Genomic DNA, 72089 nt, shown 5'->3' with positions numbered 1-72089 from the left:
AATTTCACTTGATGTTAGTCAAATTAACTGAAGGGAAATAACATTGTGAGCAAAACGATTAATCATATCACTTCAGAAAATTATTTATAAACTATTGATTAACTTAGATTTGAGCATGTGTGACCTCCATTTAAGAAAATCCTCTATAATCTAAAATGTCTCATTGGTGTTACCATCATGCGTGTTACAATTCCTATTGGTGGCACAATGTTACCATAATGGTAAAAAATACGTAATGTCATTAAGCTACCAAGCCTTTAAAACATTAAGTTAAATTTTTTTCAAAATTGAAGAACAAATCAAATACTTAATTGTAAACGTTGAAAAACCCTGAAGAAGGCAAAAAGCCGAAATACATTGTTTCTACTTTTTACAATAATGAAGCTTTTTTTTATTTGTTTCAATTCTCCTCCAAGTTGTTGAATCTGCTCTCTACTTCACTTTCCTCCTTACCTCCTAATCAGTTGTTTTTACTTAGATATTATATTCATTCTTTTTTTATAGTATTATCCATGGTTATGAACAATCAAACAATATATCCAAACATATAAATAAACATATTGTATCTGTATTGAGAGGGCTATCTTGTCCTCTGCTGAATCCCTCGCTCCTCTCCTCTGTCTCAGTGTGCGTGATGCATCTTCTTCTCCCTCTCTTATTATTCTCTGTCTGGACAAGATGCAAACCTGGGACATTGGGGCACACAACAGAAACAAATCAGCAACTTTTTGCAACGGAAAACAAAAATGAGGGTTTGTTATTGGATAAGATCAGGTAGTCCCTCACTCCCTACTTCAATCTGTTTTCGTCCATTTGGTGCCGTCTGAACACAACCCTGTATTAGCCAAACATGGTTAGCTTAAGGTGAGGTGTATTTGGTTAGCAGTGTTCCGTAGCCCACCACCCTGTGTGTGTTTGTGTGTGTGTGTGTGTGTGTGTGTGTGTGTGTGTGTGTGTGTGTGTGTGTGTGTGTGTGTGTGTGTGTATGAGGTGCTGCTTCCTAGGTGTATTTGATTATCAGTCATCCATAGAACCTTAACCCCTCCCTGAGGTGAAATAAGTCAACAGTGGTTTATCTAATAACAGCACTTTAACATTGAATGTTTCTTTAGAAGAAAAAAAAAAACAATTAAATTGAGGCTCAGATATACTGTAGTATTAAAAGTGGGGATGTCTTTATTTCATGCAGATGAAATTCGGTCAAATGCAGAATTTAGACTAACTGTAAAAGATAAAACATAGTGTGAAAATTGACTGTTGGGAACCAAACATTGCAGGTTAAAAACATGTTCAGATTGTCAACATATGAAGTGTAAAACATATTTTTGTATTTGAATAATTAATAAATGCTGTACAAATGTCCTATGGATGAAATTGAAATGCCTTGTGTCTCTATATCACCTACAATACAGTCCTCAAATGTTAATTTTAATCTGGAGGAAGAACAATGATTTCAAGCACCACCCTCCTTTTAAAGCTTCTAGTCTGTTATTCTAAATCAATCAGCATGACAGAGTGATCTCCAGACTTGTCCTCGTCAATACTCTCCCCTGTGTTAACGAGAATTACTGACATGATGGCAGCTGGTCCTTTTGTGGCAGGGCTGAAATGCAGTGGAAATGTTTTTGTTGGGATTAAGTTAATTTTCATGGCAAAGACGGACTTTGCAATCAATTGCAATTCATCTGATTACTCTTCATGACATTCTGGAGTATATGCAAATTGCCATCATCAAAACTGAGGCAGCAGACATTGTGAAAACTAATATTTGTGTCATTCTCAAAACCTTTGACCACGACTGTAGAGATGTAAAGTAAACATGTTGAGTAACCCAGGCAGCCACTGTTCCACTGTCAACATTACAGAGAGAACAAGGCATGTCCCCAGTCCCGGAGCAGGACCTATACCTGGGGTTAAGTACTGAAGGGTCTGTGAAGAAATTGTGTCTATGGTGTGATGTGATGGACAGAATTAATCTTTACCTGACATTGAAGTCGGCATATCCCTCTCTGGCCAGTAGCTGTGGTAACAAGCTGCTAAGCTATATGGAATTGGTTTAAGAAGGTCATACCAAGGATCATTTAGCTATTTGATTTTGAACTTTAAGACCCCATAAAGTATCCCCAAAATATCTACAAAATATTATTTGATTGAAAATAATGTATGGCCTTACTGCTATTAGCCCATATAAATGCATTGAATAATTGATTCACTACATGGAACAACAGATAATCCCCCCGAAATATCAAAAGGAATTTTATTCTGAACGGTCTCCTATATCTGAGCCATATAAGAATGATCCGATTTTACATGTATTTAACACCATATTTTTGTCATTAAAATGAGGGACGGACATAAATTAATCGCTTATCACATAAAATAAATTATAATCTTCAGAAAAAACTTGTCAAAGATACAAAATAACTAGGGCTTTACAATGATGGTGAAAACTTGGAGAAATCTTGGGGTTAAATACGTTTAAATCTTCCTAGAAGTCACAGAGGGACATATCAAAATGCAGAATTTCTGCACTTTAGCAAGTCTTTATTCATATAACAAAACTGGTTTTATTGAAATTTCCATGTGGTCTATATTAAAGGGCACTTCATTTAATATAACAGGCTTTAAAATGTAATATTGATGCACAATTTCTACTAACAATATCATAGGGAAGCAAAATGCACTCTTTTCATGGACGACCCATAAATTAGGTTACTATATTATAACATATTTGTTAGCTGAACAACATTCGTGAAAATAGTCTAGACTTTATTCATATGTTTTTGGGTTGCTTAAACAACAACAGTACTTGTGTGATGTCTGTGTTCCTAACAAAAAACTACAAGTGTGCTTGCTTTAGTTCCTCAACGGCACAGCTAGGAGAGCTCAAACAAGAACCTAATAGTTGAAGGCTCTTTCCTTGAGTCATAAAAGTTTATTGAAATGACTTAGGGACTGTGCACACATATGAGAGTTGTGTGGACACTAGGAGACACAAGTTATACCTCTCACTCTAACCCTTGCATTTCTTTGCTCTTATGTTGCGCCTACTTCAGATTATGCATTAATATTCTTAACATGTTGCTGAATGTATCCAGAGTATGTCCAGATTTCATTATCAACAAATGCATCGAAAAGTACAGTAAATGTGAAATGCACAAAGTCAAAGTGTAAAGTTTGCATTCAGGCTTGTGTCTGGTGATCTGTTGTGTCCTCACTTTTGTTCTGATAATTTCCCCATAATCCCCAAAGCGTTCCCTTTCAGTTGCTACCATGGTGATGTATACAGGACGTCCTGTGGTGGACAACTTGTTAGATCTGTTGATGAGTCATTGATAATAATCTGAACATTACATTTGATTAAAATAAGATATAAAAGGGGAACATAGCTACATTCAATATATTTCACAAGTTGATTTAACACTTTAAACCCTTTCTCATAGTTGCTGTCTTGACAGTTTTGTAAAGAATCGTATAGTTAGACACAGAACTGTGCGCATCGGTCAGATACAGTGGGGGAAAAAAGTATTTAGTCAGCCACCAATTGTGCAAGTTCACCCACTTAAAAAGATGAGAGAGGCGTGTAATTTTCATCATAGGTACACGACAACTATGACAGACAAAATGAGGAAAAAAAATCCAGAAAATCACATTGTAGGATTTTTTATGAATTTATTTGCAAATTATGGTGGAAAATAAGTATTTGGTCAATAACAAAAGTTTCTCAATACTTTGTTATATACCCTTTGTTGGCAATGACACAGGTCAAACGTTTTCTGTAAGTCTTCACAAGGTTTTCACACACTGTTGCTGGTATTTTGGCCCATTCCTCCATGCAGATCTCCTCTAGAGCAGTGATGTTTTGGGGCTGTCTGTCAAGGCTGAGGTGTATATGGTGTGGGAGTCAGGCGCAGGACACCGAAGCTTAGTCCAACAAAGTTTACTTGTGAAACCACAAGGCAAAGATACAATGAACGGCCTCAAAACAAAACAGAGGCGAGCAATTATACAACTATGCGTAAAACAATAAAACAACAAAACAGAGAAAAAACACGCAGCACTACGGACAGGCGAAAAACAACACACAACCTAACCAATACAACACAGGCAACTTATAGAACACGTAATCAGACACAAACGGACACAGGTGTAATAGACAGACAAAAGCAATCAAACATAGAAACATTCAACGGTGGCAGCTAGTACTCCGGGGACGACGAACGCCGAAGCCTGCCCGAACTAGGAGGAGGAGAAGCCTCGGCAGAATCCGTGACACTGTCGCTGGGCATCACGGACTTTCAACTCCCTCCAAAGATTTTCTATGGGGTTGAGATCTGGAGACTGGCTAGGCCACTCCAGGACCTTGAAATGCTTCTTATGAAGCCACTCCTTCGTTGCCCGGGCGGTGTGTTTGGGATCATTGTCATGCTGAAAGACCCAGCCATGTTTCATCTTCAATGCCCTTGCTGATGGAAGGAGGTTTGCACTCAAAATCTCACGATACATGGCCCCATTCATTCTTTCCTTTACACGGATCAGTCATCCTGGTCCCTTTGCAGAAAAACAGCCCCAAAACATGATGTTTCCACCCCCATGCTTCACAGTAGGTATGGTGTTCTTTGGATGCAACTCATCATTCTTTGTCCTCCAAACACGACGAGTTGAGTTTTTACCAAAAAGTTATATTTTGGTTTCATCTGACCATATGACATTCTCCCAATCCTCTTCTGGATCATCCAAATGCACTCTAGCAAACTTCAGACGGGCCTGGACATGTACTGGCTTAAGCAGGGGGACACGTCTGGCACTGCAGGATTTGAGTCCCTGGCGGCGTAGTGTGTTACTGATGGTAGGCTTTGTTACTTTGGTCCCAGCTCTCTGCAGGTCATTCACTAGGTCCCCCCGTGTGGTTCTGGGATTTCTGCTCACCGGTCTTGTGATCATTTTGACCCCACGGGGTGAGATCTTGCGTGGAGCCCCAGATCGAGGGAGATTATCAGTGGTCTTGTATGTCTTCCATTTCCTAATAATTGCTCCCACAGTTGATTTCTTCAAACCAAGCTGCTTACCTATTGCAGATTCAGTCTTCCCAGCCTGGTGCAGGTCTACAATTTTGTTTCTGGTGTCCTTTGACAGCTCTTTGGTCTTGGCCATAGTGGAGTTTGGAGTGTGACTGTTTGAGGTTGTGGACAGGTGTTTTTTATACTGATAACAAGTTCAAACAGGTGCCATTAATACAGGTAACGAGTGGAGGACAGAGGAGCCTCTTAAAGAAGAAGTTACAGGTCTGTGAGAGCCAGAAATCTTGATTGTTCGTAGGTGACCAAATATTTTTTTTTTTTCTCAATTTGTCTGTCATAGTTGACGTGTACCTATGATGAAAATTACAGGCCTCTCTCATCTTTTTAAGTGGGAGAACTTGCACAATTGGTGGCTGACTGAATACTTTTTTCCCCACTGTACGTTATTGCACAACACCAAACGCTATATTCCTTTCCATTATTCAGGATATTTAGAATGACAACAAATGACAGAGTAGCCTAGTGGTCATATTCACAAAATGATCTGGGCCCAGTTTTTGAAATGTTATCTATTCAGATTTCGGATCTCGGATAGGATTAAACCATTAAAATTAAGCTCAACCGGGCTGTTGAGCAAATTTTTACAGTGAATTTTAAATGAAATTAAACATGTGAATTACGTTTGGCATATTTTATCATCTTAACCAATGTAATTTGGTAAAATTATCATGTGGTTTTCATTATTGTACTCCTGTATTTCCTTAAACACAAATTCTAAAATGGTTGAAAACCAGGAAGTGAAATTTTTGTCTGCCGATATCTATACTGCAGCACTGGTGTACCGTCCTATTTTTGTTCTTTGCAGCAGGGTTGTAGCCACTTATTAACTTTTGGTTTCTAGGCCATCTAGGGCAGTGGTTCTCTAACTCTTTGGGGCTGGAAACACCTTTTGTGGTTTATCAGGGACCTCCTCATAATCAGAACACAACTCGAATGAGATACAAATAGTATACAAAAAGTTTTACTATGACTTCATCAGTGCATGGCCTGACGAACCATGTTTCGGGGCTGAGCATACCAACATCAGGAACAACTTCCTAATATTGAGTTGCACTCCCCCCTTTTCCCCTCAGAACAGCCTCAGTTTGTTAGGGCATGGACTCTACAAGGTGTCGAAAGAGATCCACAGGGATGCTTGCCAACGTTGACTCCAATGCTTCCCACAGTTGTCAAGTTGGCTGGATGTCCTTTGGGTGGTGGACCATTCTTGATACACACGGGAAACTGTTGAGTGTGAAAAACCCAGCAGCATTGCCATTCTTGACACAAACTGGTGCACCTGGCACCTACTACCATAACCCATTCAAAGGCACGTACATATTTTGTCTTGCCCATTCACCCTCTGAATGGCCCACATACAGTGAGGGAAAAAAGTATTTGATCCCCTGCCGTTTCTTGTAGTTGGCCACCAGGTTTGCACACATCTCAGGAGGGATTTTGTCACACTCCTCTTTGTAGATCTTCTCCAAGTCATTAAGGTTTGGAGGCTGACGTTTGGCAACTCGAATCTTCAGCTCCCTCCACAGATTTTCTATGGGATTAAGTTCTGGAGACTGGCTAGGCCACTCCAGGACCTTAATGTGCTTCTTCTTGAGCCACTCCTTTGTTGCCTTGGCCGTGTGTTTTGGGTCATTGTCATGCTGGATTACCCATCCATGACCCATTTTCAATGCCCTGGCTGAGGGAAGGAGGTTCTCACCCAAGATTTGACGGTACATGGCCCCGTCCATCGTCCCTTTGATGTAGTGAAGTTGTCCTGTCCCCTTAGCAGAAAAACACCCCCAAAGCATAATGTTTCCACCTCCATGTTTGACGGTGGGGATGGTGTTCTTGGGGTCATAGGCAGCATTCCTCCTCCTCCAAACACGGTGAGTTGAGTGGATGCCAAAGAGCTCGATTTTGGTCTCATCTGACCACAACACTTTCACCCAGTTCTCTTCTGAATCATTCAGATGTTCATTGGCAAACTTCAGACGGGCCTGTATATGTGCTTTCTTGAGCAGGGGGACCTTGCGGGCGCTGCAGGATTTCAGTCCTTCACGGCGTAGTGTGTTACTGTCACGGTTTACTAAGCCAGAACCCAGAAGCAGACCAGGACAAGGTAAGTGGAAACAAAGGTGAGTGTTTATTTAACAGATCCACGAGTGATGCTGAATAATCTAGGGAACAGAGCGGGCGGCGTGGATGAGTTGTTGAGGGTGCAGTAGTAGGTCCAGTAATGGCTCGGCAGCCGCCGACCATCAGGCAGAGGTTGGGTGAAGGTTCCGGACGAGTGACTGCAGATGGAACAAAACGGAGGTAAGTATACAACAAGCAAACAAGGTGCAAAACAACAAAGCTAACGCTATAAGCTCTAAGGCTGATCCTCTGATAAACATACTGTTCATGGCTAACGATCCGGCAGGGAATGGATGTTAGGACAGAGCCTAAGAAGGGTGATGATCAGGACCAGGTGTGCAGATTGCTGATGGGATGCAGGTGCGGAAATCAAGAGAGCTCCCGCCTAGCAACGTTGCCCGGCAACCAGGCAGGGAGCGTTCCAGAACCCTCGGGAAACTGGAGATCCCGAGCAGAAAACTAATAACCCAAACAGGAACCGACTCAGACTGCAGGGTTCGTTACAGTACCCCCCCTCCGACGAACGCCACCGGGCGGACTCCCCGGAGCGCCAGGATGGAGGCGGTAGAAGTCACGAATGAGGTCAGCATCTAGGATCTGTCGCCGCGGAATCCAACTCCTCTCTTCAGGACCATACCCCTCCCAGTCCACGAGATACTGGAAACCCCGGCCCCGCCGTCTGGAATCCATGATGCGTCGCACCGTGTAGGCAGGACCACCTCCGATCATCCGAGGAGGAGGAGGAGGAGGAGGCGGAGGAGGCAACAGAGGACTGAGGAGAACAGGCTTGAGGCAGGAGACATGAAAGGTGGGATGGACTCTGAGCGTTCTCGGTAATTTGAGTCGAACTGCAACCGGATTGATCACCTTCTCCACCACAAACGGACCAATGAACTTCGGTGACAACTTCCTAGACTCAGTCCGTAAAGGAAGATCCCGTGTGGCCAACCAGACCCTATCTCCGATGGTATAGGTGGGAGCGGGAATCCGGCGACGATTCGCCTGGAGCTGATACCGGTCAGAAACTCTAAGGAGTGCCTTTCTGGCCCGATGCCAGGTCCGGTGGCAACGACGAATATGTGCCTGAACAGAGGGCACTGAGAGCTCCTTCTCCTGAGAAGGGAACAAGGGAGGTTGGTAGCCATACAGGCACTGGAAGGGAGACATCCCAGTGGCAGATGTAGGGAGAGTATTGTGGGCATACTCAACCCAAGGCAACTGGGAGACCCAGGAGGTGGGGTTGGAGGAGACAAGGCAGCGTAGCGTGGATTCCATCTTCTGGTTGGCTCTCTCCGCCTGACCATTAGATTGGGGGTGAAAACCAGATGTGAGACTGACTGTAGCTCCAATGGCCAAACAGAAGGACTTCCAGACAGCAGAGGTAAACTGAGGACCACGGTCGGAAACGATATCACTGGGCAAACCGTGGACCCTGAAAACCTCCCTAACCAGGATCTCAGACGTCTCCGAGGCAGAGGGAAGCTTGGAAATGGGCACAAAGTGGGCGAACTTGCTGAATCTGTCCACGATAGTCAGAACGACCGTGTTCCCCTCAGAAGAGGGCAACCCAGTGACAAAGTCCAGGGCCAGATGCGACCATGGTCGCCGGGGAATAGGAAGGGGATGAAGTAGTCCAGAGCTGGGCCGATTGGTACTCTTATTCTGCGCACACACTGGACAGGCAGCAACAAAACCCCGAGTATCCTCTCCCATGGCAGGCCACCAAAAACGTCTGCGAAGAAACGCCATCGTCCGAGCCACGCCAGGGTGACAAGCCATCTTGCTGGCATGGGACCATTTGAGGACAGCAGCACGAACCGACTCAGGCACAAACAACCGACCGGGTGGACCGTTACCGGGACCGGGCTGCGTCCGAAGGGCCGCCTTAACCTCCTCCTCAATCCTCCACATAACTGCTCCCACGACACAGTTCCGGGGAAGAATAGTCTCGGTCTTGGACCCACTCTCCTCCGTCTTGGAGAACATCCGGGACAAGGCGTCCGCCTTGCCGTTCTTAGATCCAGGTCGGAACGTCAGGGAAAAATTGAATCGTCCGAAAAACAACGCCCACCTGGCCTGACGGGAGTTGAGATGTCTAGCCGATTGCACGTAAGCAAGATTCTTGTGGTCAGTCCAGACAATAAACGGTTGCTCCGCCCCCTCCAACCAGTGGCGCCACTCCTCCAAGGCAAGCTTCACCGCGAGCAGCTCCCGGTTACCCACATCGTAGTTCCTCTCCGCAGGCGAAAGACGACGAGAGTAGTAGGCGCAGGGATGGAGTTTACTGTCAGTGGAGCATCGCTGCGACAGGATGGCGCCAACTCCCACATCAGACGCGTCCACTTCAACGACGAACTGACGGGCCGTGTCCGGTTGCGAGAGAATCGGTGCGTTGGTGAATCGCCTCTTCAAATCCAGAAACGCTCGATCCGCCTCCGGATTCCACTTGAAGGTCCTGGTACTGGAAGTCAAGGCAGTTAACGGAGCGGCCACACGGCTGTAATCCCGGATGAATCTGCGGTAGAAATTCGCAAACCCCAAAAACCTCTGGAGCTGCAATCTCGTACCGGGCTGGGCCCATTCCAGAACCGCTCTAACCTTCTCCTGGTCCATCCTAATCTCCCCCTTGGAGATGATGTACCCGAGGAAGGATGTCGTGTGGGCGTGAAACTCGCACTTCTCGGCCTTCACGAACAGACGATTCTCCAGCAATCGCTGCAGAACCTGCCGGACATGCTGGGCGTGGTCGGAAGGTTCCTTCGAGAATATCAGAATGTCATCCAGGTAAACAAACACAAAGAGACCGATCATATCTCTCAGGACGTCGTTCACCATACTCTGGAATACCGCTGGAGCATTGGTCAGTCCAAACGGCATCACCAGATACTCGAAGTGACCCATCGGGGTATTGAAACCCGTCAACCACTCGTCCCCCTCTCTGATCCGGACCAGGTGATACGCATTGCGTAGGTCTAGCTTGGTGAACACCGTAGCACCCTGTAAGGAGTCGAAGGCAGAGCTCATCAAGGGCAGGGGATACTTGTTCTTGACCGTGATATCATTCAACCCCCGATAATCAATACACGGTCGAAGAGAGCCATCCTTCTTACCCACAAAGAAGAATCCTGCCCCCAGGGATGATGACGAGGGACGAACGAGACCAGCAGCTAGGGACTCCTTGATGTAGGTCTCCAAAGCCTCACGTTCAGGTCGGGAGATACTGTATAACCTTCCCTTGGGGTAGACAGCTCCAGGGAACAGGTTGATGGCACAATCATATGGTCGGTGGGGAGGGAGTGACAGAGCCCTCTGCTTACTGAACACCTCCCCCAAATCGTGATATGTCTCGGGAACCAGGGACAAATCTGGGGGTTCAGCCTCAATCACCTGACTGGGAACCGAATGGGAACAGGCAGTCTTGAGACAGTTAGCATGGCAATCAAGGCTCCAACTCGTTACCTTGCCCGTCACCCAATCGAACGTGGGATTGTGTTCCTTCAGCCAGGGGTATCCAAGGACCAGAGGAACATGGGAAGATGGCAGAATGAAGAATGAAATCATCTCAGAATGATTCCCCGACAACAGCATCTTAACCGGTTCAGTCCTCATCGTGATACGTGCCAGACTACTGCCGTTCAGAGTGGTAGCTTCAATGGCTTCCGGTAATTGCTCCTTGGAAAGCCCCAGCTGTTCCACCAACTCGGCATCAATAAAGCTTCCATCGGCACCTGAATCAATAAAAGCGTTAATCGCTAAGCTCTAATTCCTGTTCATAAGGGTAGCCGGAAAACGGGGTCTGACAGAGGTATTGAGAGGTCGAAACTGGCTCGCTAAAAGTCCTCCCAACTTTAGCGAGCCGCGCAGTTTGACGACCGCCGGGAACAAGTGGCGAGGTAATGTCCCGAACCACCACGGTAGAGGCAACAGTTAGTCCTACGTCTATGTTGGCGCTCCTCCTTGGTTAACCCGTGCCGCCCCACTTGCATGGGTTCAGAATCGGGAGACAGGACCTCTCCACTAATCCTGTGTGGTGGACGATGATCGACGTATTCTGGTCCAATCCCCGACCCGACTGGAAACTGAGAAGCTGATCGATTGGACGGAACCCATTGCTTCTCCCTCCTTCGCTCTCGGACTCGATTATCCACCCGAATAGACAAGGCTACCAAGCTGTCCAGGTCACTAGGCTCCGGATAGGAGATCAACTCATCCTTGAGCTGCTCCGACAAACCCTGGTAAAAGGCCGCTTGCAGAGACTCCTCATTCCACCCACTCTCCACAGCCAACGTCCTGAACTCGATCACGAAGTCGGCAACGCTGCGAGTTCCTTGGCGAAGCGAAAACAGGCGCCTAGCTGCGTCCCTCCCTCGGACGGAATGGTCGAAGAGCTTCCTCATCTCGGCCGTGAACCCCTGGTATGAAGCCATGCAGGGGTCCTGTCGTTCCCAAACGGCTGAAGCCCACTCCAGCGCTCGACCACGCAGCAACTCAATCACAAAGGCTATCCTAGCCTTGTCTGTGGCATAAGAGTAGGGCTGTAGATCGAACACTAACCCACACTGCATAAGGAAAGAACGGCATCTTCCCAGCTCCCCCTCATATTTATCCGGCGTCGGAACCTTGGGCTCACGGAAGGACACAGCTCCAGAAGCGGCAGGCGAGCTGGGTGAAACCGGTAGTGGATCCTCCACCGGAGACTTGCGCTGGTTCTGGACCTCCGTCAGACCGGTAGAAAGGTTCCGAACTGACAACGCGATCTCCTGTAGTACCGTGCTATGATGGCCCAACATCTTCTCCTGATGGGTAATGGCATGGCGAACAGAGTCCAGGTCCGCTGGGTTCATTACTGGCCGGATCGTTCTGTCACGGTTTACTAAGCCAGAACCCAGAAGCAGACCAGGACAAGGTAAGTGGAAACAAAGGTGAGTGTTTATTTAACAGATCCACGAGTGATGCTGAATAATCCAGGGAACAGAGCGGGCGGCGTGGATGAGTTGTTGAGGGTGCAGTAGTAGGTCCAGTAATGGCTCGGCAGCCGCCGACCATCAGGCAGAGGTTGGGTGAAGGTTCCGGACGAGTGACTGCAGATGGAACAAAACGGAGGTAAGTATACAACAAGCAAACAAGGTGCAAAACAACAAAGCTAACGCTATAAGCTCTAAGGCTGATCCTCTGATAAACATACTGTTCATGGCTAACGATCCGGCAGGGAATGGATGTTAGGACAGAGCCTAAGAAGGGTGATGATCAGGACCAGGTGTGCAGATTGCTGATGGGATGCAGGTGTGGAAATCAAGAGAGCTCCCGCCTAGCAACGTTGCCCGGCAACCAGGCAGGGAGCGTTCCAGAACCCTCGGGAAACTGGAGATCCCGAGCAGAAAACTAATAACCCAAACAGGAACCGACTCAGACTGCAGGGTTCGTTACAGTTACCAATAGTTTTCTTGATGACTATGGTTCCAGCTGCCTTGAGATCATTGACAAGATCCTCCCGTGTAGTTCTGGGCTGATTCCTCACCGTTCTCATGATCATTGCAACTCCACGAGGTCAGATCTTGCATGGAGCCCCAGGTCGAGGGAGATTGACAGTTTTTTTGTGTTTCTTCCATTTGCGAATAATCGCACCAACTGTTGTCATCTTCTCACCAAGCTGCTTGGCAATGGTCTTGTAGCCCATTCCAGCCTTGTGTAGGTCTACAATCTTGTCCCTGACATCCTTGGAGAGCTCTTTGGTCTTGGCCATGGAGGAGAGTTTGGAATCTGATTGATTTATTGCTTCTGTGGACAGGTGTCTTTTATACAGGTAACAAGCTGAGATTAGGAGCACTCCCTTTAAGAGTGTGCTCCTAATCTCAGCTCGGTACCTGTATAAAAGACACCTGGGAGCCAGAAATCTTTCTGATTGAGAGGGGGTCAAATACTTATTTCCCTCATTAAAATGCAAATCAATTTATAACATTTTTGACATGCATTTTTCTGGATGTTTTTGTTGTTATTCTGTCTCTCACTGTTCAAATAAACCTACCATTAAAATTATAGACTGATCATCTCTTTGTCAGTGGGCAAACGTAGAAAATCATCAGGGGATCAAATACTTTTTTCCCTCACTGTACACAATCCATGTCTCAATTGTCTCAAGGCTTTAAAGTCCTTCTTTAACCTGTCTCCTCCCCTTCATCTACATAGATTTGAAGTGGATTTGACAAGTGACATCAATAAGGGATCATAGCTTTCACCTGGATTCACCAGGTCAGTCTCTGGCATGAAAAGAGCAGGTGTTCGTAATGTTTTGTAAACTCAGTGCCTTCAGAAACTATTCACAAACCTTTACTTTTTCCACATTTCTTGCTGTTACAGCCTGAACTTAAACTGTATTAAATAGAGATATTTTTTTGTCTCTGGCCTACACATAATACCCCATAATGTCAAAGTGGAATTATGTTTTTAGACATTTTTACAAATGAATTACAAATGAGAAGTTGAAATGTCTTGAGTCAATAAGTATTCAACCCCTTTATTATGTCAACCCTAAATAAGTTCAGGAGTAAAACTTTGCTTAACAAGTCACATAATAAGTTGCATGGACTCACTATGTGTGCAATAATGGTGTTTAACATGATTTTTGAATGACTACCTCATCTCTGTACCCCACACATACAATAATCTGTAAGGTACCTCAGAGCAGTGTATTTCAAACACAGATTCCACCACAAAGACCAGGGATGTTTTCCAATGCCCTGCAAAGAAAGGCACCTATTGGTAGATGTTTTTTTGTATTTAAAATGTGGCGTTATTCATTACACTTTGGATGGTGTGTCAGTACACACAGTTACTACAAAGATACAGGCATCCTTCTTAACTCAGTTGCCGGAGAGAAAGGAAACCACTTAGGGATTTCACCATGAGGCCAATGGTGACTATAAAACAGTTACAGAGTAATGGCTGTGATAGGAGAAAACTGAGGATGGACCAACAACATTGTAGTTACTCCACAATACTAACCTAATTGACAGAGTGAAAAGAAGGAAGCCTGTACAAAATACAAATATTCCAAAATATGCATCCTGTTTACAACAAGGCACAAAAGTAATACTTTTTTTTAAAAATGTGGCAAAGCAATTCACTTTTTGCACTGAATACAAATTGTAATGTTTGGGGCATATCCAATATAACACATTACTGAGTACCACTCTGCATATCTTCAAGCATAGTGGTGGCTGCATCATGATATGGGTATGCTTGTGATCGTTAAGAACTCAGGCGTGTTTCACGTTAAAAATGAAACGGAATGGAGCTAAGCACAGGTAAACTACTAGAGAAAAACCTGGTTCAGTTAGATTTCCACCAGACACTGGGAGATGTATTCATCTTTCAGCAGGACAATAACCTAAAACACAAGGCCAAATCTACATTGGAGTTGCTTACCAAGAAGACAGTGAATGTTCCTGAGTGACTGAGTTACAGTTATGACTTAAATCTACTTGAAAATATTTGGCAAGACCTGAAAATGGTTGTTTAGCAATGATCAACAACTAATTTGACAGAACTTGCAGAACTTTGAAAATAATAATTGGCAAATGTTGCGCAATCAAGGTGTGTAAAGCGCTTTGAGACATACCCAGAAAGAATCACAGCTGTAATCACTGCAAAAGGTGCTTCTACAAAGTGTTGACTCAGGGTTGTGAATACTTATGTAAATTATATATTTCCAAAATTTATAAAAACCGTTTTTGACTTTGTCATTATCAATTTTATACATTTTGAATTCAGGCTGTAACACAACAAAATGTGGAATAAGTCAAGGGGTATGAATACTTTCTGAAGGAACTGTATGCATGGTGTATGTGTCGAGTGTTCAATGTATAGTTTTATTTGGAATACAGTAGTACTGTGTCTAAGATAATTTTACCCCATTGGATAATTAATTTTGTCTCGTCTTATCCTATTAAGGGTTGCAAATTTCTGGTAACTTTCCCAAATTTCTCGCTCAGGAAGAACCTGATGAAGCACCAGATGGCCCACGCAGGGGAGAAACCTTACCACTGTAAAGACTACGGGAAGCAGTTCCGGTGCAACGGGAAACTGAAGACTCACATGAGGTTTCACACAGGGGAGAAATCCTTCTGTACAGAGACACATGGCCAATGAAGTTGTAGAAACATCACAAGGATGATCAATGGAAACAGGATGCACCTGAGCTCAATTTCAAGTCTCATAGCAATGGGTCTGAATACTTATGTAAATAAGGGATTTCTGTGTTTTATATTTCATACATTTGCAAACATTTCAAAAAATGTGTTTTCTCTTTGTCATCATGAGGTATTGTGTGTAGATTGATGAGGGAAAAAATGAAATTAATCAATTTTAGTAAAAGGCTGTAACGTAACAAAATGTGGAAAAAGTCAAGGGGTATAAATACTTTCCGAATGCACTGTATGTTGCTCCGTCTGTGGGAACAGGGTGCTGAAGAACTTGACACAACCACACACCCAGACATAAAGACATTGAGGAGGTGAAAGACCACACCCAGACATAAAGACATTGAGGAGGTGAAAGACCACACACAGACATAAAGACATTGAGGAGGTGAAAGACAACACCCAGACATAAAGACATTGAGGAGGTGAAAGACCACACCCAGACATAAAGACTGTCACGTTCGCTTAAGGAGGAGGACCAATGCGCAGCGTTGAATGCGTACATATTATTTATTAAATAGATCACCCGATCAAAACAACGAACGAAACGTGAAGTCCTTCGATACACACAAACCAAAAGGAACAAGAAACCACAACACAAAGTGAAAAGACCGATAGTTAAATATGGCTCCCAATCAGAGACAACCAGCTGACACTCGTTGCCTCTGATTGGGAGTCACTCAGGCCAACATAGATATACAAAACATAGACTTACACACCCTGGCTCAACATAACATAGTCCCCAGAGCCAGGGCGTGACAGTACCCCCCCCCAAAGGCGCGGACTCCGGCCGCGCCAAACAACCACAACAGGGGAGGAACCGGGTGGGCACTCCGCCTCGGCGGCGGATCCGGCTCCGGACATGACCCAGGCACGGGTTGTGCTGGACTGACGACGCACACCCCTGGCTTGATGCGTGGAGGAGGAACGGGCCGGACCGGGCTGACGAAGCGCACCCCTGACTTGGTGCGGGGAGCAGGAATGAGCCGGACCGGGCTGACGACGCGCACCACTGACCTGGTGCGGGGAGCTTGGATGGGCCGGACTGGGCTGGCGACGCGCACCACAGACTTGGTGCGGTGAGCAGGAACGGGCCGGACAGGGCTGACGAAACGCACCATAGACTTGGTGCGGAGAGCAGGTACGGGCCGTGCCGGACTGACGACGCACACCACTGGCTTGGTGCGGGAAGCTTGGATGGGCCGGACTGGGCTGGCGACGCGCACCACAGACTTGGTGCGGAGAGCAGGAACGGGCCGTGCCGGACTGACGACGCACACCACTGGCTTGGTGCGGGAAGCTTGGATGGGCCGGACTGGGCTGGCGACGCGCACCACAGACTTGGTGCGGAGAGCAGGAATGACAAGTGCCTGGATTAGGACCTGTGCCGCTTCCTGTGTAAGGCAGGGTCGTACTCTCCGAATGTTGTAGAGCATGAACCTACAGGATCGGGTCACCGCCTTGATGTTAGCGGAGAACGACAGGGTGTTGTCCAGGGTCACGCCAAGGCGCTTCGCACTCTGGGAGGAGGACACAACGGAGTTGTCAACCGTGATGGTGAGATCATGGAACGGGCAGTCCTTCCCCGGGAGGAAGAGCAGCTCCGTCTTGCCAAGGTTCAGCTTGAGGTGGTGATCCGTCATCCATACTGCTATGTCTGCCAGACATGCAGAGAAGCGATTCACCACCTGGTTATCAGAAGGGGGAAAGGAGAAGATTAGTTGTGTATCGTCAGCGTAGCAATGATAGGAGAGGCCATGTGAGGATATGACAGAGCCAAGTGACTTGGTGTATAGCGAGAATAGGAGAGGGCCTAGAACTGAGCCCTGGGGGACACCAGTGGTGAGAGCACGTGGTGCGGAGACAGCTTCTCGCCACGCCACTTGGTAGGAGCGACCGGTCAGGTAGGACGCAATCCAAGAGTGAGCCGCGCCGGAGATGCCCAGCTCGGAGAGGGTGGAGAGGAGGATCTGATGGTTCACAGTATCAAAGGCAGCAGACAGGTCTAGAAGGACAAGAGCAGAGGAGAGAGAGTTAGCTTTAGCAGTGCGGAGAGCCTAAAGCTACAATGAGGGTTTCGTTTTTCCCTGTGAGAATGTTGTTCCACCTAGTATCGCGCATTGTGAGTGCCTCAAAAAGATAGTTAGCCACTTGTAGCTAGCCAAAGCTTCCCCTGTTATTGAAACTGTATGATTCTAGTTCCACTTCTTTTTCGGCAGCCTTCTCCTCTTCTTTGAAAGTGTTTATAGCCTTTCCTGCTATTCCCAAAATCTTACATGCAGGACACTTTGTGTCTGCTATTTTCGTCCTTAAATTGCCCTTGTGAACTTGCCCAAGAGTATCTGCGATGAAGGAGTTGTTGGGATCCCTCTCTTTAGCATTTAAAGCTCAATTTTCAGCTTTTTCAATGTAGAGGCGTGCTAGAGCTTGAGGGAAAAAAGGATTTGTCCCGAACTTATCCACTGCTTCTTTCAGAATGTGTTCACACATGTCAAATCCTTCATTCTTCTTTAAATCTTGAATCAGTTTGGAAAAGGGATCCTGTGTTTCCTCTTCTTCATTCTGCTGTTCCTCCACTCCTCCTTTTGCTTCTGTGATTTCCCTCTTAGTTAGCATGGCTTTGATGACGGGCACCAAATGTTGTTGCACCTCTGCCTTACAAAAGTACTTCAAGAAGTTTCTTGTTGTGCCACCCCTGGTCACACCGCCCTGTGCCAGTAACTTAACACACTGATCAGCAATCATTGGATGCTTCATCTGGACACGTTTATCGTCTTCCTCTTGTCCGGAGAAAGTGACTATGAGGTCATTGAAAGGGTGCATTCCGCTCTCAAAATCCTGAGACCTTGCATCAGGGAATTCCACACATTCAGACTCTAGAAGGTAGGATCCAGGGACGTAGAAATTTAGCAATGATAAAAATGGATGGCGCTGGTTTATTAACACAAGCCTTAACGCTATCCTGGATGTATGTTTCACAGAAACTTCCACACATTATGTTGAAACCATGGAACTGGGTATGCTGGTGTGCATAGCGCTTACGGATCTCATCCTGCTTTTTGTTGAAATTTCGTTTCTTTTCTTTAGAGAGCTGTCTTCTGAGGACCACTGGAGTTCTGATTGTTGGATCGTCCTGTTCCGCAATAGAAGACTTCCGCACACAGTTTAACATGATGAGTACAGGAACTTTTTATGTAATCTTTTTCTCTGCAATTTCTCTCATCAGGCGATCCGCCATGTTCTCGTCCTCAAGCAGGAGGAGCACAGTGTTTTGTGAATCTCCTGCCACAAAAAGGTTTATTACTTGGTCGGTGATAGCGGTGCTGTTTGCCCCCGTTGATTATTTTAAGATTGCACACCTATGCTTTTTCCTCAGGTCCCAGAGCACCTGCATGGCTAGGGTGGATCCCCCACTGCTTGGCTCATGTATAAGCTTGACAATGGCAGTGCTGCGATAACTTTTTTGATTACTTTTAATCCGCTTTTTTAAGCAATGATATCCAGCCCTCTTTATGAAGGTTGAATCCACAGCTGCTTCTCGTTCAGCCAGGTAGAAGTTCATGCATTGAGGTGGCGCTCCTTGGTAAAAGTTGACCTCTGCCCTCGTGGCATCTGTTTGGTTGATTGTGTCCCCCTCAAACTCATTCTCACACAAGACATCCAGAAGTGACAGGGAGTCACATTGGTATGGAATTGTACCACCATAGGCATCTGGCAGGGTTGGTGTTCTATTGGTTGCCATGAGGATGTTTGTTTATCCAAGCTTAAAATGTACAGTGGGGGAAAAAAGTATTTAGTCAGCCTCCAATTGTGCAAGTCCTCCCACTTAAAAAGATGAGAGAGGCCTGTAATTTTCATCATAGGTACACGTCAACTATGACAGACAAATTGAGAGAAAAAAAATCCAGAAAATCACATTGTAGGATTTTTAATAAATTTATTTACAAATTATGGTGGAAAATAAGTGTTTGGTCACCTACAAACAAGCAAGATTTCTGGCTCTCACAGACCTGTAACTTCTTCTTTAAGAGGCTCCTCTGTCCTCCACTCGTTACCTGTATTAATGGCACCTGTTTGAACTTGTTATCAGTATAAAAGACACCTGTCCACAACCTCAAACAGTCACACTCCAAACTCCACTATGGCCAAGACCAAAGAGCTGTCAAAGGACACCAGAAACAAAATTGTAGACCTGCACCAGGCTGGGAAGACTGAATCTGCAATAGGTAAGCAGCTTGGTTTGAAGAAATCAACTGTGGGAGCAATTATTAGGAAATGGAAGACATGCAAGACCACTGATGGAGGACAAAGAATGCTGAGTTGCGTCCAAAGAACACCATACCTACTGTGAAGCATGGGGGTGGAAACATCATGCTTTGGGGGTGTTTTTCTGCAAAGGGACCAGGACGACTGATCCGTGTAAAGGAAAGAATGAATGGGGCCATGTATCGTGAGATTTTGAGTGAAAACCTCCTTCCATCAGCAAGGGCATTGAAGATGAAACGTGGCTGGGTCTTTCAGCATGACAATGATCCCAAACACACCGCCCGGGCAACGAAGGAGTGGCTTCGTAAGAAGCATTTCAAGGTCCTGGAGTGGCCTAGCCAGTCTCCAGATCTCAACCCCATAGAAAATCTTTGGAGGGAGTTGAAAGTCTGTGTTGCCCAGCGACAGCCCCAAAACATCACTGCTCTAGAGGAGATCTGCATGGAGGAATGGGCCAAAATACCAGCAACAGTGTGTGAAAACCTTGTGAAGACTTACAGAAAACGTTTGACCTGTGTCATTGCCAACAAAGGGTATATAACAAAGTATTGAGAAACTTTTGTTATTGACCAAATACTTATTTTCCACCATAATTTGCAAATAAATTCATAAAAAATCCTACAATGTGATTTTCTGGATTTTTTTTTCTCATTTTGTCTGTCATAGTTGACGTGTACCGATGATGAAAATTACAGGCCTCTCTCATCTTTTTAAGTGGGAGAACTAGCACAATTAGTGGCTGACTAAATACTTTTTTCCCCCACTGTAGATACCTGTTTTTCTTCCATGCCAGTTTTGTGTAGTGTGTAGATTCAGGAGTGTGATAAAAGTGAATGCGGATAGATACTGCAGAGAAGAGCAGGATTGCATTTTTTTATTACGCTATCCAGCTATTCAAGTACCCATTAGTAATCACTTAATATTGCATTAATCTATGCTGAAATGTCTGATTGATGTCATATACATTTATAATGAAAATTAAGAGTTTGTTATACTGGTCCCCCGTGGGAAACACTTTAGGCTAGAAACAAGCTGTAAATGAGAAATATGGGATTTTGATGCAAATCATTTTAACATGAAATTGATGAGGCAATCCTTCGATGCACTTACCGCTATCTATAATTTAGTTTGTTCAGAAGAATGCAGAAGCTGGTCCCTTCGGGCCCGATTACTACTTAGGAAATTATGCCTTTCTTAAGCACTTCTCAGTAGTTGATATTCAGACTTACCTTATGTGGGTGCGTAATGGGCTTTGCAGGTGTGGTTCCCTTAAAGGTGCTGATTAAATGTAATTCAACCACTGAAAACGCTACCACTTGCTGGCCAACAGATTCTCTCATGGAGTTTTCATTCAATAGGGTTTTCAGTACATTTATCTTAAGCCATCCCTTTAAATACGGTGTGCTTTTAATTAGAACTTTGTCGACAGACTACAATGCATTAAGAGAACGGGTTTGATGAAACCAAGATTGAACTCTTTGGCCTGAATGACAAGCGTCACGTCTGGAGGAAACCTGGCACCATCCCTACAGTGAAGCATGGTGGTGGCAGCATCATGCTGTGGGGATGTTTTTCAGCGGCAGGGACTGGGAGACTAGTCAGAATCGATGAACAGTGCAAAGTACATAGAGATCCTTAATGAAAACCTGCTCCAGAGTGCTCAGGACCTCAGACTGGGGAGAAGTTTCACCTTCCAACTGGACAACGACCCTAAGCACACAGCCAAGACAACGCAGGAGTGGCTTCGGGACAAGTCTCTGAATATCCTTGAGTGGCCCAGCCAGAGCCCAGACTTGAATCCAATTGAACATCTCTGGAGAGACTAGAAAATAGCTGTGTAGCAATGCTCCCCATCCAACCTGACTGAGCTTGAGAGGATCTGCAGAGAAGAATGGGAGAAACTCCCCAAATACAGGTGTGCCAAGCGTGTAGCGTCATACCCAAGAAGACTTGAGGCTGTGATCGCTTCCAAAGGTGCTTCAACAAAGTACAGAGTAAAGGGTCTAAATACTTACGTAAATGTGATATTTCCGTTTTTTGTTTTTAATACATTTACATTCGCAAACATAAAAAAAAACAGTTTTTGCTTTGTCATTATGGGGTATTGTTTGTAGATTGATGAGGGGGAAAAACAATGTAATCCATTTTAGAATAAGGATGTAACGTAACAAAATGTGGAAAAAGTCAAGCGGTCTGAATACCGGACACCCCTTCAAATGAGTGGATTTGGTTATTTCAGCCACACCCATTGCTGACAGGTGTATAAAATCGAGCACAAAGCCGTGCAATCTCCATAGACAAACATTGGCGGTAGAATGGCCTTACTGAAGAGCTCAGTGACTTTCAACGTGGCACCGTCATAGGATGCCACCTTTCCAAAAAGTCAGTTTGTCAAATTTCTGCCGTCCTAGCGCTTCCCCGGTCAACATAAAGTGATGTTATTGTGAAGTGGAAGCATATAGGAGCAACAACGGCTCAACCGCGAAGTGGTAGGCCACACAAGCTCACAGAACGGAAAGCGAGGTCCATACAGAAATGGTTTGTCGAGATTGGTGTGGAAGAACTTGACTGGCCTGCACAGAGGCCTGACCTCAACCCCATCGAACACCTTTGGGATAATTTGGAACGCCGACTGCAAGCCAGGCCAAATCGCCCAACATCATTACCCGACCTCACTAATGCTCTTGTGGCTGAATGGAAGCAAGTCCCCACAGCAATGTTCCAACATCTAGTGGAAAGCCTTATCAGAAGAGTGGCTGTTATGGCAGCAAAGGGGGGGCCCAACTCCATATTAATGCCCATGATTTTGGAATGAGATGTTCGACGAGCAGGTGTCCACATACTTTTGGTCATGCAGTGTATATCTTATTGAAGGTAACTGAGGTTTTTATCTGTATTGGAAGCTTGAAATTCTAGACGATCAATCAAAACAACTGATACGTTAGCAAATATATATTTACATTTTAGTCATTCAGCAGACACTCTTATCCAGAGCGACTTACAGTGAGTGTATACATTTTTTGTACTTTATGCTTTTTTCCAACCCACAAGCTTGTCATTGCAAGCACCATGCTCTACCAACTGAGCCACACGGGATAGAATTTATATTTATTTTAGCACAATGACAGAATTGCATCATTTCAGTTTAGTCTGATTTAAATCAGGACAAAAGCCACATCTGTAAGTAGGTATTTATTTCAATACATATTCTAATACCTGTGTTGTGAAAATGATGTCACAAATCATTCATTACTGTAAAACGTTTCATTAGGCGGGTACATAAAGCTTTACAAAGTCATATCTTCATATATTTACTTACATCACTGGTATTCCTTACCCTCACTGACTTGTCATTCATAAAATAGCCAAAATGAAATAATGTAATTGTTCTTTGCATCATCGTTTCATTATATATTTTTCTATTGTCATAAAATATTTCCTTTATATATTTTCTTGTCTGTAAATGATCCAGAGCATCTAGGTGACATGGTTGAGCATTTATCTTTTCAGAGGAAATTCAATTCCAACCCAACTATCAAATAGTATATATTTGGCAAAGCCTCCAGGCTAAAACATTGGGTTGCTGTTCTGCTGGCTACTAATATTTACATGTGGAAAAATAAGAATGATAAAATAATGATGCTATGCTCCTCTTATATTGTGTTTCTTGTAAACACAAAGTTTTCAAACCAACTGTAACTGCCATCATTTATGCCCCTTTCCCCTAAAATGAGCTTAAAATGCCCCCCATTCACCAGTCCAGCTCCTCATTCATCCTTCAGGTCTTTGATTAGCAGTGGCTCCAGCTCCTTCAGGATCTCATAGAAAATATTTTTCGCTCTGCTGCCGCTTGCCCTCAGAGGTCCCATGTAGAGCTCCCTTATCTGGTCCTGGGTGGTGTGTTTGGCCATTATTGTACTGTAGCCCTCGACAGTGATGACTCTCTTGGCCAGGAGTTTATCCAAGATGGGCTTCACCTGGCTCACTCTCTGGATCAGGTCTGTCCGGTGGAGGTCAACAAAGTGCTGGTCTGAGGTAAAGATTGGTTGCAGGACAATTGCATTTAAAAGTGATGAAATTCACATTTGTAATAAAAAAAACGAAAATAATACAAAAAACGAAATAAAAAACATTGTCTGCAGTCTAAACACGTTATTTTTACCCCCTCAGCCCTTGCACTAGCCACTTTCCCTCACGGGAATCTCAGTCGAAACCAGATGCAGTTTGATTGCCATCTTAAGTGGAGGTCCAATTCACTCACTTCAGCCCTCGATTTATCTTGAGGGTGCGAGTGAACAACTTTGGTCACTTGCGGGTTTGATATGACCCACAATGCAAACTGTAGTCACATGTCAAACTCTGGTGGCCGCGAAGTGTCAAATTTAATCAACAAGGCTGCATTTTCGGCATGTCAGAAAAAATATGAAGCTAGCTTGCTAAAAAATAGAAATAGCCATTGATTTTAGCGTTGGCAAATTGGCTTAGTCTCGTAGTGAGGAGCCTATAAAACGTAACTAGATTCATAAACATTTTTGGAATTCTGAAATGTATTGGAATAAGTTACCAAACTATAAAACTAGCTAGCCAGCTATGGGTAACTGTAGCTAGCTACCTGACAGGGGTGCTAGCTAGATACGTTAGCTTACTAGACACATTAATAGCTTTAAGTTGGTTGTTTTTAAGCTCAACTTCAAAATTTCCACCAAGGACGTTGCCTCTCCGATCATCACCCTCCCATGATTGGGTAAGGGACATTTAAGGTATACTAGGATGTGACGATGTAAAACATAATTCAAGGGCTGAGGGTTTAGGCCGAGGGCTGTCTACTTTGAGTTTTAAACGCAGCCATGATAAGGAAGGCCCTCAAAATTGTCAAAGACTCCAGCCACCCTAGTCATAGACTGTTCTCTCTGCTACCGCACGGCAAGCGGTACCGGAGTGCCAAGTCTAGGTCCAAAAGACTTCTCAACAGCTTCTACCCCCAAGCCATAACACTCCTGAACAGCTAATCATGGCTACCCGGACTATTTGCACTGCCCCCCCACCCCAACCTTTTTACGCTGCTGCTACTCTGTTAAGTATTTATGCATAGTCACTTTAACTCTACCCACATGTACATATTACTTCAACTACCTCAACTAGCCGGTGCCCCCGCACATTGACTCTGCAACGGTACCCCCCTGTATATATAGCCTCCCTACTGTCACTTTATTTTACTTCTGCTCTTTTTTTCTCAACACTTTTTTTGTTGTTGTTTTATTGTTACTTTTTTGTTTAAAATAAATGCACTGTTGGTTACGGGCTGTAAGTAAGCACTTCACTGTAATGTCTGCACCTGTTGTATTTATTGGCGCATGTGACCAATAAAATTTGATTTGAAATATTAATATTCGGCCATAAATCGAATGATCTAATACGCTCGTTCAAACAGGCGTCACTGCACACTCACACTTATAAATCTAATGATCTAATAAATCACCAAGTGTGTCCAAATGTTGCCATTTTATTTTGGAAATATTGCCTTTTTATTCTCTAAATATTACCACTTTATTCACAAAATGTAATTTTGATTATATTCTCTAAATATTGCCACTTTATTCTCTAAATATTGCCACTTCTTTTTAAAGTACTATCATGTAAAAAATAATAATCCAAGTAACACCAATCATTGTTTATTTTTTTAATCCATAGGACGGAGATGGGATCCAAGCTGAATGAAAAATCATTTAGTTTTGGATCTTCTAATGTTTACAGGAATATTACAACACTTACTTTGTGAATTCTGAGTGGTTTCGTGTCTGTAGTCAGCTGGGGGAAAAACACACCAAATTGAATTATTATTATTATTATTATTATTATTATTATTATTATTATTATTATTATTATTATTATTATTATCTTTGACTTTAACTGACATGGTGTCTGTTGAGACACTGATATTTTTCGCATAATCTTTTTCTGACCTTTTCGTATTGTATGATCCCAGACGATTTCCCCCGCCACGTCACTGATAAGCTTCATCCCAAAGTCAACATCTGCATCTTCTATGAACACCTCAAAGAAGTTTGGTGTAGTGTTGTCATACCTCAGCTTCATTTTCTGTGGAGACAGTAGATGAGAGGGTGTTTCTTTTGGTAGTTTTTTTTATAGGATATTAAAATTGCTATTGCTTTTTGGACTAGATTGATATTCTGTGGGAGCTCAACCCATACAGGAGGTTTAACTTCAGCAGAGGGAGATGATGTTGTGAGGCTGAACCAATCCTTCATCCGAAGGGACTTCACTGGTTGCGGCTTTCTGATACTCCTGTATCCATAAGACTGCTCCTTTTTCTTCATAGCCTGAAGAAGCATAAGCCAACATTTCCTTATCAAAACCATTCACACATTACATTTTGTTGGATTTTGTGGTGTGAAACTGTCAATGAATGAACTATATAATATATTCTAAACCGAAAAACCGGCAACCCCAAGAAAAACTGCAGCGAGATGTTTCGACACAGCAAAACCATATCTGACTCTAATTTTATGTGTAATTTTTTACGGCACATCCACTCAGGAGGACAAAAATAAACGTTGTTTTTACAGCTTTTTCTTTTGTTTACATGCACATTTGACATATATGGCCCTTTTTTTATATACAAGTAATAAAAAGTATTTAATCAGCCACCAATTGTGCAAGTTCTCCCACTTAAAAAGATGAGAGAGGCCTGTAATTTTCATCATAGGTACACATCAACTATGACAGACAAATTGAGGAAAAAAATCCAGAAAATCACATTGTAGGATTTTTAATGAATTTATTTGCAAATTATGGTGGAAAATAAGTATTTGGTCACCTACAAACAAGCAAGATTTCTGGCTCTCACAGACCTATAACTTCTTCTTTAAGAGGCTCCTCTGTCCTCCACTCGTTACCTGTATTAATGGCACCTGTTTGAACTTGTTATCAGTATAAAAGACACCTGTCCACAACCTCAAACAGTCACACTCCGAACTCCACTATGGCCAAGACCAAAGAGCTGTCAAAGGACACCAGAAACAAAATTGTAGACCTGCACCAGGCTGGGAAGACTGAATCTGCAATAGGTAAGCACCTTGGTTTGAAGAAATCAACTGTGGGAGCAATTATTAGGAAATGGAAGACATACAAGACCACTGATAATCTCCCTCGATCTGGGGCTCCACGCAAGATCTCACCCCGTGGGGTCAAAATGATCACAAGAACGGTGAGCAGAAATCCCAGAACCACACGGGGGGACCTAGTGAATGACCTGCAGAGAGCTGGGACCAAAGTAACAAAGCCTACCATCAGTAACACACTACGCCGCCAGGGACTCAAATCCTGCAGTGGAAGACGTGTCCCCCTGCTTAAGCCAGTACATGTCTAGGCCCGTCTGAAGTTTGCTAGAGTGCATTTGGATGATCCAGAAGAGGATTGGGAGAATGTCATATGGTCAGATGAAACCAAAATATAACTTTTGGTAAAAACTCAACTCGTCGTGTTTGGAGGACAAAGAATGCTGAGTTGCGTCCAAAGAACACCATACCTACTGTGAAGCATGGGTGTGGAAACATCATGCTTTGGGGCTGTTTTTCTGCAAAGGGACCAGGACGACTGATCCGTGTAAAGGAAAGAATGAATGGGGCCATGTATCGTGAGATTTTGAGTGAAAACCTCCTTCCATCAGCAAGGGCATTGAAGATGAAACGTGACTGGGTCTTTCAGCATGACAATGATCCCAAACACACCGCCCGGGCAACGAAGGAGTGGCTTCGTAAGAAGCATTTCAAGGTCCTGGAGTGGCCTAGCCAGTCTCCAGATCTCAACCCCATAGAAAATCTTTGGAGGGAGTTGAAAGTCTGTGTTGCCCAGCGACAGCCCCAAAACATCACTGCTCTAGAGGAGATCTGCATGGAGGAATGGGCCAAAATACCAGCAACAGTGTGTGAAAACCTTGTGAAGACTTACAGAAAACGTTTGACCTGTGTCATTGCCAACAAAGGGTATATAACAAAGTATTGAGAAACTTTTGTTATTGACCAAATACTTATTTTCCACCATCATTTGCAAATATATTCATTAAAAATCCTACAATGTGATTTTCTGGAAAAAAAATTCTCATTTTGTCTGTCATAGTTGACGTGTACCTTTTTAAGTGGGAGAACTTGCACAATTGGTGGCTGACTAAATACTTGTTTTCCCCACTGTATATAGTACTTATACATGTCAGTTAGTATTTGAATTTAACCATATTATTTGTTGTAATATTTGTTCTGTCTTTTCTGGAGGGTGAAACTGGAATTGCAACCAGCTTTTTGCATGGCTTGTTTTAGAAAGGACGATATTTTGATAAAGGTTACATTTTCAATTAACTGAAAGTGAGAGATTATAATCTTGATAAAGGGGAAAATGCCATTTTTTAACAAGGGATGAGCCATTCTTAGTAATCTACTGGAGAACCAGTTCGGGTTTAAGTATAACTTTTGTATGACTGATTATTTTAGTGAGAGGTTTAATGCTTTAATATTTAATCATTTTAGCCCCCGAACTCATATTCATTATATAAATGAGCATGTTTTATTTTGTCTGGCTTGCCATTCCAAATAAAGTGAAATATATTTTGCTAAAATAAGTTGCATTTAAAAAAAAATCGAATATACCTAATATGGTTCACTTATAATAGTTTGGTTGTAATCGAGAGAGGTTAGAAAAATTATCCAGATTGCGGATTTAAGAGGAACTTTGAGTCGTCAGAGTACAATGACACCTTTGTTTTTAATCCCCTCTATATTATTGTTAGATCTAATTTGAATAGCAAAAAACTCTGGAGCTCTGTCAGAGTGACCATCGGGTTCTTGGTCACCTTCCTGACAAAGGCCCTTCTCCCTCGATTGCTCAGTTTGGCCGGGAGGCCAGCTCCAGGAAGAGTCTTGGTGGTTCCAAACTTCTTCCATTTAAGAATGATGGAGGCCACTGTGTTCTTGGGGACCTTCAATGCTACAGAAATTATTTGGTACCCTTCCCCAGATCTGTGCCTCAACACAATCCTGTCTTGGAGCTCTACGGACAATTCCTTTGACCTCAAGGCTTGGTTTTTGCTCTGACATGCACTGTCAACTGTGGGGCCTTATATAGACAGGTGTGTGCATTTCCAAATCATGTCCAATCAATTGATCTTAAAACAGGTGGACTCCAATGAAGTTGTAGAAACATCTCAAGGATGATCAATGGAAACAGGATGCACCCGAGCTCAATTTCGAGGGTCTGAATACTTATGTAAATAAGGTATTTCTGTTTTTATTTGTAATAGATTTGGTAAAATTTCAAAAAAACAGTTTTCACTTTGTCATTATGTGATATTTTTGTGTAGATTGACAAGCATTTTTTCCCCATCCATTTTAGAATAAGGCTGTAACGTAACAAAATGTGGAAAAAGGGAAGTGTTCTGAATACTTTACAAATGCACTGTACCTCAACTGGTATGTCATCCAGCCCTGGAGTTTTCCCTGGCCTAAAAGCTTTTAATTGCATCAAGAAGGTCATCCTCTGCAATTAGGCCCTTGCACAAGTCTTTCAGTACAGCTGTTAATTTTACACTATTATTAGGAAAAAATATCCTTAGGTAGTGGAAAAAGAGACAACTGAAAATAATTTTATAATAATAATAATAATAATTTATGCTTAAAGTACTTTGCTTCCTCTTTCAGAATATAATTTGGTGAATCATGGATGACTCCATCATTTGTAACAAGTTTTCTGTAAATTGTTATTGGTAGCATTTCTATGTTGAAGATTGAAAAACAATTTTGAGCATTTTTTACTTTCCATCCAATTCGCTTGACTTCTATAATACATTATACTTGATAATTCCCGAATAAGTTCCTCCATTTATTAAATTTTTTCCTCTAAATTATTCTGTGACTCTACGGTACCGTTTTTATTGCTATCCATCTGTACTGTTATTTCTTCTATTTCCTTTGTTAATGTGAACACTTTTGAATGAAATTGTTTTTGTTTTAAAGATGAGAATTGAATTGCATGACCTCTGAAGGCACATTTAAAAGTGTCCCATACAATAAGTGGATCTGCTGTACCTATGTTACGCAGGAAAAAGTCAGATATGAAATCATTTGTCTTGGTTAAAAACAGGTTGTCATCCAATAGGCTTTAATTTTATTTCCAATATCCTGGCCCATGTGGAAATTCTGTAAGAGTCATGTGGATGCCAATTATTTGATGGTCCGACTGCATTCTACCCCCATCAACACTTTAAAAAAAACTTTTGGTGCCAGCACGAAGGATACCAGTAAGTAATCAAGACGGCTAGTTTGATTAAGCCTCCTCCATGTATATCTCACTAAATCTAGATGTTTAAGCCTCCATATATCCTCTAGTTCTAATGTGTCCATGATATTTGTAATTTCCCTAAGTGCATGAGGGTGATAGCTTGTAGTGTGATTTCCTTTATGATTTACAGTCCATTGAGGTACTTAAAACTGTATTATAATCTCCCACCATAATAATCGGTCTCTGACCCCCACGGTTTCCAAAAACCATAAGTCCACCAAATTCCCCTGCTTTTGGACAGAATATAAACAGCTGTTTTTCCGTCTGTAGGAACCATATTTACTCATTTTGGGTGCCTGTACTGTTTATATTTAGGTGGAGGAGATCCACAATACAATACTTTTGAGCTAATATTCTATAAGAGGAACAAGCAGTAGAACATTTGAGGTGCTGGTAGTCAGCTCCGGTGAGCTCCTGCTCAAGTGAAGCACTGAATAGGAGCTTGGCAATATCTAGACAATTATACACTATATATTAAATGTCTTATTTTTTTAATCCACTGGTATTATCTGCATTGATACCATTAAGATATTATTTAATCACAGAGGAGAACAATAAACTGAAATAACCTGTTCTACAGAGGAATCACAGGGGACCAGATATGCATGTAGCGTGAGGAATGCTGTCTTGGCCTGGTAGAGCAGCAAGTCACAGTGCGCTTTCACCCGAAGGCCAGATCTCATGAGAACTCCTTTTGGAGAGAAGGATGGATGGAGGATCTTGACGTGGAAGCGGGTGACTTCATCCACTTTTACTATGGACACGCCACAGTCTTCTACATGTAGAACTCTCACTTTCTTTTTAAAGGAGGGATCATCGCCTGCAGAGGCAAAAACAGTACATTTGCATAAACATTAGGTTGACATTAACAAGGATTTTAAAAAGTAGTTTGCATCAGTTATATTTTAGTTATAAACAATAAAACATACCGAAACAGGCAAAATGTGGCAGATGCACTTCTTCCAGTTCTCCTGAAATGATTGTGATGTCCAGTAGGGGGCCTCCTTGCTTGTACCCCAAGCTTTTCATCATTGCCCTGTGAGGCTCCCAGGAGCTGAATTGAGACGTCAGAATGACATGGGTTTTACACACCCACCGGAGCCCTGATGCTGTGCACTCGTAGCGCCCTGGGGGAGACATGCTAGGGACGGCATGAAAAGAAGACAGAATGGGTTTAGCATATGTAAGTCATGTATTTAATTGTTTATCAGCAGTTGGCCAATATAAGAATGGTTGCTTTACTTTGTTAAACTTGTCTGTAGATCCTCACATTTACATTACATTTACGTTACATTTACGTCATTTAGCAGACGCTCTTATCCAGAGCGACTTACAAATTGGTGCATTCACCTTATAGCCAGTGGGATAACCACTTTACATGTTTTTTTTGTTTTTTTGTTTTTTTGGGGGTGGGGGGGCGGGGGGGGGGGGGGGGGGGGGGGGGGGGGGGTTGAAGGATTACTTTATCCTATCCCAGGTATTCCTTAAAGAGGTGGGGTTCACTTACACTGTATTTCTTTTAAACAATTAATTAAACAAATGCAATGAAGTCAGACTGTCATCTTTAAATAAGTGTTAGCAGGTACAGTTGCAGTCGGATGTTTACATACACCTTAGCCAAATACATTTAAACTCAATTTTTCACAATTCCTGACATTTAATCCTAGTAAAAATTACCTGTCTTAGGTCAGTTAGGTCAGTCAGGTTATTTTAAGAATGTGAAATGTCAGAATAATAGTAGAGATAATGATTTATTTCAGCTTTTATTTCTTTCATCACATTCCCAGTGGGTCAGAAGTTTACATACACTCAAATAGTATTTGGTAGCATTGCCTTTAAATTGTTTAACTTGGGTGAAACATTTTGGGTAGCCTTCCACAAGTTTCCCACAATAAGTTGGGTGAATTTTGGCCCATTCCTCCTGACAGAGCTGGTGTAACTGAGTCAGGTTTGTCGGCCTCCTTGCTCGCACACGCCTTTTCAGTTCTGCCAACAAATGTTCTATAGGATTGAGGTCAGGGCTTTGTGATGGCCACTCCAATACCTTGACTTTGTTGTCCTTAAACCATTTTGCCACAACTTTGGAAGTATGCTTGGGGTCATTGTCCATTTGGAAGACCCATTTGCGACCAAGCTTTAACTTCCTGACTGATGTCTTGAGATGTTGCTTCAATATATCCACATCATTTTCCTTCCTCTTGATGCCATCTATTATGTGAAGTGCACCAGTTCCTCCTGCAGCAAAGCACCTCCACAGCATGATGCTGCCACCCCCGTTTTTCCCGGTTGGGATGGTGTTCTTCGGCTTGCAAGATACCGCTTTTTTCCTCCAAACATAACGATGGTCAATATGGCCAAACGGTTCTATTTTTGTTTCATCAGACTAGAGGACATTTCTCCAAAAACTACGATCTTTGTCCCCATGTGCAGTTGCAAACCGTAGTATTGCTTTTTTATGGCGGTTTTGGAGCAGTGGCTTCTTCCTTGCTGAGCAGCCTTTCAGGTTATGTCGATATAGGACTCGTTTTACTGTGGATATAGATACTTTTGTACCTGTTTCCTCCAGCACCTTCACAAGATACTTTGCTGTTGTTCTGGGATTGATTTGCACTTTTGCACCAAAGTACGTTAATCTCTAGGTGACAGCTGCGGGGTCCCATGGTGTTTATACTTGCGTACTATTGTTTGTACAGATGACCATGGTACCTTCAGGCGTTTGGAAATTGCTCCCAAGGATGAACCAGACTTGTGGAGGTCTACAATTATTTTTCTGAGGTCTTGGCTGATTTCTTTTGATTTTCCCATGATGTCAAGCAAAGAGGCACTGAGTTTGAAGGTAGGCCTTGAAATACTTCCACAGGTACACCTCCAATTGACTCAAATGATGTCAATTAGCCTATCAGAAGCTTCTAAAGCCATGACATCATTTTCTGGAATTTTCCAAGCTGTTTAAAGGCACATGTAAACTTCAGTGAACTATAAGTGAAATAATCTGTCTGTAAACAATTGTTGGAAAAATGTCCTAACCGACTTGCCAAAACTATATTTTGTTAACAAGACATTTGTGGACTGGTTGAAAAACGAGTTTTAATGACTCCAACCTAAGTGTATGTAAACTTCTGACTTCAACTGTACATTCCATCTAGTTATTATTATCTTAAGACAGAATTGTTGGATAACAAAACTTAAAGCTTTAATCTACTGTATATGGTGAGGGACTAATACATTCCAGGAGAGTACCTGAACATTGGGCCTTCTTCAGTGATGGCCACAGGCTCAACCTGAACCCAGTTGGTAGACTCCTGAATAAGAGAACATTGATCTCTGATTTTCACAGATACACTGAATTTATTGCATAATTCTTAAACATCACAGTGTAAAGGCAGCCTGGTCTCACAGACTACATGTAACATAGTAAATATAAATCCTGGACTTTCAAGTTAGTATGATATGTTACGTTTGGTATGGTTACATGAGACATAAGTTACTTAAGGCAAAAACAAAAGGAAAGTGGCTGGTCAGGGTGGATGGGTAGGTGTTTAATATGAATGTTTAGCAACCTAAATGCATGTTCGAATCTCATCATGGACAACTTTAGACATTTTGCTAATTAGCAACTTTTCATCTACATACTACTTTTTAGCTACTTTGCAACTACTTAGCATGTCAGCTAATCCTTCTCCTAACCTCAACCCTTTAACCTAACTCCTAACTAGGACTGTGGTGGTCATGAAATGTTGTCAGCCGGTTATTGTCATGCAAAAGCATGCTGGTCTCACGGTAATTGACTGTTAATTAACATAAACACATTTAGCATCTCCAGGCCTCCACTCATACAAGCCACTGATGTGCACCTTTAGAACATCTACATTTAAAAAAGTCTAATAAATCAATTTAATATACACCATCACAATAAATTCATTATTTATTTCATTTTTTATATAAACATTATGATATGAAGAAAATGTATTTCAGAAGAACCGAATATGAGTTGGCCTACTATCTGGTTATGCACCATGTCATACGCTGTAAGCTTGTTCATTTAGCTAACAATATATGCTTATGAGTCCCTTTCCATTATTTTATTTTATCTGATTTTATAGTAAGAACAATTTAATTGAACTTAGCTGAATAAAACAGAAAGGATATTTTCTCCATTACATAGCTGTCACGGTTTCGGCCGAGGCTGCCTCTCTTCCTTGCTCGGGCAGGCTTCGGCGTTCGTCGTCTCCGGAATACTAGCTGCCACCGTTGCATGTTTCTATGTTCGTTTGCTTTTGTCTGATTGGTGTTACACCTGTTATCGTTTAGTGTAATTAGTGTCCTATAAGTTCTCGTTGTGTTTGTCTAGTGTTGTGTGTTATTGTTTTACTGTCGTGCCGGTAGGCTGTTATTCTATTGTTTGCTCGGTTGAGCTATTTCTCCACATTGTTTGGAGTGTTTTGTCGCACCTGTTAGTGCGCCCGTTATTTTCGCCTACGTGCGGAGTTTTCGTCTCAGGGCATTTATTCGTGATTGTTTTTGTGTGCATCTACTAAAGTCTGTTGGACTAACGTTCTGCGTCCTGTGCCTGATTCCACCACCACACCCACCTACATCTACCTTGACAGAATAACACACCTCAAGAATGGAATCAGCAGGAGCCGCAGCAGCACAGGCGACGCTGGAGGACCGGGTCCGCGAGCAGAATGACCAGATCCTGCGGATGGGGTCCGCACTGCAGGAGGTTATCACCACCATCCGAGGCTGGGAGACCCGAGGGAAACCTCCACCACCATCCTCCCTGCCCGCACCATCGGCAAGTCAGCCCATTCCCGCTCCGGAACCCAGAGGAGTTCGACTCTCGCTCCCGAGGGCCTATGATGGGACCGCTGCCGGGTGTCAGGGATTCCTTCTCCAGGTGGAGCTTTACCTGGCCACCGTGCACCCGGCGCCCTCGGGACACGAGAGCGTGTCCGCCCTGATCTCCTGCCTTTCCGGTAAGGCGTTGGAATGGGCCAACGCAGAGTGGAGGAGAATCGACGCTACCACAATCACCTACGACGAGTTCTCCCGCCGCTTCAGGGCGGTGTTTGACCATCCCCCGGAGGGGAAAGCGGCGGGGGAGCGTCTGTTCTGCCTCCGGCAGGGGAAGAGGAGTGCCCAGGAGTTCGCCTTAGAATTCCGTACTCTAGCGGCAGATGCAGGGTGGAATGAGCGGGCCCTCATCGATCACTACCGATGTAGTCTACGTGAGGACGTCCGTAGGGAGCTGGCCTGTAGGGACACCAGCCTCTCGTTCGACCAGTTGGTCGACATGTCCATCAGGCTGGATACCCTGCTAGCTACCCGCGGACGTCCCGAGGGGGGTCCGTCCATTTCACCCTCCAGCGCCTCCGAGCCGTGCCCCATGGAGCTCGGGGGCGCTGGCGCTAGAGAGAGGAGGGGTCGGATGACGAGGTCCATCTCCTGCACCAACTGTGGTCGGGGAGGACACACCGCGGCTAGGTGCTGGGGATGGCCCCCTAGGGGAGAAGACGACAGGTCCCGCACTGGGGAGTCCTTCCAGGTGAGTAGGCGCCCCACTCACCCAGAGCTCTCTGTTGCACACTTCTGTATGCCTGTGCGTTTTCCACAGGTAGCACCTCATTCCCAGCATAAGGCGCTGGTAGATTCAGGCGCGGCTGGGAATTTTGTTGATAAGAAATGTTGTTTAGCCTTAGGGATTCCCCTTCTCCCTGTTGACGTTCCCTTCCCCGTTCATGCCCTAGATAGCCGTCCGTTGGGTGCGGGCTTGATCAGGGAGGTCAAGGATGTGTGCGCAGGGGGGTCATCAGGAGATGATCCAGCTATTTCTGATCGACTCGCCTGCATATCCGGTGGTGCTGGGCATGCCCTGGTTGAGTACCCATAACCCATCTATTTCGTGGCAGGAGAGGGCTCTGATGAAGTGGTCTGCCCAGTGTGTGGGTCGATGTTTAGGCGTTTCTGTAGGGGCTACCTCGGTGGAGAGTCCAAACCAGGTGCCCGCATTGCATGTTCCCCCTGAGTATGGGGATTTGGCTATTGTGTTCAGTAAGTCGAGGGCGACGCAGTTGCCTCCCCATAGGCAGGGAGATTGTGCGATAGACCTCCAGGCAGGAGTTGCGCTCCCACGGAGCCATGTGTATCCTCTGTCTCAGGAGGAGAAGAGAGCTATGGAGACTTACATAGAGGAATCTCTGACACAAGGATACATACGGCCCTCCACTTCCCCTGCGTCCTCGAGTTTCTTTTTTGTGAAGAAAAAGGATGCGGGGTTACGCCCGTGCATTGACTACCGTGGTCTCAATCAGATCACGGTGAAGTACAGTTATCCACTCCCGCTGATTGCGACCATGACGGAGTCATTGCACGGGGCGCGTTTCTTCACTAAATTAGATCTCAGGAGCGCGTACAACTTGGTGCGCATTAGGGGGGGCGATGAATGGAAGACAGCCTTTAGTACCACCTCAGGCCATTACGAGTATCTTGTCATGCCATACGGGTTGATGAACGCTCCTTCAGTTTTCCAATCATTCGTGGATGAGATCTTCAGGGACATGCAGGGGCAGGGGGTGGTCGTGTACATAGATGACATTCTCGTGTACTCGCCTACCCGAGTCGAGCATGTGGCCCTGGTGCGCCGAGTGTTGCGGAGGCTGTTGGAGCACGACCTGTATGTCAAGGCAGAGAAGTGTCTGTTCTTCCAGGAGTCGGTCTCCTTTTTGGGTTATCAGTTGTCTGTGTCAGGGGTGAAGATGGAGGTAGACCGGGTGTCAGCCGTGCGTAATTGGCAAACGCCAACCACTGTGAAGGAGGTGCAGCAGTTTTTGGGGTTTGCGAATTACTACCGGAGGTTTATCCGGGGTTTTGGACAGGTGGCAGCTCCCATAACGTCTCTTTTGAAGGGGGGTCCGGTGCGTCTGCAGTGGTCAGCCGAGGCGGACAGGGCGTTTGGGAGGCTGAAGGACCTGTTTACCTCGGCCCCGGTGCTGGCGCATCCGGATCCCTCTTTGCCATTTCAGGTAGAGGTGGATGCGTCAGAGGCCGGTGTAGGATCCGTGCTTTCGCAACGGTCCGGCGCGCCACCTAAACTCCGCCCCTGTGCTTTTTATTCCAAGAAGCTCAGTCCGGCGGAGCGAAACTATGACGTAGGGGACAGGGAGCTGTTAGCCGTGGTACAGGCCCTAAAGGTGTGGAGGCACTAGCTTGAGGGGGCTCAACACCCTTTCCTCATTTTGACGGACCACCGTAACCTGGAGTACATCCGGGCAGCGAGGAGGCTGAACCCTCGCCAGGCGAGGTGGAATATGTTTTTGACCCGGTTCACATTTAAGATCACGTACATCCCTGGGTCACAGAACGGTAAGGCAGACGCACTGTCTCGGCGGTATGACACGGAGGAGAGGTCCGTGGAGCCCACTCCCATACTGCCGGAGTCTTGTCTGGTGGCACCGGTAGTGTGGGAGGTCGATGCTGAACTCGAGCGGGCGTTACGTACCGACCCTAGTCCACCTCAATGCCCGGAGGGTCGGAAGTACGTTCCGCTCGAGGTTCGGGATCGATTGATCTATTGGGCTCACACGTCACCCTCCTCTGGACACCCAGGTATCGGCCGGACAGTGCACTGTCTTAGTGCCAAGTACTGGTGGCCCACGTTGGCGAGGGATGTGAGGGTTTATGTTTCCTCCTGCTCGGTGTGCGCCCAGTGTAAGGCGCCTAGACATCTGCCTAGGGGTAAGTTACTACCCCTGCCCATTCCACAATGACCATGGTCTCACCTCTCGGTGGATTTCCTCACTGACCTTCCTCCTTCACAGGGGAATACCACTATACTGGTCGTTGTGGACCGGTTTTCTAAGGCCTGTCGTTTGCTCCCTATGCCGGGCCTTCCTACTGCCCTGCAAACCGCCGAAGCACTATTCACCCATGTGTTCCGGCACTACGGGGTACCCGAGGATATTGTGTCTGATCGAGGTCCCCAATTTACCTCCAGAGTCTGGAGAGCTTTTATGGAGCGGTTGGGGGTCTCGGTGAGCCTCACCTCGGGTTACCACCCGGAGAGTAATGGGCAGGTGGAACGTGTGAACCAGGATGTGGGTAGGTTTCTTAGAACATACTGCCAGGACCGGCCGGAGGAGTGGGCCAGGTACGTTCCCTGGGCCGAAATGGCCCAGAATTCCCTACGCCATTCCTTCACTAACCTAACCCCTTTCCAATGTGTGTTGGGTTACCAGCCGGTTCTGGCACCTTGGCAGCAGAGCCAGATCGAGGCTCCTGCGGTGGATGAGTGGGTGCGGCGCTCGGAGGAGACATGGAACGCTGCACACGTCCACCTGCAGCGGGCGCCCCATCGTCATAAGGCGAGCGCCGATCTCCACCGCAGTGAGGGACCGGTGTACGCACCTGGTGATCGAGTCTGGCTCTCTACCAGAAACCTGCCCCTCCGCCTGCCCTGTCGGAAACTGGGTCGGCGGTTTGTAGGGCCATTTAAAGTCCTGAGAAGGTTGAACGAGCTGTGTTACAAATTACAACTACCTGTTGAGTATAAAAGTATTAACCCCTCGTTCCATGTGTCTCTTCTCAGGCCGGTGGTAGCTGGCCCACTCCAAGAAAGTGAGATCAGGGAGACTCCTCCGCCCCCATTGGACATCGAGGGGGCACCGGCGTACTCCGTGCGGTCCATCTTGGATTCGAGACGTCGGATGGGGGGTCTCCAATATCTAGTGGAGTGGGAGGGGTACGGCCCGGAGGAACGGTGCTGGGTGCCGAGGAGAGACATTTTGGACCCGTCTCTCCTGACGGAATTCCATCGTGGGCACCCGACGCACCCTGCTCCGCGTCCTCCTGGTCGTCCCCGAGGCCGGAGTCGGCGCACGTCTGGAGCCGCGCGTCAAGGGGGGGGTACTGTCATGGTTTCGGCCGAGGCTGCCTCTCTTCCTTGCTCGGGCAGGCTTCGGCGTTCGTCGTCTCCGGAATACTAGCTGCCACCGTTGCATGTTTCTATGTTCGTTTGCTTTTGTCTGATTGTTGTTACACCTGTTATCGTTTAGTGTAATTAGTGTCCTATAAGTTCTCGTTGTGTTTGTCTAGTGTTGTGTGTTATTGTTTTACTGTCGTGCCGGTAGGCTGTTATTCTACTGTTTGCTCGGTTGAGCTATTTCTCCACATTGTTTGGAGTGTTTTGTCGCACCTGTTAGTGCGCCCGTTATTTTCGCCTACGTGCGGAGTTTTCGCCTCAGGGCATTTATTCGTGATTGTTTTTGTGTGCATCTACTAAAGTCTGTTGGACTAACGTTCTGCGTCCTGCGCCTGATTCCACCACCACACCCACCTACATCTACCTTGACAGTAGCGCGTGCGCATATGAAGTGGCTGTGCTGAGGGTAATTTGAAACAGGTCCTGTATGCTAGATTTAGAGTTATTTGGCAACTTTAGTTGTGAATGATAAAAATCTTAGAATGTCTTAGAAAACAAAACATATACAGTATGGGCTGCATTGTAACTATAGGCTATTGATGATTTGAGAAAGTAACAACAACAAAAAACGTGCACTCTTGTTCCTTGCCTCAGGCTGCACAGCTGTTCTCTCATAAAGTGATCATATTTTCACCCATCAGACTATCCTCAATTTAATCTTGTCTTTACTAATATGTAAAATGAGTTTCGATTTAGAATGGCCCATTATCAAATGGGCAGGGAAAAAAAAAAAAAAGTAATCTATATGCACTCAAATAGCGAATGGAGGCTGCGCGCATTCCCGCCGGTCTACTTAGGTTTTAAAGAGGAGCATGTGCTTAATATGAGCAGCTAGAAATAAATATAATAACACTTATTTCACTCCATGCATCAACCACTATTCGAGGAGCATGCTCTCGCCTTTCGAGGAGTATGCCATGGGCTCCCCAATCTAGTTCCTGCAGCTACCAGTGCTTAATTTGGGAAACCAAGTGGGGCTTAGCCTCATAAGCCAATGCATAAGCATAAGCTCTAATATGCATATGGTGTTTTGAATTAATCATCAGCTTGGAAAGCCTGTCCATTTAGTTGTGTTAGGCTTTGAAACAACATCCACAACAACCATGTTTTACACTGTTTCAACCTGCTGTTGAACTTCTTTCTTCAAATTGATCATCACAGTGAGGTGAGTTTTAAAAGTATGATAGGTGTACTGTTTTGGTGATAAGTGTTTGATGTGATTTTCGATTGCATTATGTATTGATGTCAGAGGGTTAGAGCCCTGAGTAGGAGGCCATTAGGACCTGATGGTAGTTAGCAAGTTGGTTAATACAAAAGCATGTCCAGAGTGCATAAAAGGAGATTACTGTGACTCAAGGGTCACGTGGAACTCATGACTGTGGGTGTGAAGGTCATATGGTCACCACAACAGCCCTACTCCTAACTTTAACCTAACTCCTAATCCTGACCTTAACCTGAACCGTCACCCCTAACCCTAACCCCTAGTCTAGCTAACGTTAGCCAGCTAGCTAATGTTAGCCACAACAAATTGGAATTCCTAACATATCATACGAATTGCAATTCATAACATAGGATACACATTTTTATTCGTAACATATCATATGAAATGGATGATGGACATCCACAAATTAACATACCATACAAAACGTAACATATCATACTACATGGAGGGTCTCAGATTTATGTACAGAATAATATGAAATGCTCTGAGACCAGGTTGGTAAAGGTTTTACTTTGTACTTTGAAGCCTAACTTGCCTTTACAATGTTGTCAAACCTGCTTATTCTATACCTTTATTTGCAATTTACTTAGAATGGTTTCTGATGTGAATTATATACTCTTAGAAAAAAAGGTACTAAGTAGAACCATATAGGGTTCTTTGGTTTGTCCTCATAGGGGAACCCTTTTTGGTACTAGGTAGAACCTTTGCAGAGTGTTCTACCTAGAACCCTCTATGTAGGGTTCTTCATAGGACCCCCTGTAAATGGTTCTACCTAGAACCCTCTTTGAATGGTTCTGCCTAGAACCCTTTAATCTTTGAAGGGTTCTTCCTAGAACCCTCTATGAACGGTTCCACCGGCCTTATTAGCCTTTAAAAATAAACTCTTTATGACAATAGATTACATACTGTATATCATAAAGCCTTTATTTGAGGGCTTAGTTATACCCTAAAATGGTGGTGTTAAGAAACTCCTGGTTTACCGGCCACATCAGGCCTGCAAGTCACATTATGCTCGCTTGCAAAGTGATGGTTTACCTAGAACCCTCTAGGTAAACCATCTGAATCTAAATTAAACACTCTGAATGTGTAATTCCTATTGGAATCCAGTCAGTGAGGATATCCAACAATTATAATTTGTATCACCCGCAACCTGCATTAAAAATGACTGCCAGTGTAGAGAAGATTGAAAAATGAGACTACCTAAATAATCTAAACTGGAACAGCCATCTCAGTAACGGGTACAATAAGTCCAACCACTAACATATTAGATTAGTTTAGAAAAATGTATGTTATTTATCTTTGTGTAGCAGAAGATTAATCAACCAATCAATGTACATGCAAAAACACAAATATTAAAACAAACAATTCTGAAAATGAACCTGCAATAGAACATACTGGGAAATATGATTATGATGGGCGTGGTTTTGAATGTTATACTCTACAAAGAGTAAAAATGACAGCCACACTCAACTCTGGTTATTTGTTTACACCACTACGTCAGCTACATGTAAAATTATTAAGGGAATACCAGATACAGTGCCTTGCAAAAGCATTCATCTCCCTTTGCGTTTTTCCTATTTTGTTGCATTACAACCTGTAATTCAAATGGATTTTAATTTGGATTTCATGTAATGGACATACACAAAATAGTCCAAATTGGTGAAGAAAAAACAAAACAAAAACGTGTAAAAAAAAATTATACAAAATAAATAACGGAAAAGTGGTGAGTGCTATGAACCCCCTAAATAAAAGTGGTGAGTGCTATGAACACCCCTTGCTATGAACCCCCTAAATAAGATCTGGTGCAACCAATTACCTTCAGAAGTCACATAATGAGTTAAATAAAGTCCACCTGTGCGCAACCTAAGTGTCACATGATCTGTCACAGGATCTCAGTATATATACACCTGTTCTGAAAGGCCCCAGAATCTGCAACACCACTAAGCAAGGGGCACCACCAAGCAAGCGGCACCATGAAGACCAAGGAGCTCTCCAAACAGGTCAGGGACAAAGTTGTGGAGCAGTACAGATCAGGGTTGGGTTATAAACAAATATCTGAAACTTTGAACATCCCACGGAGCACCATTAAATCCATTATTAAAAAATAAAGAATATGGCACCACAACAAACCTGCCAAGAGAGGGCCGCCCACCAAAACACACGGACCAGGCAAGGAGGGCATTAATCAGAGAGGCAACAAAGAGACCAAAGATAAACCTGAAGGAGCTGCAACGCTCCATAGCGGAGATTGGAGTATCTGTCCATAGGACCACTTCAAGCCGTACACTCCACACAGATGGACTTTATGGATGAGTGGCCAGAAAAAAGCCATTGCTTAAAGAAATAAACATACACGTTTGGTGTTCGCCAAAAGGCATGTGGGAGACTCCCCAAACATATGGAAGAAGGTACTCTGGTCAGATGAGACTAAAATTGAGCTTTTTGGCCATCAAGAAAAACGCTATGTCTGGCGCAAACCCAACACCTCTCATCACCCCGAGAACACCATCCCCACAGTGAAGCATGGTGGTGGCAGCATCATGCTGTGGGGATGTTTTTCATCGGCAGGGACTGGGAAACTGGTCAGACTTGAAGGAATGATGGATGGCGCTAAATACAGGGAAACCTGTTTCAGTCTTCCAGAGATTTGAGACTGGGACAGAGGTTCACCTTCCAGCAGGACAATGACGGTAAGCATACTGCTAAAGCAAGTGGTTTAAGGGGAAACATTTAAATGCCTTGGAATGGCCTAGTCAAAGCCCAGACCTCAATCCAATTGAGAATCTGTGGTGTGACTTAAATATTGCTGTACGCAAGCGGAACCCATCCAACATTGAAGGAGCTGGAGCAGTTTTGCCTTGAAGAATGGGCAAAAATCCCAGTGGCTAGATGTGCCAAGCTTATAGAAACATACCCCAAGAGACTTGCAGCTGTAATTGCTGCAAAAGGTGGCTCTACATAGTATTGACTTTGGGGGGATGAATAGTTATGCACGCTCAAGTTCTGTTTTTTAGTCTTATTTCACAAGGAAAAATATTTTGCATCTTCAAAGTGGTAGACATGTTGTGTAAATCAAATGATACAAACCCCCAAAAAAATCCATTTTAATTTTAGGTTGTAATGCAACAAAATAGGAAAAATGCCAAGAGGGGTGAATACTTTCGCAAGCCACTGCACAAATATTCCCATATAGGTTTACTCTCACTGACATTTTTTAACTCCTGATGTTAAAGTTTAAACACTGAGGTAAACACAAATGCCCAGGCACTATTTAAAAGAAATAAATTACAATAAATAAGCTTATTCAGATTCTGAAGGGTGTAGAACCCTTCTTACCTTGCAAAGAATCAGAATTCAAAAAACGTAATCAAAGAACCCTTTCTTCTAAAAATGTTTCTTAGCATGTTAAAGGTTCTAGGTAGAACCATTTCAAATCAAATCAAATCAAATCAAATTTTATTGGTCACATGCGCCGAATACAACAGGTGCAGACATTACAGTGAAATGCTTACTTACAGCCCTTAACCAACAGTGCATTTATTTTAAACAAAAAAGTAAGAATAAAACAACAACAAAAAAGTGTTGAGAAAAAAAGAGCAGAAGTAAAATAAAGTGACAGTAGGGAGGCTATATATACAGTAAAATAAAGTGACAGTAGGGAGGCTATATATACAGGGCCTAGTCAAAGAAGAACTACCTCAACCGGCTAGTTGAGGTAGTTGAGGTAATATGTACATGTGGGTAGAGTTAAAGTGACTATGCATAAATACTTAACAGAGTAGCAGCAGCGTAAAAAGGATGGGGTGGGGGGGCAGTGCAAATAGTCCGGGTAGCCATGATTAGCTGTTCAGGAGTCTTATGGCTTGGGGGTAGAAGCTGTTGAGAAGTCTTTTGGACCTAGACTTGGCACTCCGGTACCGCTTGCCGTGCGGTAGCAGAGAGAACAGTCTATGACTAGGGTGGCTGGAGTCTTTGACAATTTTGAGGGCCTTCCTCTGACACCGCCTGGTATAGAGGTCCTGGATGGCAGGGAGCTTTGCCCCAGTGATGTACTGGGCCGTATCCACTACCCTCTGTAGTGCCTTGCGGTCAGAGGCCAAGCAGTTGCCATACCAGGCGGTGATGCAACCAGTCAGGATGCTCTCGATGGTGCAGCTGTAGAATTTTTTGAGGATCTGAGGACCCATGCCAAATCTTTTTAGTCTCCTGAGGGGGAATAGGCTTTGTCGTGCCCTCTTCACGACTGTCTTGGTGTGTTTGGACCATGATAGTTCGTTGGTGATGTGGACACCAAGGAACTTGAAGCTCTCAACCTGTTCCACTACAGCCCCGTCGATGAGAATGGGGGCGTGCTCAGTCCTCTTTTTTTTTCCTGTAGTCCACAATCATCTCCTTTGTCTTGGTCACGTTGAGGGAGAGGTTGTTGTCCTGGCACCACACGGCCAGATCTCTGACCTCCTCCCTATAGGCTGTCTCATCGTTGTCGGTGATCAGGCCTACCACTGTTGTGTCGTCGGCAAACTTAATGATGGTGTTGGAGTCGTGCCTGGCCATGCAGTCATGGGTGAACAGAGAGTACAGGAGGGGACTGAGCACGCACCCCTGAGGGGCCCCCGTGTTGAGGATCAGTGTGGCAGATGTGTTGTTACCTACCCTTACCACCTGGGGGCGGCCCGTCAGGAAGTCCAGGATCCAGTTGCAGAGGGATGTGTTTAGTCCCAGGATCCTTAGCTTAGTGATGAGTTTAGAGGGCACTATGGTGTTGAATGCTGAGCTGTAGTCAATGAATAGCATTCTCACGTAGGTGTTCCTCTTGTCCAGGTGGGAAAGGGCAGTGTGGAGTGCGATAGAGATTGCATCATCTGTGGATCTGTTGGGGCGGTATGCAAATTGGAGTGGGTCTAGGGTTTCTGGGATTATGCTGTTGATGTGAGCCATGACCAGTCTTTCAAAGCACTTCATGGCTACAGACGTCAGTGCTACGGGTCGGTAGTCATTTAGGCAGGTTATCTTAGAGTTCTTGGGCACAGGGACTATGGTGGTCTGCTTGAAACATGTTGGTATTACAGACTCAGTCAGGGACATGTTGAAAATGTCAGTGAAAACACTTGCCAGTTGGTCAGCACATGCTCGGAGTACACGTCCTGGTAATCCGTCTGGCCCTGCGGCCTTGTGAATGTTGACCTGCTTAAAAGTCTTACTCACATCGGCTACGGAGAGCGTGATCACATAGTCGTCCGGAACAGCTGGTGCTCTCGTGCATGCTTCAGTGTTGCTTGCCTCGAAGCGAGCATAGAAGTGGTTTAGCTCGTCTGGTAGGCTTGTGTCACTGGGCAGCTCGCGGCTGTGCTTCCCTTTGTAGTCTGTAATAGTTTTCAAGCCCTGCCACATCCGACGAGCGTCAGAGCCAGTGTAGTATGATTCAATCTTAGACCTGTATTGACTCTTTGCCTGTTTGATGGTTCGTCGGAGGTCATAGCGGGATTTCTTATAAGCGTCCGGGTTAGAGTCCCGTTCCTTGAAAGCGGCAGCTCTACCCTTTAGCTCAGTGCGGATGTTTCCTGTAATCCATGGCTTCTGGTTGGGGTATGTACGTACGGTCACTGTGGGGACGACATCATCGATGCACTTATTGATGAAGCCAGTGACTGATGTGGTGTACTCCTCAATGCTGTCTGAAGAATCCCGGAACATGTTCCAGTCTGTGCTAGCAAAACAGTCCTGTAGCTTAGCATCTGCGTCATCTGACCACTTTTTTATTAGCCGAATCACTGGTGCTTCCTGCCTTACAAAGAACCATTGTCTCCCAAAAATGGTTCTTCAGATAAAAATGGTTGTTGGTAGAACCCTATCCCTCCGCAAAGAACCATTTTATAATCCTTTTTTCCAGTGCTTAACAGGATCCGGCACCTTTCAGTTTTGGACTGTTTCGTTCCGGAACCCATTTGCCAGGATCCGGTACCTCTGGTGGCATGAACAATTATTTTCACTGTTTGCAATGTCAAAATTCTAATTCAGAATACTACACCAGGAGTAGTCCTATAATTTTGTCACAGAGGATCAATAGCTTATTTAAAATGAATAGCCTAGCTATGGATTGTGTGTAGCCCAATCACAAGGCATGCCTACAGTCTGGAAGCGTGGCAAATCTGTCAGTGAACAGCATGTAGCCAAAACAGGCATTTCGCAATATTTCAATAATACTGAACAAAAATCTAAATGCAACATGTAAAGTGTCCATATCATGTTTCATGAGCTGAAATAAAAGATCCCAGAAATGTTCCATACACACAGAAAGCTAATTTCCCTAAAACTTTGTGCACAAATGTGTTTATAACCCTGTTAGTGAGAATTTCTCCAAGATAATCCATCCACCTGACAAGTGTGGCATATCAAGAAGCTGATTAAACAGCATGATCATTACACAGGGACACTTTGTGCTGGCGACAATAAAAGGCCACTCTAAAATGTTCAGTTTTGAGATCCTGAGGCCCGTTGTCATGCCATTCATCCGCCTCCATGCATGTTTCAGCATGATTTTGCACTACCCCATGTCGCAAGGATCTGTACACAATTCCTGGAAGCTGAAAATGTCCCAGTTATTCCATGGCCTACATACTCACCAGACATGTCACACATTGAGCATGTTTGGGATGCTCTGGATCGACGTGTTCGATAGCGTATTCCAGTTCCCGCCAATAACCAGCAAATTCGCACAGCCATTGAAGAGAAGTGGGACAACATTCCACAATCAACAGCCTGATCAACTCTATGCAAAGGAGATGTGTTGCGCTGCATGAGGCAGATGGTGGTCACACCAGATACTGACTGGTTTTCTGATCCACACCCACACCTTTTTTTTAAGGTCTCTGTCACCAACAGATTCATATCTGTATTCAATCATGTGAATCCATAGATTAGGGAATAATGAATATATTGACTGATTTTCTTATATGAACTGTAACTCAGTAAAACCTTTGAAATTGTTGCATGTTGCATTTATATTTTTGTTCAGTATACAATCGCGTGAAAGAACAGTTTGGAAAGCAAATGATTCTACTGAAAAGAGAAGACTAATCTGACTGTAGGCTACAAAATATGTTATCAACTTCCAAATAGGCCTATTGAACAAACAGCATTGTTTTACAAAGTAAAACAACAAAGAGATGGCTTAAAGCATGAGCGCATCGGTCATTGCAGGTGAGTGAACTGTGCATCATTGGGTGAGCGAGTGAAACTGGAAAGCTTTTTTAGGATTATAATTTCTCCACACACCTAGGCCTAAGCTATTGATGGATTCAAGACAAGGTCGCATTTATTGATCTCTGATTCTAAGTTTGTCATTGTCAAAGCAGCCTGTCATTTCGATCATTTGTGAGGTATTAAAAAATATTTTGCTCAAGTCTCCAGCCATCTAAAATGATGTAAAATTGAATTAAATGCGTTTATAAAAGGTCAAATGTTTCCTGAACCCTAGGCTTCAAATTTTTGGGCACGTGTGTGCAAATTCTATAACCAGCTTTACTACTGTATGCCAGCACGCAAAAGCGCTGATAATTTATGCAATGCTTTATTATGAAGGTGAATGTTTTGTCATGGGTTCTGGTACCTGAGAGCACCCCAGGTCACCCCCCTCTCGTGCTCACATTTTGTTCAGGCACCTCCCAATTTACAAATTAAGCACTGCTTTTTTCTAAGAGGTCAGCTGTGAAACTGGAGCGAGATGTAGGATTTCCCCAACATATATCTGATTTTTATGAGAAAAAAATTATATTCATGAATACAGAGCACAGTCAACATAGGTGGTGGTAAAGAAGTTGCATTTGTCATACACTTATCTACTACTATTGTACACTATGAATACTGTAACAAACATTAACTCACCATCACATTGGCACATGTTGTGCAACTTCTCACAGCCCCTGGGGACAGACACATCAATCAGAAAATCAACCACACCAAGCACTAACCTCAGTGATAATACAGTGGTCTAAATTTCCTGGGACACAGAGCATTTTAAAATCAAAGATATCACAAATATCATAACAATGATATTTAGTGCTAATAATGATCTCCATGAGATGAGTCACAAATGCTCCCAGCGTCACTGTTTCCCCTGTGTAAATTGGTGGGTTTGGAAGTCACTGTATTGTGGATAACTTAGCACATGAACATATCATTTACTTAAATGAACATGAGTGATAGAATATAGAGATGATATTGAGAAAATGAGGATTAGAACTGTCTTACCTTCTTTGATCGATTTGATGTCAGGTACTTTCAACATTTTATGAGGCTCCCTCCCTGTCATCATACCTGAACAGGATAAACGTATGCGATGGGATGGGTACTGTATGCCATAGGCCACAGGACCTCTAATGGTGAAGCCTAGGTAAAAACAGACATCTCCGGACTTCCAAATGTTGCTTCGTTGATCGGCACAAACTTTAATCTCCTTGCCGTCAACACACGCAAACACCCTGTGCTGTCTAACCACTCCATTGACTGGAAGAAGAAGATCCTGGACAATGGGTTTTCCCCACACCTCACCACTGCTACACTTTTGATCTATAGAGTCTGACCCTGCCGTTGGATTCTCCCTTGCCAATAGGTTGTCTATTTTTGATCTATGAACCAGTCTGCTCAAACCCTCACCCTTTCCCAGGAAAATAAGGGGGCGAAGGTACCTTGAGCGAAGATGCATCTTGTATGTGTTTTCGTATGACTCTTGCATCTCTAGAACACATTTGTTGAGGTCAACATTGAGTCCCATTTTCTTATGCTCCTCGGGCCAAAACAGCAAAAGGACTAAGAAGTAAAACTCTGGGGTTTGGTTACCGAAATTGGCCAATAGATGTCTTTCCAGAATACGTCTTAGGATTCGCAAAGGGGTAAGCACTGGAGATGCTGCTTCCACTTTGCTTAAGATGATGTTGGCAAGGATGAAGTTTTGGGCAGCTTTGTTGTCACCATCTTTCTTTTTTTCCCATTCTTTTTTTATTTCCTCCCACAATATTGTTATTCGGCGCAAGTGAGATTCATCATAGCCCTTATCAAGACAGGAAAGCAGTCCAGGGAAGGTAATGGCCATTTCTTCTTTGAGCTTCTGGAGGGGTATACCTATTGCAAACTTTGAGTGTATAGGTGTGCATGTCCCCACATATTTGCGGTAGCAGTTCTTGACATCAGTCCAAAAGTAAGGTGGTTCATTTTTCTCTATGCTGGGCTTGGAGTAAGTCAGGTAACCATCGAAAAACTCACATTTCCTCTCCACCTCATCCCTGAGGCTGCTGATGAGTGACTTGTACTTCAAGAGCTTTTTTTGTCCAGTTGATATGAAGAAGGAGTCAGCTGATATTTCCATGGTAAGAACCTTTTGCCAGTGTTTGTCAAGAGAGACAAGCGAGTCAAAAACAATGTTGGCAACCTGTAGATAACCAAATAGTCCTCTGTTGTTAAAGATGCTTGACACTTTGGTCATACCATCGTCTTGCATGTCTGCTCCCTGCTCATTTTCAGCAGCCCTTTCCTCATCTTTGAAAGCCTCAAAGGCCTTTTTTGACAGTTGCAAAATGTCTTGTGCAGAGATGGAACCCTGCTCTTCAGGATCCTTGAAGGAACCCTGCTCTTTAGGGACCCTGGTGGAACCCTGCTCTTCTTCGATCCTGCTCTTCAACTGGTTCTTGTATACTTGCCCCAGTGTGTCAGCAACAAATGAACTCTTAGGATCTCTGTCTTTCGCTATCTTTGCCCACTTCACCGCTTTAAAATAGTCTCTTGTCTCAATGTAAAAAAAACGAGCAAGATTTTGAGGAAAAAATGGGTTTTGCATGAATTTCTCTGAAGCTAAACGTAAAACAGATACACAATTGCTTTTGGATTCTTTGCCTTCAATATCTTGAATCAACCTGGAAAACTTGTCTTTCCTCTCATCATCCATTTCTCTTTTTGTTAGCATGTCTTGAACTAAAAATTGTTGCACATCTTCTCTACAAAATTCTGTCAGAAAGTTCCTTGCTGTATCACTCCTGGTCACACCTGCCGTAGCCAGTAACTCAACACACTGCTGTGCAATCAGTGGGTGAGCCATGCGGACATGTTTGTCTTGTCCCTGTCGTGCAGGGAATGTCACTATCAGATGAGTGAAAGGCTCCATTCGCTGCTCAAAGGAAGGACCTCCGTAAATGGGATCTGGAGGTCCAAGGAATGCCTGACATTGAGATTGCAGAAGGTGGGAGCCAGGGACGTAGGCATTCACCAGTGATAAGAATGCTAGAAGCTGGGAATTTTTAGGTCTTCTATTTTTCCTAACATCTCCTAAAAGGGCACACGTTTTTCTAACATAATCTCCACTAAAATGTTCTCGTATTATGTTAAAGCCATGAAACTGTTTGTGTTCATTGCTGTATCTTCGACTGATCTCAATCTGTTTCTCCTCAAACTGTTGTTTCTCTGCTTCAGAAAGTTCCGTCCTGAGAATAACATGTCTTGAGTTGTTATGGTCCTCTTGTTTGAATACTGCCTTACGTACACAATTTAAAATGATGACCACAGGCATGTGGGTCGTGATGTTTCTCTCTGCAATCTCTTTCATGATGGCATCCTGCAGATTCTCCAGAATACACTCATCTTCCAGCATTAAGAGCACAGTGTTCTGGTTGCGTTGACTGCCTGCAGTGAAAAGGTGAATCACCTGCTTGGCGATAGCGGTGATGTCTGAGGTAGGGCCTGTTAGAACAGCACATCTGAGCTTTTTACGCATATCCCAGAGCACCTGCTTGGCCAGAGTGGTCCCCCCGCTGCCTGGCTGATGCAGCAGCTTGATGGTAGAAGTGAGGTCTCCCTTACACCGTTTCTGAATATTTTTTATCAGCTCACTGTAACCGTCTCTTTTGATAAAGGGGGTTGTTTTATCAGCTGACGTTGCCCTTTCAGCCCAGTAGAAATTAAGCCAATGAGGTGGGGCTCCTCTGTAAAAATCTGCCTCAGTCTTCTTAGCTACTGCTGAGTCTATGTCCTCTTCTTCAAATTCATTTGCGTACAAAGCATCCAGAAGTGAAATGGAATCCCTGAATTCACTTCCAAAATGTATTTCAGTGAGTGATGACCCCTTATGGTGTGCCATCTTTTTTGTCTCCCGTCCCAAGCTGAACCAGTTTTCTGAATATTAGTTGTTCTTCATGTGGTGGCATGGACTCTGAAAAAGGAGACAAAAATGTTTAAGTAAGAATGTCGAAGGGCATTAACAGTTATTAACAGAAGGCTGTATACAGTATATCTTTGACTTTGTTGGATTTATCTACTGACAATGAATGCCGCTAATAATTGTGTGTGTACCCATTACATGATGCAGCCACCACTATGCTAGAAAATATGGAGAGTGGTACTCAGTAATGTGTTCTATTGGATTTGCCTCAAACATAGCGCTTTGTATTCAGGACAAAAAAGTAAATTGCTTTACCACATTTGTTGCAGTATTACTTTAGTGCCTTGTTGCAAACAGGATGCATGTTTTGGAATATTTGTATTCTGTAAAGGCTTCCTTATTTTCACTCTGTCAATTAGGTTGTATTGTGGAGTAACTACAATGTTGTTGATCCATCTTCAGTTTTCTCCTATCACAGCCACTGACCTCTTTAACTGTTTTAAAGTCACCAATCCCTGAGCGGTTTCCTTCCTCTCTGGCAACTAAGTTAGGAAGGATGTCTGTATCTTTGTAGTAACTGGGTGTATTGATACACCATTCAATGTGTAATTAATAACTTAACCATGCTCAAAGGGATATTCAATGCATGCTTTTTTTTATTTCTACCCATCTACCAATAGATGCCCTTATTTGCGAGGCATAGGAAAACCTCCATGTTTTTTTGTAGTTGAATCTGTGTTTGAAATTCACTGCTCGACCTTACAGATAATTGTATGTGTGGGGTACAGCGATGAGATAGTCATTCAAAAATAATGTTAAACACTATTATTGCACACAGAGTTAGTTCATGCAACTTACAGTGCATTCGGAAAGTATTCAGACCCCTTCACTTTTTCCACATTCTGTTAAGTTAAAGCTTTATTCTAAAAGGGATTCAATTGTTTTTTCCCCCTCATCAATCTACACACAATACCCCATAATGACAAAGCAAGGACAGGTTTTTAGAAATGTTTGCAAATATATATATATATAAAACAAATGTCACATTTACATAAGTATTCAGACCCTTTACTCAGTACTTTGTTGAAGCACCTTTGGCAGCGATTAGAGCTGTGAGTCTTTCTGGTAAGTCTCTAAGACCTTTCCACACCTGGATTATGCAACATTTGCCCATTATTCTTTTTAGAATTCTTCAAGCTCTGTCAAATTGGTTGTTGGTCATTGCTAGACAACCATTTTAGGATTTGGCCTGTGCTTAGCTCCATTCCGTTTATTTTTTATGCTGAAAAACTCCCCAGTCCTTAACGATTACAAGCATACCCATTACATGATGCAGCCACCACTATGCTAGAAAATATGGAGAGTGGTACTCAGTAATGTGTTGTATTGGATTTGCCTTTTGGCAAACTCCAAGCGGGCTGTCATCTGCCTTTAACTGAGGAGTGCCTTCCATCTGGCCACTCTACCATAAAGGCCTGATTGGTGGAGTGCTGCAGAGATGGTTGTCCTTCTGGAAGATTCTCCAATCTCCACAGAGGAACTCTGGAGCTCTGTCAGAGTGTCCATCGGGTTCTTGGTCACCTCCCTGACCAAGGCCCTTCTCCCCCAATTGCTCAGTTTGGCTGGGCGGCCAGTTCTAGGAAGAGTCTTGGAGGTTCCAAACTTCTTCCATTTAAGAATGATGGAGGCCACTTGGGGACCTTCAATGCTGCAGACATTTTTGGGTACCCTTCCCCAAATATTTTCCTCGACACAATCCTGTCTCTGAGCTCTACGGTGAATTCCTTCAACCTCATGGCTTGGTTTTTGTTCTGACATGCACAGTCAACTGTGGGATCTTATGTAGACAAGTGTGTGCCTTTCCAAATCATGTCCAATCAATTGAAATTACCACAGGTGGACTCCAATCAAGTTGTAATAATAATAATAATAATAATAATAATAATATGCCATTTAGCATACGCTTTTATCCAAAGCAACTTACAGTCGTGCGTGCATACATTTTTGTGTATGGGTGGTCCCAGGGATCGAACCCACTACCTTGGCGTTACAAGCGCCGTGCTCTACCAGCTGAGCTACAGAGGACCACGTTGTAGAAACATCTCAAGGATGATCAATGGAAACAGGATGCACCTGAGCTCAATTTCGAGTCTCATAGCAAAGGGTCTGAATACTTATGTAAATAAGATATTTCAGTTTTGTTTTTAGTTAGCAAACATTTCCAAAAACCTGTTTTTGCTTTGACATTATGGGGTATTGTGTGTAGATTGATGACCCTTTACATTTTTAATTTAATCCATTTTAGAATAAGGCTGTAATGTAACAAAATGTGGAAAAAGTAAAGGGTTCTGAATAGAGCAACAGTAAAGTAACAATAACTAGGCTATATACAGGGGGTACCGGTACCGATTCAATATGTGGCGATAAAGGTTAGTCGAGGTAATTGTGGTAATATGTACATGTAGGAAGGGGTAAAGATAATAGATAATAAACAGCGAGGAGCAGCAGGGTAAATAGTCCGTATAGCCATTTGATTAGCTGTTCAGCAGTCTTATGGCTTGGGGGTAGAAGCTGTTAAGAAGCCTTTTGGACCTACACTTGGCGCTCTGGTAATGGTTGCCATGAGGTAGCAGAGAGAACAGTCTATGACTAGGTTGGCTGGAGTCTTTGGCAATTTTTAGGGCCTTCCTCTGACACCGCCTGGTATAGAGGTTGTGGATGGCAGGAAGCTTGGCCCCAGTGATGTCCTGGGCCGTACGCACTACCCTCTGTAGCGACTTGCGGTCGGAGGCCGAGCAGTTGCCATGCCAGGCGGTGATGCAACCAGTCAGGATGCTCTCGATGGTGCAGCTGTATAACTTTTTGAGGATCTGAGGACCCATGCCAAATCTTTTCAGTCTTCTGAGGGGGAATAGGTGTTGTCGTGCCCTCTTCACAACTGTCTTAGTGTGTTTGGACCATGATAGTTTGTTGGTGATGTGGATACCAAAGAACTTGAAGCTCTCAACCTGCTCCACTACAGCCCTGTCGATGAGAATAGGGGCGTGTTCGGCCTTTCTTTTATTTTCTTCTTCCAGGTCTCTGACCTCCTCGCTATAGGCTGTCTCATCATTGTCGGTGATCAGGCCTACCACCGCCGTGTCGTTGGCAAACGTAATGATGGTGTTGGAGTCGTGCTTGGCCACGCAGTCATGGGTGAACAGGGAGTACCGGAAGGGACTAAGCACGCACCCCTGAGGGGCCCCCGTGTTGAGGATCAGTGTGCTAGATGTGTTGTTGCCAGGATCCAGTTGCAGAGGGAAGTGTTTAGTCCCAGGATCCTTAGCTTAGTGATGAGCTTTGAGGGCACTATGGTGTTGAACGCTGAGCTGTAGTCAATGAACAGCATTCTCACCTAGGTGTTCCTTTTGTCCAGGTGGGAAAGGGCAGTGTTGAGTGCAATAGAGATTGTGTCATCTGTGGATCTGTTGGGGCGGTATGCAAATTGGAATTGGTCTAGGTTTTCTGGGATGATGGTATTGATGTGAGTCATGACTAGGGCTGTGGCGGTCAAGAAATTTCGTCAGCCATTGATTGTCAAGCAAATCGGTCTCACGGTAATTGACAATTAACATTAACAAATGTAGCATCTCCTGGCTTCCACACATAGCCTACAAGTCATTTTAAAAAGTATAATAAATCCATGTAATATAGCCCACACGTTCACAATAAATCCATTATTTATTTTAGACAGGTCTAAAGAAGCATGATATGAAGAAAATGTAGTCTATTTCAGAAGAAAAGAGTAGCATACACTGAGTTGTCCTTATGTTAGGTCCTGATGTGGCTATGCCAAATGGCAGTGGGCTACCCTAGTTCATTTAGCAGACAAGATTTGCTTATAATTCCGTCACATTATCTTATATTATTTCATAGTATGAAGAATACAATTCAACAAAGTTGAATAAAATATCAATATTTTCTCCAAACAATTTGAGGAAGTGCGCACATGCGGCTATTCTGTTGTGAGCGGTTAACAAAGAAATCGGTACTCCTATATGCTTAATTTAGAGTAATGAATGTAACTTTAGTTGTTCTACAAATGTTGGGCTATATGTTTAAATTTTTAATACATTGTAAGGCTGCTTGATGAGAAAAAGTTACTTGAAAGGCATGAGCTCTGCTTAGTTTTTTGCGCAGGCTGTACACACTCCAATAGTCTCTCATTCACAATTTGACAAGCACTTGATAATGCCTCGAATTCCACGGCGGCATCCCCTTTGTGGCCGTAATGCACCCTAAAAAAATCCATGCCTTTTGCATGGAACAGTTGTGGGATGCGACAGATCAGAACATTTAGCTTAAAATGTTGATAAATTATTAGTCTATTTCTTCACATTATAAGCACAGCAATGCACACATGGTAGTAGGCTATAATCGCGAATGTTCCATTAGCGGAAAACACCGTTATCAAAAGTGACCGAAAATGCAATTATGCATGTAATGCTTTTATTATAAAGGTGCTTTTCTATGGTGAAAATGATCTTCCCCAAACTAGAAACTCATGCACTGCTTATATATGCCAGTAATGCTCTACACCCCTTGTAAAGCGGATGAATGTGCTTCATTTTAAGAAGTTATTTGGCCACTTTAGTTGTGATACAAACCTTATTAAAACATGTAGGCCTATGGGCTAGGCTAAATGAGGTGTGTGACTATGATTGGAAAAGGTCGCAAAAAAAAGGCATTGTTTCTTATGCTGGACATCATTCACAAGTGGTAATATAGAATTCACAAGTGATAGGCTAATATTGTCACCCATCAGACTATTCTTGATTTAATATTGTCTTTACTTGTCTTTACTAAATACTTGTCTTTACTAAATAATATATGTGTGACATTTGTTTTGATTTAGAATGGACCATTATCATGCACCTGTATCGAAACAGGGGCAGTGGGAAAAAAATACATCAATGCACTTAAATAGCGAATGGAGGACGCTTTTCCCCATGGTTTATTTTCATGTCAGCCAGGTAGGCTATACTCCTGTTGTAAATATAAGCAATGTACTTAATATTAGGAAAGTAGAGAAATAAATATAGTAGGCCTAGCCTATAGAAAGCTGATGGGATCCTCCTCTTATTATTAGCGGCCATCACTCTGTTTTCTCCTGCAATTCCATAGCCTATAGAAATGTTACGCAACATGAGCTCATGGGCTCTCATGAAGTGTTAGATTAGATTTTCGAAAACATTTGCATTGATGTCATAGCAAAGGGTCTGAATACTTATGTAAATAAGATATTTCAGTTTTGTTTTTAGTTAGCAAACATTTCCAAAAACCTGTTTTTGCTTTGACATTATGGGGTATTGTGTGTAGATTGATGACCCTTTACATTTTTAATTTAATCCATTTTAGAATAAGGCTGTAATGTAACAAAATGTGGAAAAAGTAAAGGGTTCTGAATAGAGCAACAGTAAAGTAACAATAACTAGGCTATATACAGGGGGTACCGGTACCGATTCAATATGTGGCGATAAAGGTTAGTCGAGGTAATTGTGGTAATATGTACATGTAGGAAGGGGTAAAGATAATAGATAATAAACAGCGAGGAGCAGCAGGGTAAATAGTCCGTATAGCCATTTGATTAGCTGTTCAGCAGTCTTATGGCTTGGGGGTAGAAGCTGTTAAGAAGCCTTTTGGACCTACACTTGGCGCTCTGGTAATGGTTGCCATGAGGTAGCAGAGAGAACAGTCTATGACTAGGTTGGCTGGAGTCTTTGGCAATTTTTAGGGCCTTCCTCTGACACCGCCTGGTATAGAGGTTGTGGATGGCAGGAAGCTTGGCCCCAGTGATGTCCTGGGCCGTACGCACTACCCTCTGTAGCGACTTGCGGTCGGAGGCCGAGCAGTTGCCATGCCAGGCGGTGATGCAACCAGTCAGGATGCTCTCGATGGTGCAGCTGTATAACTTTTTGAGGATCTGAGGACCCATGCCAAATCTTTTCAGTCTTCTGAGGGGGAATAGGTGTTGTCGTGCCCTCTTCACAACTGTCTTAGTGTGTTTGGACCATGATAGTTTGTTGGTGATGTGGATACCAAAGAACTTGAAGCTCTCAACCTGCTCCACTACAGCCCTGTCGATGAGAATAGGGGCGTGTTCGGCCTTTCTTTTATTTTCTTCTTCCAGGTCTCTGACCTCCTCGCTATAGGCTGTCTCATCATTGTCGGTGATCAGGCCTACCACCGCCGTGTCGTTGGCAAACGTAATGATGGTGTTGGAGTCGTGCTTGGCCACGCAGTCATGGGTGAACAGGGAGTACCGGAAGGGACTAAGCACGCACCCCTGAGGGGCCCCCGTGTTGAGGATCAGTGTGCTAGATGTGTTGTTGCCAGGATCCAGTTGCAGAGGGAAGTGTTTAGTCCCAGGATCCTTAGCTTAGTGATGAGCTTTGAGGGCACTATGGTGTTGAACGCTGAGCTGTAGTCAATGAACAGCATTCTCACCTAGGTGTTCCTTTTGTCCAGGTGGGAAAGGGCAGTGTTGAGTGCAATAGAGATTGTGTCATCTGTGGATCTGTTGGGGCGGTATGCAAATTGGAATTGGTCTAGGTTTTCTGGGATGATGGTATTGATGTGAGTCATGACTAGGGCTGTGGCGGTCAAGAAATTTCGTCAGCCATTGATTGTCAAGCAAATCGGTCTCACGGTAATTGACAATTAACATTAACAAATGTAGCATCTCCTGGCTTCCACACATAGCCTACAAGTCATTTTAAAAAGTATAATAAATCCATGTAATATAGCCCACACGTTCACAATAAATCCATTATTTATTTTAGACAGGTCTAAAGAAGCATGATATGAAGAAAATGTAGTCTATTTCAGAAGAAAAGAGTAGCATACACTGAGTTGTCCTTATGTTAGGTCCTGATGTGGCTATGCCAAATGGCAGTGGGCTACCCTAGTTCATTTAGCAGACAAGATTTGCTTATAATTCCGTCACATTATCTTATATTATTTCATAGTATGAAGAATACAATTCAACAAAGTTGAATAAAATATCAATATTTTCTCCAAACAATTTGAGGAAGTGCGCACATGCGGCTATTCTGTTGTGAGCGGTTAACAAAGAAATCGGTACTCCTATATGCTTAATTTAGAGTAATGAATGTAACTTTAGTTGTTCTACAAATGTTGGGCTATATGTTTAAATTTTTAATACATTGTAAGGCTGCTTGATGAGAAAAAGTTACTTGAAAGGCATGAGCTCTGCTTAGTTTTTTGCGCAGGCTGTACACACTCCAATAGTCTCTCATTCACAATTTGACAAGCACTTGATAATGCCTCGAATTCCACGGCGGCATCCCCTTTGTGGCCGTAATGCACCCTAAAAAAATCCATGCCTTTTGCATGGAACAGTTGTGGGATGCGACAGATCAGAACATTTAGCTTAAAATGTTGATAAATTATTAGTCTATTTCTTCACATTATAAGCACAGCAATGCACACATGGTAGTAGGCTATAATCGCGAATGTTCCATTAGCGGAAAACACCGTTATCAAAAGTGACCGAAAATGCAATTATGCATGTAATGCTTTTATTATAAAGGTGCTTTTCTATGGTGAAAATGATCTTCCCCAAACTAGAAACTCATGCACTGCTTATATATGCCAGTAATGCTCTACACCCCTTGTAAAGCGGATGAATGTGCTTCATTTTAAGAAGTTATTTGGCCACTTTAGTTGTGATACAAACCTTATTAAAACATGTAGGCCTATGGGCTAGGCTAAATGAGGTGTGTGACTATGATTGGAAAAGGTCGCAAAAAAAAGGCATTGTTTCTTATGCTGGACATCATTCACAAGTGGTAATATAGAATTCACAAGTGATAGGCTAATATTGTCACCCATCAGACTATTCTTGATTTAATATTGTCTTTACTTGTCTTTACTAAATACTTGTCTTTACTAAATAATATATGTGTGACATTTGTTTTGATTTAGAATGGACCATTATCATGCACCTGTATCGAAACAGGGGCAGTGGGAAAAAAATACATCAATGCACTTAAATAGCGAATGGAGGACGCTTTTCCCCATGGTTTATTTTCATGTCAGCCAGGTAGGCTATACTCCTGTTGTAAATATAAGCAATGTACTTAATATTAGGAAAGTAGAGAAATAAATATAGTAGGCCTAGCCTATAGAAAGCTGATGGGATCCTCCTCTTATTATTAGCGGCCATCACTCTGTTTTCTCCTGCAATTCCATAGCCTATAGAAATGTTACGCAACATGAGCTCATGGGCTCTCATGAAGTGTTAGATTAGATTTTCGAAAACATTTGCATTGATGTCATAGCAAAGGGTCTGAATACTTATGTAAATAAGATATTTCAGTTTTGTTTTTAGTTAGCAAACATTTCCAAAAACCTGTTTTTGCTTTGACATTATGGGGTATTGTGTGTAGATTGATGACCCTTTACATTTTTAATTTAATCCATTTTAGAATAAGGCTGTAATGTAACAAAATGTGGAAAAAGTAAAGGGTTCTGAATAGAGCAACAGTAAAGTAACAATAACTAGGCTATATACAGGGGGTACCGGTACCGATTCAATATGTGGCGATAAAGGTTAGTCGAGGTAATTGTGGTAATATGTACATGTAGGAAGGGGTAAAGATAATAGATAATAAACAGCGAGGAGCAGCAGGGTAAATAGTCCGTATAGCCATTTGATTAGCTGTTCAGCAGTCTTATGGCTTGGGGGTAGAAGCTGTTAAGAAGCCTTTTGGACCTACACTTGGCGCTCTGGTAATGGTTGCCATGAGGTAGCAGAGAGAACAGTCTATGACTAGGTTGGCTGGAGTCTTTGGCAATTTTTAGGGCCTTCCTCTGACACCGCCTGGTATAGAGGTTGTGGATGGCAGGAAGCTTGGCCCCAGTGATGTCCTGGGCCGTACGCACTACCCTCTGTAGCGACTTGCGGTCGGAGGCCGAGCAGTTGCCATGCCAGGCGGTGATGCAACCAGTCAGGATGCTCTCGATGGTGCAGCTGTATAACTTTTTGAGGATCTGAGGACCCATGCCAAATCTTTTCAGTCTTCTGAGGGGGAATAGGTGTTGTCGTGCCCTCTTCACAACTGTCTTAGTGTGTTTGGACCATGATAGTTTGTTGGTGATGTGGATACCAAAGAACTTGAAGCTCTCAACCTGCTCCACTACAGCCCTGTCGATGAGAATAGGGGCGTGTTCGGCCTTTCTTTTATTTTCTTCTTCCAGGTCTCTGACCTCCTCGCTATAGGCTGTCTCATCATTGTCGGTGATCAGGCCTACCACCGCCGTGTCGTTGGCAAACGTAATGATGGTGTTGGAGTCGTGCTTGGCCACGCAGTCATGGGTGAACAGGGAGTACCGGAAGGGACTAAGCACGCACCCCTGAGGGGCCCCCGTGTTGAGGATCAGTGTGCTAGATGTGTTGTTGCCAGGATCCAGTTGCAGAGGGAAGTGTTTAGTCCCAGGATCCTTAGCTTAGTGATGAGCTTTGAGGGCACTATGGTGTTGAACGCTGAGCTGTAGTCAATGAACAGCATTCTCACCTAGGTGTTCCTTTTGTCCAGGTGGGAAAGGGCAGTGTTGAGTGCAATAGAGATTGTGTCATCTGTGGATCTGTTGGGGCGGTATGCAAATTGGAATTGGTCTAGGTTTTCTGGGATGATGGTATTGATGTGAGTCATGACTAGGGCTGTGGCGGTCAAGAAATTTCGTCAGCCATTGATTGTCAAGCAAATCGGTCTCACGGTAATTGACAATTAACATTAACAAATGTAGCATCTCCTGGCTTCCACACATAGCCTACAAGTCATTTTAAAAAGTATAATAAATCCATGTAATATAGCCCACACGTTCACAATAAATCCATTATTTATTTTAGACAGGTCTAAAGAAGCATGATATGAAGAAAATGTAGTCTATTTCAGAAGAAAAGAGTAGCATACACTGAGTTGTCCTTATGTTAGGTCCTGATGTGGCTATGCCAAATGGCAGTGGGCTACCCTAGTTCATTTAGCAGACAAGATTTGCTTATAATTCCGTCACATTATCTTATATTATTTCATAGTATGAAGAATACAATTCAACAAAGTTGAATAAAATATCAATATTTTCTCCAAACAATTTGAGGAAGTCTGTTGTAAATATAAGCAATGTACTTAATATTAGGAAAGTAGAGAAATAAATATAGTAGGCCTAGCCTATAGAAAGCTGATGGGATCCTCCTCTTATTATTAGCGGCCATCACTCTGTTTTCTCCTGCAATTCCATAGCCTATAGAAATGTTACGCAACATGAGCTCATGGGCTCTCATGAAGTGTTAGATTAGATTTTCGAAAACATTTGCATTGATGTCAGTGTGATTAGAGGGACAATAGAGTGCTGAGAACCAGGCAGTTAGCAAGTTTGGTAGGCTACTAATGACCAGCAGTAGCATCAGAGCTTGGAGAAGCCTAGTTACCATGACAAAATGGTCATGTGGAATTTGACTGCCTTCATGACTCGTAACTGCCGGTGTGGCGGTAATACGGCACTTCATGGCTACAGACGTACTGTAAGTGCTACGGGTCGGTAGTCATTTAGGCAGGTTACCTTGGTGTTCTTGGGCACAGGGACTATTGTGGTCTGCTTGAAACGTAGGTATTACAGACTCGGCCAGTGACAGGTTGAAAATGTCAGTGAAGACACTTGCCAGTTGGTCAGCGCATGCTCGGAGTACACGTCCTGGTAATCCGTCTGGCCCAGCGGCCTTGTGAATGTTGACCTGTTTAAAGGTCTTGCTCACATCGGCTACAGAGAGCGTGATCACACAGTCGTCCGGAAACAGCTGGTGCTCTCATGCATGCTTCAGTGTTGCTTGCCTCAAAGCGCGCATAGAAGTCATTTAGCTCGTCTGGTAGGCACATGTCACTGGGCAGCTCGCAGCTGAGCTTCCCTTTTTAGTCCGTAAAAGTTTGCAAGCCCTGCCACATCCGACGAGCGTCGGAGCCGGTGTAGTAGGATTTCAATCTTAGTCCTGTATTTACGCTTTGCCTGTTTGATGGTTCGTCTGAGGGCATAGCGGGATTTCTTATAAGCTTCCGGGTTAGAGTCCCGCTCCTTGAAAGCGGCAGCTCTACCCTGTAATCCATAGCTTCTGGTTGGGGTACGTACGGTCACTGTGGGGACAACGTCATCAATACACTTATTGATGAAGCCGGTGACTGATGTGGTATACTCCTCAATGCAGGGACGGCTTGTTCAATAGGGCGATATGGGCGACGCACTGCCAAACGGGAAAAGGAAGGGATTTTTTTTCTAATCAATTATAAAAAATAAAAAAAATAAAAAATATATACTTTTTTTTTATAAATTTATAAAAAATTATATCACGGCAACAGCAGTTATCAGTGTTCACGTCTGATCTGACAGCCACTAAATGTCAAATCAGGCTAAAGTCGTGCTTCAAATGGCCCCGCCCGTTTTTTGGGCGATTTCAGTCAGGTTGAAAATCGCCCAGAAGTCTCTCATAGCCTGTCATGTAAAATCTATTTTTTTCACATTTCAAAGCTTTCAATACATTCTCTATGGGTGTCTGTGGGCTTGCACTTACGCGCTTTCGTCATACATAACGTAACCACGAATGAACGTAACTAAGAAAAGACCAGGTAGCAGCCTCAATCAATTCACTACTACTATCAAAATGGCTAGGCTTCAGTCCAACTCGATTGTGTCTTTGAAAGAAGTTCCTTTTTGTCGGCGAACAAATTAAGATAAATTGGCAACGAAACAATTAGGACCTCCCAGACCAAATTTAATAATTCAACAGGTTTCTACTAAAGGCGGAAAGTCCTACACCCGAGGATTTTCCAAAAATTGGTACGAACGAAAAAAGACATTGCCACTCACTCAACTGGATGACGAGGGATACAGGCTAGCTGTCCGCCGCCACAACGATGAGGTTAGTGTTGATAATCACAAGTTTACTGGATGTGGATATGGTGTAATAAAGGCAGTTTATTCAGAGGTAAATATATCTGGAATCGCGTTCACGGACCCGTTCGTCAAACTCTTAGGGAGCTATAAATTAAGCCCCATTACTTACCATATCAGATAAGAGAAATTGCTGCAGCTACATATATTTTACATCCTGGCCCTACATAGTTCACTATTTGCATCACTTACCAAAATATTACATGTGGTCATATATGCTTGGAAAGTGGAGATGCCATAGAACGTCAAAAAAGTAAACATTGCTGGAGACACATTGTCGTTTTGGAGAAGACATCGCGTTTGCTAGCGAAGAGATTTGTTGTGGCAAATGAACTTGGCCTGGGAATTGCCAGGAACCTCACGATAAGATATATGCATCAGCATTGCGAGTCTCATGATTCTATACGTATTGCGATTCGATACTGTGATTTTATTGCGCACCATATGTCTGTTGCAGAGGGATCAGAAAGCCATGAGAACGAGTTTTGATCAGTCATGGAAATAAAAGTGCTGAAAACTAATTGGCTCCCAATGTGAAAAGATTGAGAACAAGCTATGAAGGAACAATAATGGTGTTTTGGTGCAGGTACAGCCAACTAGCGCTAAAATATTGCGATATTGTCAATACAGTATATCGTAAAGTATCACTATGTAACTCGATTTCTTTCACCCCAATCCCTCAAATTAATGGTAAATAACTGAATTGTTTGCCCCACATTTAGCTAAGATGATTAGCTAGCCAGCTAAAATGTTTTATTTAGTTAGCAGTCGCATCTACAATAGTTTACTGTCAATAACATGTCTACAAAAATGACGTGGTGTCTCCAATTGTGTTGACATTTTACAATTGCAATGCGCATCCATGAGTATCCACTTTCTGTAGCTCAGCTGGTAGAGCATGGTGCTTGTAACGCCAAGGTAGTGGGTTCGATCCCCGGGACCACCCATACACAAAAATGTATGCACGCATGACTGTAAGTCGCTTTGGATAAAAGCGTCTGCTAAATGGCATATTATTATTATTATTATCTGAAGAGAGCCCCGAAACATTGTGTGCAGACATTTTATGCAATAAATGAAGTAGGTTCAATCTAGTAGTTCTGATCTTCTGATTGGTCCTGATGAGTTGGGCGAGGTCACCTCCAGGCTACTGTCACTGTTGCATTGGCTCTGAGTCGGGTTCTCTGTCTTCAAATGTTCAGCCTAAGAGAGGGGATTTTTGTGTGTGTGTGTGTGTGTGTGTTTAACAGTGATGATGTGTGTGTGTGTGTGTGTGTTTAACAGTGATGATGTGTGTGTGTGTGTGTTTGTGTGTGTGTGTGTCCTCAGAGCAAGAACTCGTGAGTTGGAAGAACTGAGAGGCCTATGGCGTGGGTGTTGTCCTTGGCCACCTGCTGACAAGGCTGACAAGATAGGACCCTTTTGTCCATTGTTATTGGATAGGAACAGAACTTATAACCAGCTCCTGACCTAAATAGATCTTAGCACAACATTTTACTCAACATATCATATTCCATATTCACTATAACAAATATATTTACTACGACATTAGCAAGAACCGCCACATCCTCAGCCGGCTAATCCAGTGTGTGAAGTTTTGCGGAGTGTTTGAGTTAGCTTTGCGAGGCAAAGATGAAACTGAGGGCTCCACCAACCCTGGTAAGCCAACACTTTTGAGATCAGTCAATAAATGCTTCTGGTATTGACTTATATGCTGCCCCTGTCTTCATGTTGTTGCTGGACATATCTTTTTTTTAAATGTGTGTAGGTCACCTAAATCATCAGAAAAATTGCCCCTCCTGAGAATTTTTTCAGGAGCCGCCACTGCCTCAATGTCATCCAGTCTGTGCTAGCAAAACAGTCCTGTAGCTTAGCATCTGCGTCATCTGACCACTTCCATATTAAGCGAGTCACTGCTACTTCCTGCTTTGATTTTTGCTTGTAAGCAGGAATCAAGAGGATAGAATTATGGTCAGATTTGCCAAGTGGAGGGTGAGAGAGAGAGCTTTGTACACATCTCTGTGTGTGGAGTAAAGGTGGTCTAGAGTTTTTTTTCCCTCTTGTTGCACATGTAACATGCTGGTAGAAATTAGGTAAAACGGATTTAAGTTTCTCTGCATTAAAGTCCCTGGCCACTAGGAGCGCCACCTCTGAATGAGCATTTTCTTAGTGCCAGCATCGGTTTGTGGTGGTAAATAGACACCTACGAAAAATAAATAGTGTAAATAGTGTGGTCTACAGCTTATCATGAGATACTCTACCTCAGGCGAGAAAAACCTTCATATTTGATTTTGTGCACCAGCTGTTATTGACAAATAGACACAGACCGCCACCCCTTGTCTTACCGGAGGCAGCCGTTCTGTCTTGCCGATGCATGGAAAAACCAGCCAACTGTATATTATCTATGTCGTCGTTCAGCCAAGACTCAGTGAAACATAAGACATTACAGTTTTTAATGTCTCGTTGGTAGGATTGTCTTGAACGGAGCTCATCCAGTTTATTCTCCAATGATTGCTTGTTCGCCAATAGGACGGATGGTGGAGGCGGGTTACCCACTCGCCAACGAATTCTCACAAAACACCCCAACCTGCGTCCCATGTATCGGCATCTTCTCTTCATGCGAATGACGGGGATTTGGGCCTAGTCGGGTAACTCGAGTAAATCCTTCACTTCCGACTCGTTAAAGAAAAAATATTTGAGGTGAGTAATCGCTGTTCTGATACCCAGAAGCTCTTTTCGGTCATAAGAGAAGGTGGCAGAAACATTATGTACAAAATAAGTTACAAACATCGTAGAAACACACAAAATAGCACAATTGGTTAGGAGCCCGTGAAACGGCAGACATCTCCTCCGGCGCCATTCTAATAGCTCATCATGGGTTATTGTGTGTAGGCCAGTGTCACGCCCTGACCTGGAGAGACTGTTATTCTCGAGGTAGTTTGGTCAGGGTGTGAAACTCTATGTTAGAATTTCTATGTTTAGGATCTAGAATTGTATTTCTAGGTTTGGCCGGGTGTGATTCCCAATCAGAGGCAGCTGTCGCTCGTTGTCTCTGATTGGGGATCATACTTAAGTAGCCTGTTTGCCTACCTTAGTTGTGGGATCTTGTTTATGTTCCGTGTTAGGCTTGTATGTGTATAGCCTGAGGACTTCATGTTACGATGTTTCTTATTTTGCTTATGTTTATTGAGTTAAATAAACATGTACGCTTTTCACGCTGCACCTTGGTCTGACCCATCTCTCAATGTTTGTGATAGAAGATCCTACCAAAAACGGACCAAGCAGCGTGCCCAGGAGCAGCAGACACCCTGGACACAGGTGGGGAAGTCATTTTGGACTTGGGAGGAAATATTGGCAGGTAAAGGACCCTGGGCAAAGGAGGAAGCCCAAGCAGGAGAGGATCAACGGCGACATCAACGGTGCCGTCCGAAGAGGAAGCCTGAGAGGAAGCCCCAATAATGTTTTTTTTTTTTTTTTTGGGGGGGGGGGGGGGGGGGGGCTCACGGGGTGGACGACAAGGCAGCAGGAGGCCGGGAAAGGGCTGACTAGAGAGGAGGAGGCCGCTATTCTAGAGGTCCTCCAAGACCTGCGGATCGAGAGTCTGAGAGAGGAGGCCACCACGTTACGGGGGCTGTTAGATCAGAGGCAGCAGGAGGTATTCGTTCAGAGGGAGGCGCTACAGGAGGCTCAAAGGGAGAAGGAAGTAGTGGAGGCAAGGGAAGAGGCAACAGAAGGAGCATGTGTTCATAGAGGAACCTAAGTATGCAGAGATACGCACTGTGTTGCCAGTGCGCATGCACAGCCCAGTGCGTCCTGTGCAAGCGCCCCGCAAGTGTCGTGCGAGAGTGGGTATCCAGCCAGGACGGGTTGGGCCAGCTGTACACTCCAGACCTCCAGAACGCCTCCACGGTCCAGTATATCCTGCTCCGGTTCTACGCACTGGGTTACCAGTGCGCCTCACCATCCCGGTAAGCCCCGTACCTGCTCCCCGCACCAAACCAGTGGTGCGTGTATCCAGTCCAGTATGGCCCGTACCTGCTCCCCGCACCAAGCCAGTGGTGCGTGTATCCAGTCTGGCACGGCCCGAGCCTGCTCCTCGCACCAAACCAGTGGTGCCTGTCGCCAGCCCGGTACGCCCCGTACCTGCTCCCCGCACCAAACCAGTGGTGCGTGAATCCAGTCCAGTACGGCCCGTACCTGCTCCCCACACCAAACCAGTGGTGCTTGTCGCCAGCCCAGTATGCCCCGTACCTGCTCCCCGCACCAAACCAGTGGTGCGTGTCTCCAGTTCGGCACGGCCCGTTTTGGCTCCTCGCACCAGACCTGTGGTGCGTGTCCCCGGCCCGGCCCGTTCTTGCTCCTCACACCAGACCTGTGGTGCATGTTCCCAGTCCGGCCCGGCCCGTTCCTGCTCCGCACCAGACCTGTGGTGCGTGTCCCCAGTCCGGCCCGGCCCGTTCCTGCTCCTCGCACCAGACCTATAGTGCGTGTCCCCAGTCCGACCCGGCCCGTTCCTGCTCCTCGCACTAGACCTGTGGTGCGTGTCTCCAGTCCGGCCCGGCCCGTTCCTGCTCCAGAGATGGGGATGGATACGGGTCCGGGAAGTTTGCTCCACTCCGGAGCCAGAGCAATCCGCTCCACCGGTGCCTGATCCAGCTCCGGTCGGTTGCTTCACTCCGGAGCCAGAGCAATCCGCTCCACTGGTGCCTGATCCAGCTCCGGTCGGTTGCTCCACTCCGGAGCCAGAGCAGTCCGCTCCACCGGTGTCCAGTCCTCCTCCGGTCAGCGTCTCCACTCCGGAGCATTACGCTCCACCGGTGCCCAGTCCAGCTCTGGTCAGCGGCTCCACTCCGGAGTCAGAGCAGTCCGCTCCACCGGGGTCCAGTCCAGCTCCGGTCAGCGGCTCCACTCCGGAGTCAGAGCAGTCCGCACCACCGGTGCCCAGTCCAGCTCCGGTCAGCGGTTCCACTGCGGGGGCAGAGAAGTCCACTCCACCAGGGTCCAGTTCAGCTCCGGTCAGCGGTTCCATTCCGGGTCCAGACGTCAGCCCCTCTCCAGGTTCGGGGTCTCCCACACCAGGGTCCAGACAGGGCCTGGGGCATCGTGGGGGAATTGCCGATCCAGGCCCAGACGTCAGCCCCTCTCCAGGTTCGGAGTTTCCCACACCAGGGTCCAGACAGGGCTAGGTGAATCGTGGGAGGAAGGAGAGGGGAAGCATCACGCCGAGGTCCAGACCAAACCAGGGGCGCAACGGGGAGGCAGAGAGGGAGAGGTCGTCACGCCCGGAGCCGGATCCGCCTCCGAGGCGGAATGCCCACCCGGACCCTCTCCTTATGAGTCAGGTTGGTGCGGCCGAAGTACGCACCTTTGGGGGGGGGGGGGGGGGGGTACTGTCACACCCTGACCTGGAGAGACTGTTATTCTCTAGGTAGTTTGGTCAGGGTGTGAAACTCTATGTTAGAATTTCTGTGTTTAGGATCTAGAATTGTATTTCTAGGTTTGGCCGGGTGTGATTCCCAATCAGAGGCAGCTGTTGCTCGTTGTCTCTGATTGGGGATCATACTTAAGTAGCCTGTTTGCCTACCTTAGTTGTGGGATCTTGTTTATGTTCCGTGTTAGGCTTGTTTGTGTATAGCCTGAAGACTTAATGTTACGTTGTTTCTTATTTTGCTTATGTTTATTGAGTTAAATAAACATGTACACTTTTCACACTGCACCTTGGTCTGACCCGTCTCTCAACGATCGTGACAGCCAGTGACATAAAATCTCAATTTAATCAATTTTAAATTCAGGCTGTAACACAACAAAATGTGGAAAAAGTCAAGAAGTGTGAATACTCTGAAGGCACTGTATGTGCTTCATTTTCACAACTCTTAGCACACAAATCAAAACACATAATCAAAATGCTTCAAAATGACATTTTCAATTGACTGAGTACAACAAACAAATTCAAAAATCACTTGTTCCCTGCACCAAATCACAATTTTTTCCAATTTGTATACATATTCAATTTAATTATTTGCTTTTCATTATGCAATATTCACTTTCCATTGATATGATTCTTGTCATTTGTTAACAATACAATTAACTTTGACTTAATTAAACTGCTCAAAACCGACAACTACTGAACCAAAATTATATAGTGTCTAGTTTAAGTATATACTGTAGATTGATAAATGCTGAATACTATAAAATTCCACATTTACATCATGAAGATTTACTTAGGAAGGAAAACATTTACTATACCAAATATAGCTGCGAGCAGCAATGAACGAGGTTCACAGGATGACAGAAAGGACACAAGATCAGTTGGAAAAAAAAGGAAGTACTCTACCATGTAGGAACTATCTTCCTTTATGTCCAATCAGTGAATCCATTAACATGTTGATTTACATTTCAGTTGGTACACTCCACATTTGCATTCCAAAATACTTCAATACACTCTCACAGCTGTAATACGCTGACGGAGCAAGCGGCAGGACTTCTGATTTCTCATTTTACTGAATAAAATATCCACTTTTCACTACATTCAGACCACATAATATGGCTACAATATGTGATTGTACAGCTATACTAATCACGATATTTCACATTGTTCGTCTGCCTAATTTTTTATCTAACAGTCCACTTGGTCATTAGTTATTGCTCTAGTATATATGGTGCCACTGATGCCAATGACATTGCCTTGTAAAAGTGTTCATACCCCTTGCATTTCTTCACATTTTAATACATTTTAGAAACACCTTTGGCAGCGATTACAGCTGTGAGTCTTCTTGGGCAAGTCTCTATTATTTTCATAATTATTCAAACTCTGTCAAGATTATGGGGAACATGGCTAGACAGCAATTTGCAAGTCTTGCTATAGATTTCCAAGCAGATTTAAGTCAAAACTGTAACTTGGCCACTATCGTTGACAAAAAAACTGTAAATAGGCATACATCCTTGACTGACGCAAGAGCTGAGTTAGCTTGAAATCCAGAACTGATTTGTGCTGACATTCCACTCCTTGTACTCCGTGTCATATGCCAAACTTATTTGGCATGACAAGGAGCGACAGAGTGGAATGTTAGCACAAACAGACTGGTACCTGTTGTGTAGCTGTTAGAGGGGAATCCGGTGTGAGGAATATATGAACCCTGGACTCGTTTATCTACATTGTATATCCTGTTTCTCTAGCTGGTTCTCTCTCCCTTAGCCAATAACTATTATGTACTCGTAAAGGAGCACGCACCTATCTAACATGAACATCACAGTACCCAGCCTAGAAAACGTATACAGTTTACAACTAATAATGTAGGCTTCATGTGTAAACAAAACTACAACAACAACTTTGATACATTTCAATATATTTAACATGATTGATGTTAGCCTGCTCACTGCAGGGAACAGAGACATTGTTTTCACAGAATATTACATTATTATTACTCACAGTGTCTTCATCCTACTTCCCTCCATGGTGTCTCCCCATATCCAGATTGTATGGCTAATATTATTTACAAAGTAATCAAGCAAATAATCTAGACTCCATTAAAATACATATTGCCTGTGTCGAGTGTAGACTAGCAAACTTGAAAGTTAGCCAAGGTAAGCAAGCAGCAGGTTAGTTCAGTCTCCTCCCGGAAGGGCACGTCCGTATTGTACCATGGGTGTTTGTGGGAGTTACTCAATCTCATATTTCCTGACTATCTTTGTCATGACTTGCCCTCATGGGCTGAGGATCAAAGATTCCGGCTAGGCAAAGGTTTGAACACCCCCTTTCCTGTGGGCCAGTTTTATGACCGGTCGTAAATTCCTTGCAGAAAGAGTGTGCAAAGCTGTCATCAAAGTAAAGGGTCGCTATTTAAAGAATCTCAAATATAAAATATATTTTGATTTGTTTAACACTTTTTTGGTTGCTACGTGATTCCATATGTGTCATTTCATAGTTTTGATGTCTTCACTATTATTCTACAATGTAGAAAATAGTAAAAATAAAGAAAAACCCTTGAATGAGTTGGTGTCTCCAAACTTTTGACTGGTATTGTACTCTTTGGCAGAATTCACCCAGCCTTCACAAGACCATAACATACGCAAATATGTCCCCTTTTGTGTTTTACACCTCCAGCAGAATAATTACATTTCTGTGTGCATGGTATCTGGTATCCATTCATTATCATCAATAGCGTCTCCAAGGTCTTCCTCACATTTTTGTTTGAGATGTTTTGTGTCACCAGGAAAAGCCTCTATCAACCCTTGATACAGTTTGGAAATCAACTTTAGAGGTTTATCAGACTGCCTTAAAATAGTTTCGGGGCATGTCCACCCCGTCCCCAGTGAAAGTTACGCCCCTGCTGTGCACTGCTTTTGACCAGAGCCCTATGCTCTATATGAGGAAAAGGGTGCCATTTGGGAAACAACTTGTTGTCAATGTAGTGGAACAAAGATCATCTTTGCTCACATCAGTGAAGGCCTACTTGTACCTGTACCCCAGTGTGGTGGTAACAATGGTGGCTGATGGAACAATAGTCAGCCTCTCAAATGGTACCCTATATATAGTGCACTACTTTTGACCAGAGCCCAGGGAATTAGAGTTAACTGATCACATGATACAGCTCTCAGTAGGTTAGAAAATATATTTTCATACATAATATAATATTTATATTCATTTGAGCACAATGACAAAATGTCATCATTTCAGTTTAGTCTCATTTAAATCAGGACAAAAGCCACATCTGTAGGTAGGTAT

The 72089-nt window shown here is 44.0% G+C and overlaps 1 protein-coding gene and 1 long non-coding RNA gene across 2 annotated transcripts; both read right to left on the bottom strand.

The window, feature by feature from the left end:
• Positions 1 to 23357: 23357 nt before the first annotated feature.
• Positions 23358 to 31042, bottom strand: LOC311116089 (NACHT, LRR and PYD domains-containing protein 1 homolog; the record flags this gene model as incomplete). The annotated part of the gene is made up of 6 exons (XM_084191220.1): positions 23358 to 23693; positions 25436 to 25471; positions 25627 to 25762; positions 25876 to 26004; positions 30583 to 30833; positions 30943 to 31042. 6 exons carry the CDS (start codon positions 31040 to 31042, stop codon positions 23431 to 23433), a joined length of 915 nt encoding a protein of 304 aa, XP_084047346.1. The 3' UTR covers positions 23358 to 23430.
• Positions 31043 to 31082: 40 nt separating this feature from the next.
• Positions 31083 to 48539, bottom strand: LOC311116090. The gene is made up of 4 exons (XR_014611366.1): positions 48466 to 48539; positions 48100 to 48137; positions 33254 to 33315; positions 31083 to 31154 (listed from the first exon to the last, which is right to left on the bottom strand). It is a non-coding gene; the product is annotated as an uncharacterized lncRNA (long non-coding RNA).
• Positions 48540 to 72089: the final 23550 nt, after the last annotated feature.

This window comes from Coregonus lavaretus (assembly GCF_964263955.1).
Source record: "Coregonus lavaretus genome assembly, contig: HAP1_SCAFFOLD_1960, whole genome shotgun sequence".
NCBI classification, from domain to species: Eukaryota; Metazoa; Chordata; class Actinopteri; order Salmoniformes; family Salmonidae; genus Coregonus; species Coregonus lavaretus.
Note: the sequence above shows the minus strand (reverse complement) of the source record. Positions and strands in the feature narration are given on the sequence as shown.